Genomic DNA, 72,089 nt, shown 5'->3' with positions numbered 1-72,089 from the left:
TCCTACCGAGTGGGCCCAGAGATACCTCTCCGTCTACACGGAGTGACAAATCCCAGTCTCGATTCGTGCCAACCCAACAGACACTTTCGGAGATACCTGTAGTGTACCTTTATGGCCACCCAGTTACGTTGTGACATTTGGCACACCCAAAGCACTCCTACGGTATCCGGGAGTTGCACAATCTCATGGTCTAAGGAAATGATACTTGACATTAGAAAAGCTTTAGCATACGAACTACATGATCTTGTGCTAGGCTTAGGATTGGGTCTTTGTCCATCACATCATTCTCCTAATGATGTGATCTCGTTATCAATGACATCCAATGTCCATGGTCAGGAAACCGTAACCATCTATTGATCAACGAGCCAGTCAACTAGAGGCTTACTAGGGACATGGTGTTGTCTATGTATCCACACATGTATCTGAGTTTCCTATCAATACAATTCTAGCATGGACAATAAACGATTATCATGAACAAGGAAATATAATAATAACCAATTTATTATTGCCTCTAGGGCATATTTCCAACAGAATATATCCTTTATCCAGTAACTCCTTAATCTGCTTCTTAATCTCCACCAAATCCTTTGTGGGTATCCTATATGGTCTCTTTGATATTGGCCCTGTGCCTGGCAAAAGCTCAATCAAAAACTCAATATCTCTATCCGGTGGCATGCCTGGCAACTCTTCTGGAAATACATCAGGGAAATCCTTCACTACTGGTACTTCCTCCTGCACAACTCATGTTAGACAGTTTACTTGAGTCCTCTTCAGCACATGCCGGGATACATACTTGATCCTTCTCCCTTCTGGGGTGGTAAGCAAGATCGACTTACTGGCGCAATCGATGTTTCCTCCATACATCGACAGCCAATCCATCCCCAGAATTACATCCAATCCTTGTGATTCCAAAATGATTAAGTCCGATGGAAACACATGCCTACCTATACTCAATGGCACTTGAAAACATCCTTGGCTAGCCGTATACTCCGCTCCTGGTGAGCTTACTAACATAGGTGTTCTAAGAACTTTGGTGGGCAGATTATACTTATCCACAAATTCCCTTGATATGTATGAATGCGATGCTCCAGTATCAAAAAGAACAAGTGCAGTAAATGACTTAACCAAAAACTTACCGATTACTGCATCCGGCTGCTCTTCAACCTCCTCCATGTTAACGTGATTCACCTGTCCCCTGTTGAAAGGGTTCGGCTTCTTTCTAGAGCTTCCATTGCCATTTACATTCTGGGATTCAGGACATTCATTGGCATAATGTCCGGTCTTCTGGCACTTAAAACAAGTGACTTGGCTTAGGTCTCTCTTGGCTGGGGTCGATGGGTTGGTGCGGTTCTGGCCGTTGCTTCCTACATTCCCATTACCATTCTTGGTGCCATTGTGATTGTGCGAGCTACCTCCTCCATGGGTATGATGAAAATGTCCTCCTGGTCTAGGGGTAAAACGTGGCTTCTGCTGAGCTCCTGAATTGTACTTCCCTTGTCCATACTTCCTCTTGCGATTCTCAATCTGCTGCTGCTTCCCTTCAATCATGAGAGCATGATCTACCAACTCCTGGTAGTTGTTGAAGGTTGCTACCATCAACTGCATGCTCAACCCATCATTCAGTCCTTCCAGAAACTTCTCCTGCTTAGCTGCATCCGTAGCAACGTCATCTGGGGCATAATGTGCTAGCTTACTGAAGTCCTCCACATACTGGCCAACTGTCCGTCCTCCTTGGTGTAAGTTGCGAAACTCTCGCTTCATCATGGCCATAGCTCCTGCTGAAACATGGGCAGTACGAAAAGCTTGCTGAAACTGGTCCCACGTGACAGTGTCGACAGGGAAAGTGGCTGTGAAATTCTCCCACCATGATGTTGCGGGTCCTTCAAGCTGATGTGCGGCAAACTTCACCTTTTCTGCATCTATGCATCCTGCTGTGGTCAACTCCCTAGCTGTCTTACGGAGCCAATCATCTGCTACTATTGGCTCGGTGCTACTGGAAAACACCGGCGGATTCAGCCTAAGAAAACAGGCTAAGTGATCAACAGGTGGTGGTGGTGGTGGATTGTTGTTGTTGTTCCCCTGATTCCGATTCTGGACTAGCAACTGCATCAGTGTGTTCTGCTGCTGGATCAACTGGGTGAGCTCCGGTGGGAAAGTAAATCCGGGGTCACGTCTCGGAGGCATCTGAGGGTTTAGAAAATATGAGATTTAAGAATAGAGAGGGGTCTAGAGAGAAAACACTACCCATATGCACATGAGGCAAAAGCAAACAATTCACTTCATTCAATCAAACAAGGGCATACAATCGATCTAACTATCGCAAAAGTGCTCGGACTATTATATTTACATGGTGGACTACTACTGATGGGGTGGTCTACTAGAAATATTCTTCGGTTGCAGACTCCATGATATCTGCTCCAGCTTCATCAACATAGTCATCATCGCTATCATCTGGATCCGAGTCGGTGTCGTCGATGATGATGTAGTCTTCCGGGCGAATCTCCTTGGGTTCTTCGTCTTCTTCTACTGGTGTAGGGCCTCCCATGAATATTCCAATCTTCTTGATCAGATCGTCATTTTTCTCCACTAATACTTCGATTTCCTCTTCATAATCTTCACGTGTAGCCTTGAGTTCTTCCTCCAGTTCCTTGATTCTTGTCCTTGCCTTCTTCAGATCTATCATGTCGGCGCACATCTGGTTCTCCTAACGTCGAATGTGCTGGTTTAACTCCTGGATAAAAGTTGCAATTGATCTATCCTTCCTGGTGCTGATCATCTCCCAGTGCTCATCTCGGTGTCCACAAATTTGGTAGATAGTATCCTTGAGATCATTGCGGTAAACTTCTCCAATGCGTCCCATGGCGATGTGAGCTGCCATGCTCTTTCCTAGACTCCAGGTTGGTGCATCAAAAGAAAACTCTATGGGCTCAGTGACTGGCATGAACGTCCTTCCTAGAACGTGAACTTGAATCATCCAGCGCTCTTCTTCCGGTAAAGTGGCGTTGTAGGTCCCGGTGAAGCTTGGTACTCCTATGTTCAGGTATCTAGTGACTTCCTTCAAGTGACGTCCAAAGGGTGTATCTTCATCCAGTTGCGTGAACTTGTTCCTTGCATCCGCCATCCTAAAAGGGTAGAAAAGATGAGAAGTCAGAATGAGAAGAGAGTGAGTAGCGATCTAGGGCTTTTAGCTTAGTGGTCATGTCCTACAGTCAGCGTGTGCTCTGATACCATCTTGTAGCGACCAGACCTCAAACGACCCAATCTCTATGCTCAGGTGTCATCCCTGGATCAGTAATGCTGACACCACACAGTACTTGAAGGATTTATAACAGAGTAGCAAATCACACACTTATTACATCGAGAGTCTTAAAAGAGAACTTATTACAATAAATATGGCTTAAGGCCATCTAATAACGATAACAGCGGAAGGCTTGGAAGATAAGTGAGTCCATCAACTCCAACGGCATCACTGAGTATAGACCACGACCTAAAAGCACCTTAACCGTCGTCTGAAAAGTCTGCAACATTAACGTTGCAGCCCGAAACGGGTCGGCACATGGAATATGCTAGCAATGTAACACATAGAGGGTAATGGAATGAAAAAGGCTATTCTATATGCATATTTGGCTGGTGGAAAGCTCTATGGTTATAGTTTTGCGTAAAGCCAATTTTTCCCTACTGCAAAGGAATAAATTTTATTTATCTATCATGGTAGTTGTTAAACATTGAGAATGGTTGACAGCATTCTCAATCCCAATTAAGCATCATCATTAAACAAAACCCAACAAAATTAATTTTAGAGTAACATGATGAGATTCACATGATAATCCAAGTACTAGATACTCAAGATGTCCATAACCGGGGACACGGCTAACCATGATTAGTTTATACACTCTGCAGAGGTTTGCGCACTTTGCCCCACTAGACTCGATCACCTCCGTTTGATTTCTCGCACTACATGGTGTTTGAGAAACGGATGACCGAGACATAGTCTTTCAGAAGCGCTAGCACCTTACGATCGGGTAGACCGTTACACCTACTTTCCCCTACATCTGCTAGTCTACCACTGTAAGAGTTTGCATGACTTAATCAACTATGCTAGAGCCCATAGTAGCTTGTGGCTGCACACGGAAGTTTCTAGCATGAATAATCTCATGATCCCTTTAAGCCTGGGTGGCGGTCCATAAAAAACAGGCAATCGCTGGAATACCCAGGTGCCTCAATCCACCCAGATGTGTATTTAATTTTCCACCTTAGATAAACCATTAATTTAACAATATCACATCTGTCATGGATTTCACTCACTCAATCCACGTCTACTAGCATAGCATGGCATAATAAGCAAACGTAGAAGTAACTCCCAAAGGTTTGATAATAAACAGGTAATAGGCACTACCTCAACTACTTCCCAAACCCACAATTTAATTAGATCCTAATCATGCAATGTGCGAGGATTGATCTAATGCAATAAAACTGGGTAATTGGAAGTATGATCAAAGTGTTACTTGCCTTGTTGATGATCCGCAAAACCTAGCGATTGGAAGTAGCAAGCGGCGCACTCCGGGTACTCTATCACAAACAAACAAGCATACAATAAGTACTCAACTAATGCACAGGTAAAACTCGAATAAAATATCTAACCAGAAAGTTCAACTTAAGAACTCCGGTTGGCAAAAAGAATCAAATCGAACGAAGCAACGAAAGACAAACGGCAAAAGAAACAGGCTTCGTTTACTATTCTGGATCTAGGGCAATTTTTACAGTGGCAAAAACTTTTTTGAGTTGGTTAAACAAAAAGAGGGTTTCGAGACGAAACTCCAGGCGCTTGAATCGCCTGATTCCGATAAACGAGCGAAAAGTTGGACTAAAACGAAAATCGGATCAGGAATCGCGATCAGAAAAATTGCGGATTTAATCCGAGAAAAAGAAAAACGACGAACGTTCGTTAAAACAAACGAACGGACGAACGCTCACTAATTAAATAAACCAGAAAAGCGATCTATTTAAAAAGACCAAAACTCTAAAAGCCAAACAAAACTGACGGAAACCGATCGGTTTTCTAAAAAAACCGGCGGCGAAAAAAAACTACCTCCGGCGGCGGTGGATCCGGCGGTCCGGCGAGGCGGCGCCTCGGCGGTGGCGAACGGGGCGGCGGGCGACGCGGGCGGTGGCGCGGCAAGGCGGCGGGCGGCGGCGGCGGCGGCGACGTGGGGCAGCGGCGGTGGCGCTAGGGTTAGGGTTCGGGGGCGGCGGCGGCTTGGACTGGCTCGGGCCTCGGGCGGCTCTATTTGAAGGCCTGGCCAGGCGGAGTCCTGGCCGGTTACGGCCCAAGGTCGATTCGGACCCCTTTTTTTAAAAAACTAATTATGCTAAAAAAACAAAAGGAATACTAAACGGACTCCAAAAATCCCGAAATAAATTTTCCCCGGCTTATAAAATCAAGCCGCATAGGATGAACATTTATTTGGGGCCTAAATGCAATTTTGAAAAACACACATTTTTCCTAAATTCAAATAAAATGGCAAATAAAACCAAAATAAAATTCTATTTGATTTTTTATTAAATCCTCAATATTTCTTTATTTTGGGAAAGTCATTTTATTCCCTCTCTCATATTTTTGATAATAGAAATAATTGAAGATAAAATAAATAAAATCAAATGATCCTATTTTCAAAATTTGAGAAAACTCAAATATGAAAATAACGAAATCCCCAACCCTCTCCAAGGGTCCTTGAGTTGCGTAGAATTTTCTAGGATCAACCAAAATGCAATAAAATATGATATGCAATGATGATCTAGTGTATTTCAGTATTCCAAATTGAAAATTTGGGATGTTACAAGAGGTCTGCGGGAGGGAGGGGAATGGGAGGCGAACAGTAAGCCTACCTGTATTAAGTAGCAGCTCGGGTGCCATTAATGGAGAGGAAGGCGAGCGACCATAGAAGTTAAAGCGCTCGCTTCCCAGTGAGCCTGTGCAGCGTACAACTCACACGTTTCCCGGTGAGCCTACGCATTGGAGGACAACTTGCACGCCTCTCGGTCAGCATGCGCACCGGACTGCGCTTGCACGCCTCCCGTTCAGTCAAGCAGTTGTCCGCATGACACCTCCTATAGCCATTAAAACCAATACACGTGGCATCACGTGAATGGTTAACAGAACGCACACGGTTTGAATTATACAAACATTTGAGATATTAAAGTGACAGCTATTTTTTCAAAATGCCTTTGTTGGCTGTTATTCGAGTGCGCCTTCTCTCAAAATGGACATGAAAAATACCATAGCATGTCTGGTGCCATTCCATGATAGCATGCCAAATTTCATGAATTGCAGACGAGTTTTGGATTTACTAAAATTTAAAAAGGAAGTATCTCAACGTCTTGCCGGCAATCAATGGTGCCCTGGTGTTTGAAATTCATTCCCATTTCTTGCATGGGACCTAAGCATGCACCCAAGGACAAAGATTTGATTTTTCAACCAATTTATATGCACTGGAGCATGTGCATGTATTTCAAATTTGAATTATGCACATAAATGCATTGAAAACTCAACTAATGCAAAAAAATGGCCAAACGAACAGGGCTTCCAACAGGGCTTCGCCAAGCGCTGCGGGAGGAGGGAGAGGGAGGCGCCAGGGCTTTGGTGTTGCTGCCCTCCCTTCCCCCACTATATATAGGGCCAAGGGAGCGGGGGGGGCAGCCTTGGCCCTTCCTCCAAGGAAGGGTGCGGCCAGGGAGGAGTCCATCCTCCCCAAGGCACCTAGGAGGTGCCTTCCCCCTTTAGGACTCTTCCTTTCCCTTAACTCTTGGCGCATGGGCCTCTTGGGGCTGGTTCCCTTGGCCCATACAGGCCAAGGCGCACCCCCTACAGCCCATGTGGCCCCCCGGGGCAGGTGGCCCCACCCGGTGGACCCTCGGGACCCTTCCGGTGGTCCCGGTACAATACCGGTGACCCCGAAACTTGTCCCGATAGCCGAAATAGCACTTCCTATATATAATTCTTTACCTCCGGACCATTCCGGAACTCCTCGTGACGTCCGGGATCTCATCCGGGACTCCGAACAACTTTCGGGTTACCGCATACTAATATCTCTATAACCCTAGCGTCACCGAACCTTAAGTGTGTAGACCCTACGGGTTCGGGAGACATGCAGACATGACCGAGATGACTCTCCGGTCAATAACCAACAGCGGGATCTGGATACCCATGTTGGCTCCCACATGTTCCACGATGATCTCATCGGATGAACCACGATGTCAAGGACTTAATCAATCCCGTATACAATTCCCTTTGTCTAGCGGTACGATACTTGCCCGAGATTCGATCGTCGGTATCCCGATACCTTGTTCAATCTCGTTACCGGCAAGTCTCTTTACTCGTTTCGTAACACATCATCCCGTGATCAACTCCTTGATCACATTGTGCACATTATGATGATGTCCTACCGAGTGGGCCCAGAGATACCTCTCCGTCTACACGGAGTGACAAATCCCAGTCTCGATTCGTGCCAACCCAACAGACACTTTCGGAGATACCTGTAGTGTACCTTTATGGCCACCCAGTTACGTTGTGACATTTGGCACACCCAAAGCACTCCTACGGTATCCGGGAGTTGCACAATCTCATGGTCTAAGGAAATGATACTTGACATTAGAAAAGCTTTAGCATACGAACTACATGATCTTGTGCTAGGCTTAGGATTGGGTCTTTGTCCATCACATCATTCTCCTAATGATGTGATCTCGTTATCAATGACATCCAATGTCCATGGTCAGGAAACCGTAACCATCTATTGATCAACGAGCCAGTCAACTAGAGGCTTACTAGGGACATGGTGTTGTCTATGTATCCACACATGTATCTGAGTTTCCTATCAATACAATTCTAGCATGGACAATAAACGATTATCATGAACAAGGAAATATAATAATAACCAATTTATTATTGCCTCTAGGGCATATTTCCAACAGAATATATCCTTTATCCAGTAACTCCTTAATCTGCTTCTTAATCTCCACCAAATCCTTTGTGGGTATCCTATATGGTCTCTTTGATATTGGCCCTGTGCCTGGCAAAAGCTCAATCAAAAACTCAATATCTCTATCCGGTGGCATGCCTGGCAACTCTTCTGGAAATACATCAGGGAAATCCTTCACTACTGGTACTTCCTCCTGCACAACTCATGTTAGACAGTTTACTTGAGTCCTCTTCAGCACATGCCGGGATACATACTTGATCCTTCTCCCTTCTGGGGTGGTAAGCAAGATCGACTTACTGGCGCAATCGATGTTTCCTCCATACATCGACAGCCAATCCATCCCCAGAATTACATCCAATCCTTGTGATTCCAAAATGATTAAGTCCGATGGAAACACATGCCTACCTATACTCAATGGCACTTGAAAACATCCTTGGCTAGCCGTATACTCCGCTCCTGGTGAGCTTACTAACATAGGTGTTCTAAGAACTTTGGTGGGCAGATTATACTTATCCACAAATTCCCTTGATATGTATGAATGCGATGCTCCAGTATCAAAAAGAACAAGTGCAGTAAATGACTTAACCAAAAACTTACCGATTACTGCATCCGGCTGCTCTTCAACCTCCTCCATGTTAACGTGATTCACCTGTCCCCTGTTGAAAGGGTTCGGCTTCTTTCTAGAGCTTCCATTGCCATTTACATTCTGGGATTCAGGACATTCATTGGCATAATGTCCGGTCTTCTGGCACTTAAAACAAGTGACTTGGCTTAGGTCTCTCTTGGCTGGGGTCGATGGGTTGGTGCGGTTCTGGCCGTTGCTTCCTACATTCCCATTACCATTCTTGGTGCCATTGTGATTGTGCGAGCTACCTCCTCCATGGGTATGATGAAAATGTCCTCCTGGTCTAGGGGTAAAACGTGGCTTCTGCTGAGCTCCTGAATTGTACTTCCCTTGTCCATACTTCCTCTTGCGATTCTCAATCTGCTGCTGCTTCCCTTCAATCATGAGAGCATGATCTACCAACTCCTGGTAGTTGTTGAAGGTTGCTACCATCAACTGCATGCTCAACCCATCATTCAGTCCTTCCAGAAACTTCTCCTGCTTAGCTGCATCCGTAGCAACGTCATCTGGGGCATAATGTGCTAGCTTACTGAAGTCCTCCACATACTGGCCAACTGTCCGTCCTCCTTGGTGTAAGTTGCGAAACTCTCGCTTCATCATGGCCATAGCTCCTGCTGAAACATGGGCAGTACGAAAAGCTTGCTGAAACTGGTCCCACGTGACAGTGTCGACAGGGAAAGTGGCTGTGAAATTCTCCCACCATGATGTTGCGGGTCCTTCAAGCTGATGTGCGGCAAACTTCACCTTTTCTGCATCTATGCATCCTGCTGTGGTCAACTCCCTAGCTGTCTTACGGAGCCAATCATCTGCTACTATTGGCTCGGTGCTACTGGAAAACACCGGCGGATTCAGCCTAAGAAAACAGGCTAAGTGATCAACAGGTGGTGGTGGTGGTGGATTGTTGTTGTTGTTCCCCTGATTCCGATTCTGGACTAGCAACTGCATCAGTGTGTTCTGCTGCTGGATCAACTGGGTGAGCTCCGGTGGGAAAGTAAATCCGGGGTCACGTCTCGGAGGCATCTGAGGGTTTAGAAAATATGAGATTTAAGAATAGAGAGGGGTCTAGAGAGAAAACACTACCCATATGCACATGAGGCAAAAGCAAACAATTCACTTCATTCAATCAAACAAGGGCATACAATCGATCTAACTATCGCAAAAGTGCTCGGACTATTATATTTACATGGTGGACTACTACTGATGGGGTGGTCTACTAGAAATATTCTTCGGTTGCAGACTCCATGATATCTGCTCCAGCTTCATCAACATAGTCATCATCGCTATCATCTGGATCCGAGTCGGTGTCGTCGATGATGATGTAGTCTTCCGGGCGAATCTCCTTGGGTTCTTCGTCTTCTTCTACTGGTGTAGGGCCTCCCATGAATATTCCAATCTTCTTGATCAGATCGTCATTTTTCTCCACTAATACTTCGATTTCCTCTTCATAATCTTCACGTGTAGCCTTGAGTTCTTCCTCCAGTTCCTTGATTCTTGTCCTCGCCTTCTTCAGATCTATCATGTCGGCGCACATCTGGTTCTCCTAACGTCGAATGTGCTGGTTTAACTCCTGGATAAAAGTTGCAATTGATCTATCCTTCCTGGTGCTGATCATCTCCCAGTGCTCATCTCGGTGTCCACAAATTTGGTAGATAGTATCCTTGAGATCATTGCGGTAAACTTCTCCAATGCGTCCCATGGCGATGTGAGCTGCCATGCTCTTTCCTAGACTCCAGGTTGGTGCATCAAAAGAAAACTCTATGGGCTCAGTGACTGGCATGAACGTCCTTCCTAGAACGTGAACTTGAATCATCCAGCGCTCTTCTTCCGGTAAAGTGGCGTTGTAGGTCCCGGTGAAGCTTGGTACTCCTATGTTCAGGTATCTAGTGACTTCCTTCAAGTGACGTCCAAAGGGTGTATCTTCATCCAGTTGCGTGAACTTGTTCCTTGCATCCGCCATCCTAAAAGGGTAGAAAAGATGAGAAGTCAGAATGAGAAGAGAGTGAGTAGCGATCTAGGGCTTTTAGCTTAGTGGTCATGTCCTACAGTCAGCGTGTGCTCTGATACCATCTTGTAGCGACCAGACCTCAAACGACCCAATCTCTATGCTCAGGTGTCATCCCTGGATCAGTAATGCTGACACCACACAGTACTTGAAGGATTTATAACAGAGTAGCAAATCACACACTTATTACATCGAGAGTCTTAAAAGAGAACTTATTACAATAAATATGGCTTAAGGCCATCTAATAACGATAACAGCGGAAGGCTTGGAAGATAAGTGAGTCCATCAACTCCAACGGCATCACTGAGTATAGACCACGACCTAAAAGCACCTTAACCGTCGTCTGAAAAGTCTGCAACATTAACGTTGCAGCCCGAAACGGGTCGGCACATGGAATATGCTAGCAATGTAACACATAGAGGGTAATGGAATGAAAAAGGCTATTCTATATGCATATTTGGCTGGTGGAAAGCTCTATGGTTATAGTTTTGCGTAAAGCCAATTTTTCCCTACTGCAAAGGAATAAATTTTATTTATCTATCATGGTAGTTGTTAAACATTGAGAATGGTTGACAGCATTCTCAATCCCAATTAAGCATCATCATTAAACAAAACCCAACAAAATTAATTTTAGAGTAACATGATGAGATTCACATGATAATCCAAGTACTAGATACTCAAGATGTCCATAACCGGGGACACGGCTAACCATGATTAGTTTATACACTCTGCAGAGGTTTGCGCACTTTGCCCCACTAGACTCGATCACCTCCGTTTGATTTCTCGCACTACATGGTGTTTGAGAAACGGATGACCGAGACATAGTCTTTCAGAAGCGCTAGCACCTTACGATCGGGTAGACCGTTACACCTACTTTCCCCTACATCTGCTAGTCTACCACTGTAAGAGTTTGCATGACTTAATCAACTATGCTAGAGCCCATAGTAGCTTGTGGCTGCACACGGAAGTTTCTAGCATGAATAATCTCATGATCCCTTTAAGCCTGGGTGGCGGTCCATAAAAAACAAGCAATCGCTGGAATACCCAGGTACCTCAATCCACCCAGATGTGTATTTAATTTTCCACCTTAGATAAACCATTAATTTAACAATATCACATCTGTCATGGATTTCACTCACTCAATCCACGTCTACTAGCATAGCATGGCATAATAAGCAAACGTAGAAGTAACTCCCAAAGGTTTGATAATAAACAGGTAATAGGCACTACCTCAACTACTTCCCAAACCCACAATTTAATTAGATCCTAATCATGCAATGTGCGAGGATTGATCTAATGCAATAAAACTGGGTAATTGGAAGTATGATCAAAGTGTTACTTGCCTTGTTGATGATCCGCAAAACCTAGCGATTGGAAGTAGCAAGCGGCGCACTCCGGGTACTCTATCACAAACAAACAAGCATACAATAAGTACTCAACTAATGCACAGGTAAAACTCGAATAAAATATCTAACCAGAAAGTTCAACTTAAGAACTCCGGTTGGCAAAAAGAATCAAATCGAACGAAGCAACGAAAGACAAACGGCAAAAGAAACAGGCTTCGTTTACTATTCTGGATCTAGGGCAATTTTTACAGTGGCAAAAACTTTTTTGAGTTGGTTAAACAAAAAGAGGGTTTCGAGACGAAACTCCAGGCGCTTGAATCGCCTGATTCCGATAAACGAGCGAAAAGTTGGACTAAAACGAAAATCGGATCAGGAATCGCGATCAGAAAAATTGCGGATTTAATCCGAGAAAAAGAAAAACGACGAACGTTCGTTAAAACAAACGAACGGACGAACGCTCACTAATTAAATAAACCAGAAAAGCGATCTATTTAAAAAGACCAAAACTCTAAAAGCCAAACAAAACTGACGGAAACCGATCGGTTTTCTAAAAAAACCGGCGGCGAAAAAAAACTACCTCCGGCGGCGGTGGATCCGGCGGTCCGGCGAGGCGGCGCCTCGGCGGTGGCGAACGGGGCGGCGGGCGACGCGGGCGGTGGCGCGGCAAGGCGGCGGGCGGCGGCGGCGGCGGCGACGTGGGGCAGCGGCGGTGGCGCTAGGGTTAGGGTTCGGGGGCGGCGGCGGCTTGGACTGGCTCGGGCCTCGGGCGGCTCTATTTGAAGGCCTGGCCAGGCGGAGTCCTGGCCGGTTACGGCCCAAGGTCGATTCGGACCCCTTTTTTTAAAAAACTAATTATGCTAAAAAAACAAAAGGAATACTAAACGGACTCCAAAAATCCCGAAATAAATTTTCCCCGGCTTATAAAATCAAGCCGCATAGGATGAACATTTATTTGGGGCCTAAATGCAATTTTGAAAAACACACATTTTTCCTAAATTCAAATAAAATGGCAAATAAAACCAAAATAAAATTCTATTTGATTTTTTATTAAATCCTCAATATTTCTTTATTTTGGGAAAGTCATTTTATTCCCTCTCTCATATTTTTGATAATAGAAATAATTGAAGATAAAATAAATAAAATCAAATGATCCTATTTTCAAAATTTGAGAAAACTCAAATATGAAAATAACGAAATCCCCAACCCTCTCCAAGGGTCCTTGAGTTGCGTAGAATTTTCTAGGATCAACCAAAATGCAATAAAATATGATATGCAATGATGATCTAGTGTATTTCAGTATTCCAAATTGAAAATTTGGGATGTTACAAGAGGTCTGCGGGAGGGAGGGGAATGGGAGGCGAACAGTAAGCCTACCTGTATTAAGTAGCAGCTCGTGTGCCATTAATGGAGAGGAAGGCGAGCGACCATAGAAGTTAAAGCGCTCGCTTCCCAGTGAGCCTGTGCAGCGTACAACTCACACGTTTCCCGGTGAGCCTACGCATTGGAGGACAACTTGCACGCCTCTCGGTCAGCATGCGCACCGGACTGCGCTTGCACGCCTCCCGTTCAGTCAAGCAGTTGTTCGCATGACACCTCCTATAGCCATTAAAACCAATACACGTGGCATCACGTGAATGGTTAACAGAACGCACACGGTTTGAATTATACAAACATTTGAGATATTAAAGTGACAGCTATTTTTTCAAAATGCCTTTGTTGGCTGTTATTCGAGTGCGCCTTCTCTCAAAATGGACATGAAAAATACCATAGCATGTCTGGTGCCATTCCATGATAGCATGCCAAATTTCATGAATTGCAGACGAGTTTTGGATTTACTAAAATTTAAAAAGGAAGTATCTCAACGTCTTGCCGGCAATCAATGGTGCCCTGGTGTTTGAAATTCATTCCCATTTCTTGCATGGGACCTAAGCATGCACCCAAGGACAAATATTTGATTTTTCAACCAATTTATATGCACTGGAGCATGTGCATGTATTTCAAATTTGAATTATGCACATAAATGCATTGAAAACTCAACTAATGCATAAAAATGGCCAAACGAACCCCGAAAAATCCTAAAAATTGACACAAGACTCCTGTTGTTCTATGTTGACACGAGAAAATTTTTGAAAGTAATAAAAGGCAATGGATATCATTTCGTCCCCAAAGGTGGGACGTTCCCTACCAAAACCATCATGCTTGTTGTGAGAAGCTCTGGTTTGTGAGAAGCATATACCCAAACCTACCCCAAATGGGACAAATTTTTTACCACAGCATGTTGATGCCGCTCCATGATAGCATGTCAAGTTTCATGAAATTTCAGACAAGTTTTAGATTTACCAGAATTTAAAAACTAGGTATCTCAATGTTTGCGGCCGAGTGACGGTGGCAGGGTGTTTGACATTCATTCCCATTTCTTGCATGAGACCTAAGCATGCAACCAAGGACACATATTTGAATTTTCAACCAATTTATATGCATTAGAGCATGTGCATGTAGTTCAAATTTGAATTATGCACATGAATGCATTGAAAAACTTAGTTAATGCACAAAAATGTCCAAACGAACCCCGAAAAATACCAAAATTTGACACAACACTCATGTTGTTCTATGTTGACACGAGAAATTTTTTGAAAGTAATAAGAGGCAATGGATATCGTTTCGTCACCAAAGGTGGGACGTTCCCTACCGAAACCATCATGCTTGTTGTGAAAAGCTCTGGTTTGTGAGAAGCATATACCCAAACCTGCCCCAAATGGGACAAAAAAATTACCACGGCATGTTGATGCCGCTCCATGATAGCATGCCAAGTTTCATGAATTTCAGACGAGTTTTGGATTTACTAGAATTTAAAAACCAGGTATCTCAATGTTTGCGGCCGAGTGACAGTGGCAGGGTGTTTGACATTCATTCCCATTTCTTGCATGAGACCTAAGCATGCAACCAAGGACACATAATTGAATTTTCAACCAATTTATATGCATTAGAGCATATGCATGTAGTTCAATTTTGAATTATGCACATGAATGCATTGAAAACTCAGCTAAGGCATAAAAATGTCCAAACGAACCCTGAAAAATCCCAAAATTTGACACAACACTCCTGTTGTTCTATGTTGACACAAGAAATTTTTTGAAAGCAATAAGAGGCAATGTATATCGTTTCGTCCACAAAGGTGGGATGTTCCCATACCGAAACCATCATGCTTGTTGTGAGAAGCTCTGATTTGTGAGAAGCATGTCCCCAAACCTGCCCCAAATGGGACAAAATTTACCATGGCATGTTGATGTCGCTCCATGACAGCATGCCAAGTTTCATGAATTTCAGACGAGCTTTGGATTTACAAGAATTTAAAAACCAGGCACCTCAATATTTGTGGCAGAGTGACGGTGGCAGGGTGTTTGACATTCATTCCCATTTCTTGCATGGGACCTAAGCATGCAACCAAGGACACAAATTTGAATTTTCAACCAATTTATATGCATTAGAGCATGTGCATGTAGTTCAAATTTGAATTATGCACATGAATGCATAGAAAACTGAGTTAATGTATAAAAATGTCCAAGCGAACCTCAAAAAATCCCAAAACTTGACACAACACTCCTATTGTTATATGTTGACACAAGGAAAAAAATGAAATCGAGAAGACACAATGGATATCATTTCATCCAGAAAGGTGAAACGTTCCCTATCGAAACCATCAGGCTTGTTGTGAGAAACTCTGGTTTGTGAGAAGCATATCTCCAAACCTGCCCCAAATGGGACAAAAAATTTACCACGACATGTTGATGCCGCTCCATGACAACATGCCAAGTTTCATGAATTTCAGACAAGTTTTCGATTTACTAGAATTTAAAAACTAGGTATCTCAATGTTTGCGGCTGAGTGACGGCGGCAGGGTGTTTGACATTCATTCCCATTTCTTGCATGGGACCTAAACATGCAACCAAGGACACAGATTTGAGTTTTCAACCAATTTATATGCATTAGAGTATGTGCATGTAGTTCAAATTTTAATTATGCACATGAATACATAGAAAACTCAGTTAATGTATAAAAATGTCCAAGTGAACCCTGAAAAATCCCAAAAATTGACACAACACACTTGTTGTTATATGTTGACACTAGGAAAAAATTTGAAATTGAGAAGAGGCAACGGATATCATTTCGTCCAGAAAGGTGAAACGTTCCCTACCGAAACCATCACACTTGTTGTGAAAATCTCTGGTTTATGAGAAGCTTATACCCAAACCTGCCCCAAATGGGAAAAAAATTTACCACGGCATGTTGATGCCACTCTATGATAGCATGCCAAGTTTCATGAATTTCGAACGACTTTTGGATTTACTAGAATTACAAAAGAAAGTACGTCGACATTTGCCAGAGAGCCACGGTGCCATGGTGTTTGAAATTCATCCCCATTTCTTGCATGGAACATAAGCATAAACCCATGGGCACATATATGATTTTATAACCCATGTGAAGGAAATATGCCCTAGAGGCAATAATAAAGTTGTTATTTATATTTCCTTATATCATGATAAATGTTTATTATTCATGCTAGAATTATATTAACCGGAAACTTAGTACATGTGTGGATACATAGACAAACAGAGTGTCCCTAGTATGCCTCTACTTGACTAGCTTGTTAATCAAAGATGGTTAAGTTTCCTAGCCATAGACATGTGTTGTCATTTGATGAACGGGATCACATCATTAGAGAATGATGTGTGATGGACAAGACCCGTCCGTTAGCTTAGCATAATGATCGTTTAGTTTTTCTTCTATTCGCTTTCTTCATGACTTATACATGTTCCTCGGACTATGAGATTATGCAACTCCCGAACACGGGAGGAACACCTTGTGTGTTATCAAACGTCACAACGTAACTGGGTGATTATAAAGATGCTCTACAGGTGTCTACGATGGTGTTTGTTGGTTTAGCATAGATCAAGATTAGGATTTGTCACTCCGAGTATCGAAGAGGTATCTCTGGGCCCTCTCGGTAATGCACATCATAATAAGCCTTGCAAGCAATGTGACTAATGAGTTAGTTACGGGATGATGTATTACAGAACGAGAAAAGAGATTCGCCGGTAACGAGATTGAACTAGGTATGAAGATACCGACGATCGAATCTCGCGCAAGTAACATACCGACGACAAAGGGAATAACGTATGTTGTCATAAAGGTTCGACCGATAAAGATCTTCGTAGAATATGTAGGAGCCAATATGGGCATCCAGGTTCCGCTATTTGTTATTGACCGGAGAAGTATCTCGGCCATGTCTACATAGTCCTCGAACCCGTAGGGTCCGCACGCTTAAACGTTCGTTGACGATATAGTACTATATGAGTTATGTATGTTGGTAACCGAATGTTGTTTGGAATCCCGGATGTGATCATGGATATGACGAGGAGCTCCGGAATGGTCCGGATGTAAAGATTAATATATGGGATAATAGTGTTTGGTCTCCGGAAGGGTTCTGGAATTCAACGGAAGGGGTTCCGGATGTTTCCCAAAATGTTTGGGTATGAGAACACTTTATTTGGGCCAAAAGGGAAAGCCCACATGGTTTTTGGAAAGCGCAAAAGGAAGTTTTGCAGAGTCCAGGGGTCAGACACCAGGGTCCCTAGCGTCTGGGTCCAGACGCCAGGAACCCTGGCGTCTGGCCCTGGAGTCCGAGAAGGAGTCTTGCCTTTCGGGTGAAACCGACTTTGTGGAGGCTTTTACTCCAAGTTTCGACCCCAAGGCTCAACATATAAATAGAGGGGCAGGGCTAGGACCCAAGACACATCAAGAAACACCAAGCCGTGTGTCAGCAACCCCATCCCCTCTAGTTTATCCTCCATCATAGTTTTCATAGTGCTTAGGCGAAGCCCTGCGGAGATTGTTCTTCACCAACACCGTCACCACGCTGTCGTGCTGCCGGAACTCATATACTACTTCGCCCCTCTTGTTGGATCAAGAAGGTGAGGACTTCATCGAGCTGAACGTGTGCTGAATGCGGAGGTGTCGTATGTTTGGTACTTGATCGGGACGGATCGTGAAGGTGTACGACTAAATCAACCATGTTGATAAATGCTTCCGCTTTCGGTCTACAAGGGTACTAGACACACTGTCCCCGCTCGTTGCTATGCATCTCCTAGATAGATCTTGCGTGATCGTAGGTAAATTTTTTGAAATACTGCGTTCCTCAACACCATGTTGGTGCACCGGAGCATGTGCATGTAGTTTAATTTTGAATTGTGCACCTGAAATGGCTAGAGAACCAATTTAATGTATAAAATGTCCAAACAAATCCTGAATAATTCCAATTCTTTTACGACACACATATAGTTGCATGTTCACTGCAGATAAAAGGTCTAGCAATTCAAACACCGTCCATTGCCGTTGTGACCCCATTACGTAATTCAAATCAAGATGAAACATCAAGTAGATCCCACACAGTTTATTATCACTAACCGTGTGAGATGCAGCACAAAATATCCTGGAGCACCATCGGTGTATATTACGCCTATGGCTTACGCGAGAAGGTGCGTCGGCTACAGTCCACAACCGGCGTGTCAAGTACACTAGCTCGCTCCCCAAATATCATTTCATTGTTCAATCATCGCCGGTGAAAGATGGGGATGAGGACCCGCTCATGAGGGTAACTTCGGTAGCCCACTCTGGCGAGAGCGCGGCCACAATCTCCATGCGCGTGCTAACAAGGTGCATGAGCGCGGCCGCAATCTGCGACCGGGTGGCCAAGGCAGCCCAAACGACCACTGTTGCTTCTCAGGTGGCGGCAGCAACATCTGCCTCATGGATAGAATCTGGCGAGAGCGCCACAATAGCTGTCCGTTCCGCAACGGCGGCCTTAGCCCTGATGGAGGCCGCCCACGACCATGTCGAGGCCGCCCACGCCCATCTCGTGGCGGTCACCGCACAAATCAAACGAAGCTTCTCCAACAACGATCGGCAACCCACGACCGAAGAGTTGGCAATCGCCGAGAGCGTTCGAGCAGCCGTCCATTCCTCCGCCGCATACCCCGCGACAACGGAGCCCGTCCAAGCCCAGATCGCAGCCGCCCACGCCCAGCTCGTGGCGGCCTTTTCCAAAGAGATGGCGGACGCAGATGGCGAGATGCTTGGCAAGTATGGTGCGATGGATGCCATGGAGCCCCTTCCTCAGGAGAGCGTCGGGCGCGAGCTGGAAATGGAGGTGGCGACGGAGATCGACGAGCACCAGCCGTAGTAGTACTCTTTGTTTTGTTTAATTAAGAGTGCCGGTCTTTAATTTGTTAGAGTAATGTTTAGGTCAGCTAGCTCTGTTTAATTGTTGAACTTGATCGATTAAGAAGTGTGGGTGTGTTGTAGTCTCCTTTGTGTACCCAAATTATGCAATGGCATGGATGACCACTGTAACCAAGGAAATTCGAACCAAAATTTTTGATGTTCAAACTCATCACACACGGGTTAAGCTATCTGAATTGTTTGTGATGACACTTTGCGCTCTAGTTTTTTCGCTAAAGCGATTCCAAATTTTCGTCTTCCACGGAAATATCTACCTCCCCGCCCCCTCCCCCTTACCAAAATCCGCATTTCCCCTATTTCCGCCTTCATTTCCAAGTTGAAACCTTCACTCCTTGCTTGCAGCGCCGCCTCCTCACCGGCGACCCTCCTTCACGCTACTCGGCCTCGTCTATCCAGGAAGGTAATCCACACCCGACCCCCATCCTCCTCCTCATTCCACATCCCACATGCCCCGACCGCCGACGCGACACCTTCCACCCGAATCACCGACCCCTCCACCAAATAAGCGCCGCCCTAAGCCATGGTGCATGCAATATAGCCAGGAGCTCAAGGAGCATTTGGCAGCGGAGAAGCAAATCGCGTCCGCATGCGCGGATGATGTCGCGATGGCTGCCATTCGCGCCGACCCCCAGATCTTGGAGGAGCACCTTGCCATTTGCTAGATACACCGGTTAAGCATGCTCGGTTTACCCGTTGCGTGTGCTGCTCTTGCCTTTCCTTCACAAATTCTAGTGAATTGTGGTATCTAATTTTACCATGCAATCTGTTGCTCTAGTGTATATGTTCTATATGTCGTGCAGTGTGGTGCTCACTTATTAACTGTTTGGTTAATTAGTTCTCGTCTTCAGTTAATTGTTTAGTTCAATTCTACAAATGTGATGTTAATTCTTCAGGCTGCAATTTTGTATTGTCTTCCATGTGAGAAATAAATCGAATTTATCTTTACAAAATACGTGAGAAACGAATACAATTGCTATATTTCCAAGTTTTCAAGCATGCTTCGTTTGGTTATACATTGTGCAATGTGGTGCTCAGTTAATAGTTGGTTCATTTGTGTTGTGGTGTTTAGTTAACTGTTTGGTTCAATTCATGCGATGTTCAATAGTTGTGGGTGGATTCTGTTATTGTATACCATGTGTGGAATAAATTGAATTTGGCTGTAGTAAATACATGAGAAACAAATACAATTGCTATATTTCCAAGTTGTTAAGCATGCTTGGTTTGGTTAACTGACTGATCTTCTATTAGGAGTATGTTCTATTGTGTAATGTGGTGTTCAGTTAATGTTTGGTTCATTTGTTGTGGTGTTATTTTAACTGCTTGGTTCAATTCTGCAATGCGATGTCCAATTGTCGTGGGTAGAATTTTGTATTGTTGTGCATGTGAGGAATAAATCGAATTTGGATACACTTAATACATAAGAAACATATACAAGTGCTATATTTCCTAGTTCTTAATCATGTTTGGTTTGGATAGATGGGTTTTCCATGTGGCTTGAATTAATCTGATGAATCTGCAATGTGCTTATTTTTCATCAACATATTTTACTGATAGCATGTGAACACTTACTTAACCTGATGACTAACTACCTTATATGTGTTGCAGGGAAACAATGGGAAGCACTGAGGTTTACAATCAAGGTTAGCACGTGCATGGTCCGTTGTCTAATAGCACATTATTATGCAATTGCAGGAACCATTCTAATATTTAGGTTTTTACCAATTTGGTCTTGCATATGTAGGTCCTGCTATCAGAGGTTTTGACCCACTGTTCGACCCTTTTTGCATATGGGGAAATGAGTTGTCCATGAATATCAATCAAGTCAAGAAACTCAGAAAGATTGTTATGATAAAGAAATTAGCAACAAAAAACAACAAGATCTTTGTTTGCACAATGAAGAAGACATCAATTCACTACAAGATGATACTAACTATTATATCTTGCCTTTTTTTTATTCCTTTGCCCAATTTCCAATATAGAGAAGTATGCACATTCTTGTTTTCAGGCCTTTCCAAAGCAGTTCACTAATGATTACCTCTCAAACCACCTCTATGGTCAGGAGGCGAGGAAGGTTTTCATACAACACCCACGGTTCAATATTGAAGTGTTCCTGAAGAGGAGAAGGACAGATGGTCAATCATCCACAGGCACTGGCCTAAAGTTGCAAAGACCTTCAACATGAATGAAGGCTCAATATTCGCCTTCTGCTTCAGCAGTTTTCCAGATGAGATGCATCTGTCTATATACCGTCTATGATGCTAATTTTGAAATGTTCTACATGTTGCATGTGAAACTTGGTGCTGGTGTAGTTGTATAATGGGGTAGCTGAGTGCTGAAGCTATATCATGTTGTACTCTGATGTATTTCAATTATGAAATCCTGCTTCCTTAATATGGAAATGAAATATATTATGTGCTTAATATGAATGTCAGTTAGATTAATAAATGAATTATTAGCCTGCTAATAGGGTTCTTCTATTGCAAACGGTTGTTGAGAAAATACCATGCGCGATGACCTCAAGCAACGCGCATAGTTTCTAGGAATAAACTGTGTTGGATCAATGAACAATCACACACGCCCTTTCTCTTGAAAATTGTTTGCGTTAGGCCACCTTGCGCAAACGTTTACCACATAAAAACTATGTGTGATGGACAACCTTTGCCACACAGTTTATTCTACGCATCGTGTGTGATGCATTTAATCACACAAATGATAAAATTGTTAATATTGTGTGCAATGGCAACGTTATCACAAACAATTTAACGGGAAAAATTGTGTATGATGTACCTGTGAACGAAAACGTTTTCCTTAGAGCGACTGTGTGGGATGTACATACAAACGGAAACATTTAGCGGGGACTGACTGTGTGGGATGTACTTGTGACCAAAAACAATTTCGCCTATATAATTGTATTTTTTAGCTCTAATGTACGTATTTCCATATTTGAGCGTTCGCCGGTCGCACACGATCTCATTTTGCCGAGCGTTGTGTGCCAGGAGGCCATATCCCCGACGTTTCTGGGTCATGTGGGAAGGACCCCTCTATCACCGTCACTCACTAGACGATGGTTCCAAATGCCGTTGCGGAAAGGGGTTAAAAACCATTTGTATAGCACCTCGTTGTACCAGTGTAACCCAACAAAAGATGTGTGTAAAATAATACAACATGAGCATAATCATTGACATTGTATTTTGTAGATAACCGTGAATAAAGCTCCTTTAAACGATTCATCTGGCCTTTTGGTTGCATTTCTTGCATGAAATTGCTCTTTGTGCCAAGTGCACAATGAATGAAACATATTCCATGTGACCTGCTCCGCTTCCTTGATGCATTTGATTGTGTTATTTCCCCAAGGCAAGCAAATCCAATTCATCCAAACTAAACTAACATCATATTGTGGCCTACCATCACATAGGCAACCTTGTCCTTTCAGATAGTTCGCTAAGGGCTTCTTTCTAATTTTTTCTTAATTTTTAAGTTGTGTTCTGACGGCTCAAGAATTTGTGATGTTTGCCTAGTGATTATTGCTTGGTTTCATTAGATTTTTACTACTCTTCAGATATTTTCCTAACGCTAATCCCTCGAAAGATAAGAAAATCCATTTTCCAATGTTTGGCATGACATATCAATTATGGAAGGAAACCAAGAGGGATTGCTACAAATCAAGCCAAAAGGAGCAACTTCCGTGAAGAGACTCAAGGCATCAGGTGTAGCAGAGCAAAAGATGGTGTTCCATACGACCACAAGCGCTCGTATGGACTGCCATCAGCTCCACCACATCTATACACGCCACTTTCATGGAGGGCTTGGGAGGAGAAGAGGACCCTAGCCGCCGCCACACCATCTAGAAGAGGAGAATAGAGAATCTAAGGAACCATCGAAGATCTTAGTTTTGGTCCTTTCATCTCCATCATCATCATCATCATCATCATCACCCCCCCCCCTTCACTATTGTAATAGGAATTCCAATTTGGGAGAACAATTGTAACTCTACCCCATCTCTTCTGGAGATCAAGACAATTTGAACTATCCATTTCATCTTATTGTGGATCTTCCCAGTATTATCGATGTGGTTTTCATGGGCTTTATCTATGTTATGATTGATTCCCCTCTTATGATGTGTGAGTAATTCCCCCTAGACGTGGGAGATGTAAGTGAATGGCAAGATTCATTTGTGCCACTCACAACATGCATAGAGTTTACCACAGTATAACAAGATGCAAATACTCCTAAGCACTGCAAGACTAGAGATGAACAAAACATGCACAACAGGAAGGTAAGTCTTCAGACAAAGTTTGCGTATAGAGAAGGAGACAAAGTCTTCACAACACAAGTACGAAAAGTAAAGAGGTGGAGAAATGAAACCAATTGCTCAGAGAAGATAGAGAATTTGTTTTACCAGTTCAAGTTGATGTGACAACTTTACGTCTGGTTGGAGAGGCTAAGATTTAACTCAGAGGATCAAGTCTTCACCTTATTCTCCTTGAGATAAGGTCACTTATACCTTGCCCAATCACCCCTATCAAGTCTTCAAGGTATATGACAGTACATGAAACCAGTAGTACACTCAGTAGGGTGGCGAGCATGGCCGGAAGTGCCAAAAGGGAGTTCGCACAGGGGAGTTACCTAGGTTCGAGCCCCCATGGTGAGGTAATACCATATGTCCTGCTCTGCGTTTTGTATTAATGATGGAGCTGAAGGAAATATGCCCTGGAGGCAATAATAATGTTATTATTTTATTTCCTTATATCATGATAAATGTTTATTATTCATGCTAGAATTGTATTATCCGGAAACATAATACTTGTGTGAATACATAGACAAAATAAACGTCACTAGTATGCCTCTACTTGACTAGCTCGTTAATCAAAGATGGTTATGTTTCCTAACCATAGACATGTGTTGTCATTTGATTAATGGGATCACATTATTAGGAGAATGATGTGATTGACATGACCCATTCCATTAGCTTAGCACCTGATCGTTTAGTATGTTGCTATTGCTTTCTTCATGACTTATACATGTTCCTATGACTATGAGATTATGCAACTCCCATTTGCCGGAGGAACACTTTGTGTGCTACCAAATGTCACAACGTAACTGGGTGATTATAAAGGAGCTCTACAGGTGTCTCCAAAGGTAAATGTTGGGTTGGCGTATTTCGAGATTAGGATTTGTCACTCCGATTGTCGGAGAGGTATCTCTGGGCCCTCTCGGTAATGCACATCACATAAGCCTTGCAAGCATTGCAACTAATGAGTTAGTTGCGAGATGATGTATTAGGAAACGAGTAAAGAGACTTGCCGATAACGAGATTGAACTAGGTATTGAGATACCGACGATTGAATCTCGGGCAAGTAACATACCGATGACAAAGGGAACAACGTATGTTGTTATGCGGTCTGATCGATAAAGATCTTTGTAGAATATGTGGGAGCCAATATGAGCATCCAGGTTCCGCTATTGGTTATTGACCGGAGACGTGTCTCGGTCATGTCTACATTGTTCTGGAACCCGTAGGGTCCGCACGCTTAAGGTTTCGATGACAGTTATATTATGAGTTTATGAGTTTTGATGTACCGAAGTTAGTTTGGAGTCCCGGATGTGATCACGGACATGACGAGGAGTCTCAAAATGGTTGAGACATAAAGATTGATATATTGGAAGCCTATGTTTGGACATCGGAAGTGTTCCGGGTGAAATCGGCATTTTACCGGAGTACCGGGAGGTTACCGGAACCCCCCGGTAACCTAATGGGCCTTAATGGGCCTAGTGGAGGAAGAGGAGAGGAGGCCTAGGGGCTGCCGCACGCCCCTCCCCCCAAGTCCGAATTGGACAAGGAGGGGGGCGCCCCCCTTTCCTTTCTTCCCTCTCCTCCTTCCCCCCCAAGTCCTAATCCAACTAGGGAAAGGGAGGGGAGTCTGTAAGTGCATCTACTGCCACCCCTAGTTGGTTTTGGAGTATTGATGACAAACCTAGTTGAGGGACTAATGTGTTTGTGAGAATTGCAGGATAACACAGGTAGAAGTCCCTCATTGATTCAGTTTTCCTACCAGAGATGACCCCTAAAAATGTATGAAGACATTGAAGTCAAAGGTGGTATGTGAAGATATTGACATTGAAGACTATGACAAGAGAAGACATCGCATGAAGACTATGGAGCTCGAAGACTTAGATCTTTCGTAGTTCTTTTTCTTCTTTGTTGAGTCATAGGAACCACCGTACTATTAAGTGGGGTCCAAGAGAACCAGTCAGAATGACTGAAGTGATGCTTAACCAAAATCCTATGTCTTAGAGTGAAGACTATGAGAGCGAATCTTGTCCAGAGTTGGACAAGTCATCTTTGCTTGTAGCCCAAGTAAAGTTGTCGTGTGTGTTTAAAATCTGACCGTTGGAACACGTGTCAGTTCCTTAGTGACCCAGGGTCATTTCGGACAAATCAGGTCGGGTTGCCTAGTGGCTATAAATAGCCCACCCCCTACAACCATAAACGGTTGGCTGCTCAGAGTTAAAGTACGGTTGTTGTCGTTTGAGAGCAACCCACCTCGAAGCCTTTGAGAGAGAATTCCTTGCGAGGATAAATTCCTAACCACCCAGAGCCAAAGAGTGTTAGGCATCACTTAAGTCTTCTTGTCTGTGTGATCTGAAGACTTATTACACTTGAGGACTGTGAATCCTCCAGCCGGTTAGGCGTCGTGTTTTGAGCATCCAAGAGTCATTGTGGATCGCCGGTGAACGAAGTCTGTGAAGGTTTGGAAGTCTACCTTGAAGACTTACCAGAGTGATTGGGCGAGGTCTGCGTGACCTTAGCTCAAGGGGAATACGGTGAGGACTAAGGGTTCTGAGCTGCGTGTTCAGGACTGGGTGTCCGGGACTGGGTGTCCTCAGGTTTAAATACCTAGCCGCCCTAACCAGACGTACAATTGTCACAGCAACTGGAACTGGTCCAACAAATCATTGTCTTCAATGAGTCACTGGTTTCATCCTTCCCTTCCCTTTACTTACTGTTGGTCCTTGTGAAGTCATTGCGTGATTGCATTATCTTTTGTCTTCACTGAGTGACTGCTTGTTCTGATTGGCTTCACAATATCTTCCTACCTGATCCCTACTGCCTAGCTGCTATTAGTCATCGTGCTTTCACTTCGTTGATTACCTAACTAAGGTTTGCCTAGTGTAGTCTACCTTCCGCTGTGTGGTAATAGGTTTACTTCTATCGTTTGTCTTCAAAACTTCCTTGTTTAGAAGACTTTCATAAAAATTGCCTATTCACCCCCCCCCCTCTAGTCGATCACTAGCACTTTCAATTGGTATCAGAGCAAGGTACTTCCTTGTTCTGTGTGATTCGGTTTAACCACCTGGAGTTTTAGCTATGTCGACTGCAGGGATAATTAAAGTCTCCGCTGCGTGCCCCGTCTTCGATGGAACTGAATATCCCTACTGGAAGAATAAGATGTGCATGCATCTTGAAGCCATTGATGTCGACCTATGATATGTCGTCAAGAACGGCGTTCCCAAGGCTGGAGAAGGTGTCACTGCTGCTGATGTCAAGAAGTTCGTTCAACTGGACTCTACTGCCAAGAATATCATCTGTGGTCATCTGACCAAAGGACAGTATGGCCGTGTGAATTTGTTGGAGACTTCCAAGCTAGTCTTGTACTGGCTCTCCAAGGTCAACGAAGGCGTCTCCACCCAGAGAGATCAGAGAATCAGTGTCCTTCGCAACCTCTTCAACCGCTTCAAGAGAAATGACAATGAGAATGTCCAGCTCACGTTTGATCGACTCACTGACATCACAAATGAGCTTCAAGCCCTCGGCGCCACTGAGATCACCAAGCATGAAGTCGTCAAGACACTCCTGAGATCACTTGACGGTTTGTTTGACACCCTAGCCCTAATGATTCAAGAACGCCCCGATTTCAAGACACTCGATCTGTCTGACATACTTGAGAGGCTCAACACACACGAGTTTCAGCTTTCTGAGAAAAGAGACATCTACGGTCCCAGCTATGGGCGAACTCGTGCCTTGAAGGCAAAAGTTGTCTCCTCATCCGAAGAAGAATCTGAAAGCAGTTCTGATGATCCTGAAGACATTGGAAAGGAGCTTGCTATGCTTGTGAAGAAGTTCCAAAAATTCACCAAGAAGAAAGGGTTCAGAAAGTCTTCCGATCAAGCTCAAGGAATGATGAAGCTTCTGCTCATGACTACAAGAAGAGAACATGTCACAAGTGCAAGAAGCCTGGCCACTACATCTCTGAGTGTCCACAGTGGGACAATGAGAACAACAAGAAGAAGAAGAGCAAGGAGTATGACTCTGACGACAAGAAGAAGAAGAAATACTCAAAGTCTTCATCACACAAGAAGAGCTCATCTGGCAAGGCACGTGCGTTTGTTGGCAAGGAAATGGATTCTGAGGAGGAGTCTGCTTCTGAGGAGGCGGAGGTGGAGTCTGAGGAGGAGTCCGATTCTGGCATTGCGAGTCTGGCTACAGCATACGTTGCCAAGTCCATCTTCAACACTGAAGACAATGACTTCATCACCGACACCGATGCAAATGACAAGGACTACTCCGCTCCTTCCTACTGCTTCATGGCACGTGGTGCCAAGGTAAACACACGCACTACTCACTATCAAACATCCAGTGCCGATGAATCTGATTGTGATTCCAAACCTAGCTACAAAACACTTGCTAAAATTGCAACTGAACAACAGAAAGCTATGGAACACATTCAAAAACTGTTAGACAAAAGCGATGATCTGTTAGACGCTGAAATGACTCGATCTCAGTCCTGAATTGAAGACATAAAAAATCTTCACGTTAAGTATGAGGAACTTAAAAGTCGTCATGAAACGCTCTCAACAACTCATGAAAGGCTGTCCTACGATTATCTTCAAAGGAAGCAAGACCTTGAGAAATTGAGAGCGGCTCATGAAGATCTTCAAAAGGAAAATGAGTCACTTCGCGCCAAACAGATCAGTTCAGCTCAGGAAGGATTTGAACCACCATGTCTTAAATGCATTGAGCGTGATAATGATACTTCTGTTGCTGAATTTTCTACTGCTGCTACTGTTGCAATATCTTCACCTGTTGATGTGGTAACTAACCCCTCTGCTGAGGATACCACTACCATTGCTGATGAGAATGCTAGGTTGAAGACACTGCTTGAAACAGGGATGTACAAAAGTCTCAACGGGCATCAGACACTATGTGATGTCATCAAAAGGCAGATCCTGAACCGAAACCCTAGGAAAGAGGGTGTTGGGTTCGAAAGGAAAATGAATGCCGATGGCTCTTACTGGAAACCTGAGCAGTACCCCAAAACCACATGGGTTGCTGCAAAGGAACCTTCAGTGGATGCATCCACCCTATCTGGCTTCACTTGTGCTAATCCCATTGTTATTGATGAATCCTTTGATGGAAACTACAAACTGTTTAAGAATCAGAATGGTGAAGTGTTTGCCAGGTATATTGGTACTAACTGTAGGAATGGACCGCCTATGAAGAAGATCTGGGTGCCGAAAAGGTGTTTGGAGAATCTTCCTGTGAATGTCATCATGACACCACAAGTGAAGAAGACAAACCCCAGACCACAGGCTTCATATGGTCCAAAGGCTTCATACAGACAGAGGACTCACCGGAGCCGCACTAACGCAAATGTTTTGCAGGGAAGCCATACTTAGGCCTATGAATATGAGCGCGGTTCATCAAACCGCCATGTTCATAAGACCAAGAACTATTCTACTTATTCTTATGAGTACTATTGTCCACCTGCAAGACTTTTTACTAGGGCTCCAAAGCCAAAATTCTCAGATGCTGCACTTAGACTCATTGCTTCAAAGCCACCCTTGAAGGTGTGGGTGGCTAAGAAAGCTTAACTCTCTTTTGCAGGGAAAGGTCTCCAGCAGAAAACCAAAATCGTCTGACGCTATTGCTGGGGACCTTAAACATCTTGTAGGGTGCAAGATCAAATGCCCAAATGGTCTTATTATGTACTTTGTTCCTGAATCGCTTGCTACTCGCCCTATCAGTCCAAATCTCGATCTAAGCTTTCATAACCCACTGGTTCATCAAATGTTTTTGCTTCACAATTCTCTTCGTGAAGCCTATCCCCCTAACTGCACTGTAGGGTACGACACCAGCAGCTTCAGAATGGATTATTGATAGTGGGTGTACCAATCACATGACTGGCAAGAGAAGCCTTCTTATGGACTCAACCTTACGTCCATCCGATAAAAGTCACATCACATTTGCTGACACTGGTAAAAGTAAGGTATTGGGTCTAGGTAGAGTTGCAATCTCAAAGGATCAACACATGGATAAAGTCATGCTTGTTGAATCCCTTGGCTTCAACTTAATGTCTGTCTCAATGCTTTGCGATTTAAACATGATTGTGATGTTTGGAAAATATCGTTGCCTTGTTCTAATGGAATCTGACAAGTCTCTAGTGTTTGAAGGGTATCGGAAAGATGATTTGTACGTGGTAGATTTCTCAGTAGGACCACAACTTGCCGTATGCCTTCTAGCAAAAGCTTCAGAATGCTGGCTCTGGCATCGGAGGCTAGGGCATGCTGGCATGAGGAACCTGCACACCCTTGCAAAGAAGAAGCATGTCATAGGCATCGAGGGCGTCAAGTTCAAGAAAGATCACTTATGCGGTGCCTGTGAAGCGGGAAAGATGACGAGGGCCAAGCATCCCTCGAAGACAATCATGACAACGACTCGACCCTTCGAACTGCTCCACATGGATCTTTTCGGTCCCACTCATTACTCAACTCTTACTACTACTGCTTGTCTCTGTGGCTTTGTCATTGTTGATGATTATTCTAGATATACTTGGGTGCATATAATCCTCTACAAGACTAAAGTGCAGGATGTCTTCAGACGCTTCGCCAATCGAGCAATGAACAACTATGGCGCCAAGATAAAGCACATCAGAAGTGACAATGGCACTGAATTCAAGAACACTGGCCTTGATACATATCTTGATACTTTGGGCATCACACATGAATTCTCAACTCCGTACACGCCACAGTAGAATGGCATCGTCGAACGCAAGAATAGAACACTTATTGAGATGGCCCGAACGATGCTTGATGAATACAAGACTCCAAGAAAATTCTGGCCTGAAGCCATTGATATTGCATGCCATACAATCAACCGTGTTTATCTTCACAAGCTTCTGAACAAGACATCTTATGAGCTCCTTACTAGCAAGAAGCCAAATGTCAGTTACTTCAGAGTATTTGGCGCCAGGTGCTGGATCAAGGATCCACATCACACTTCAAAATTTGCACCAAAAGCACATGAGGGTTTTATGCTTGGATATGGAAAGGACTCGCACTCCTATAGAGTCTTCAATCTCTTTCATTATAAAGTGCTTGAAACAGTGGATGTGCGGTTCGATGAGACTAACGGCTCACAAAGAGAGCACCTGCCAAATGTGCTAGATGAAGTTCCATCCAGTGAATCAATCAAACTTATGGGAACTGGAGAAATCATACCTTCTGAAGCTCAACCTGAAGAGGAACTTATCATCTCCGCACCTGATCAACCTGAAGACAATGCTCAGCCTGAAGACAATCCCTCTAACAATGACAATGATCAGCAAGAGCAAAATCTTCGCCCTGTACATCCTCGTGTTGCCAATGAAGTGTAGATTGAGAGAATAATTGATAGCATCAATGCACCCGGTCCACTCACTCGTTCAAGGGTAACACAGCTAGCAAATTTCTGTGGGCACTTCGCATTCGTCTCAATAACAAAACCCAAGAAAGTTGAAGAAGCCTTCATGGAACCTGAATGGATTCAAGCTATGCAAGAAGAGCTTCAACAGTTTGAGCTGAATAATGTATGGGAACTGGTTAAGCGTCCTGATCCTCGGAAGCACAATATAATAGGCACCAAATGGATATATCGCAACAAGCAAGATGAGCATGGTCAAGTTGTCAGAAACAAAGCTCGTCTTGTTGCTCAAGGATATACTCAAGTTGAAGGGATTGACTTCGATGAAACATTTGCTCCTGTGGCTCGACTTGAAGCCATACGCATACTATTGGCCTATGCAAATCATCATAACATACTTCTATATCAAATGGATGTGAAGAGCACTTTTCTCAATGGCAAGATTGAAGAAGAAGTGTATGTTGCACAACCGCCTGGCTTTGAAGATCCAAAACATCCTGAAATGGTATGCAAGCTCAACAAGGCACTGTATGGCCTCAAACAAGCCCCTCGGGCTTGGTATGACACACTCAAATACTTCCTGAAGAGCAAAGGCTTCACACCTGGTTCCCTCGACCCCACTCTCTTCACGAAGACATATGATGGTGAACTGTTTGTGTGCCAAATATATGTGGATGACATTATCTTCGGCTGCACCAATCAGAAATACAGTGAAGAGTTTGGATATATGATGCAAGAGCAATATCAGATGTCCATGATGGGAGAGCTGAAGTTCTTCCTTGGTCTTCAAATACGACAGCAACGCAATGGCATCTTTATATCTCAAGAGAAGTATCTCAAAGATTGCCTGAAGAAGTTCGATATGCAAGACTGCAAAGGCTTCACGACGCCAATGCCAGCCAAACATTATCTGGGTCCCGACGACAATGGTAAAGAGTTTGATCAAAAGGTATACTGCTCCATGATTGGTTCTTTACTTTATCTATGTGCATCTAGGCCAGATATTTGGCTTACACCCCAACTCTAGGATTATGGTATCCAAAGGGCTCAGAGTTTGATCTGGTTGGATTCTCGGATGCTGATTATGCTGGTGACAAGGTGGATCGCAAGTCTACATCAGGCACATGTCAGTTTCTGGGACGATCACTTGTATGTTGGTCTTCAAAGAAGCAGAACTGTGTATCTCTCTCCACTGCTGAATCTGAATACATTGCTGCTGGATCTTGCTGCGCTCAGCTTCCGTGGATGAACCAAACACTCAAAGACTATGGCATTCATCTAAAGCAAGTACCACTCTACTGCGACAACGAAAGCACCATCAAGATTGCCAACAACCCAGTTCAGCACTCGAAGACAAAGCACATTGAGATCCGTCATCACTTTCTCAGAGATCATGTTGTGAAGGAAGATATTGATATCATACACGTCAACACTAAAGAGCAATTGGCAGATATCTTCACGAAGCCCTTGGATGATAAGAGATTTTGCAAGTTACGGTGTGAGCTAAATATCTTGGAATCCTCAAATGTCCTGTGATTAGGCACACATCCTAACACTTATGCGTATTGATGACTTAGATGTGCAACACACGAAGTAAAGTATATCTTCAATCAATGAAGACATACATTCTAAGTGTGAATACATTAATGAGGAATTTGACTTCGGAGCGCCACGATAATTATGCGTCGTGTCCGGGTCTAATACTTCCTATACGGTGGGTAACGCCACCACCAAATGTTCTGTTTGAAGTATTTCACTCATGGCGTTACATTTGCTATGTCTTCACATTTGGTTTGACTTCAATCTCAACATGTCTTCATGATTATCTTCAGTATGTTGATCATATATATATATACCAGTGTTCTGTCCTCTACAGCATTCACTTATAGCTATGTCTTCTTGTTGAATCTTTTGAACTAAGTGAATGTGATCGGACCCTAACCTCTCTATGCTTTCTATCTCAAACTCTATCTCTCCAAATCATATGCATTCTATAGAAACTGTCGAATGTCTTCTCTGCATCCTTGTCAGCGGAAGATACAGAGACAAACATTAAGTCTGTTTTCAATGCTAATTCCTTCACCTGAAACCCGGAGAAGTGGGAACGACCACCTGACAATCCAGGCATGCGTGGGAATGTGGAACAACCTCTGATATGCTGCATGATGGCCACGTGTTCCTCAGATGTGAATCGCCAGGGGCACCTGTGTAATAACACTGAGCCATCCCTGTCCCTATAAATACACGCCTCACCTCAGTCATTATCCTTTCTTCCACTCTCGCACGAACCCTAGCGCCACCGCTAGCCCTCGACGACGCCGGCGACGAAGCGCTTAGCTGCTGCAACCTCTCCGATGCTGTCTTCACGCCGACCGCGGACATCGTCTTCTCCGTCGTCGCCGTAGGTGTCCTCCGTCGCCAAGTTAGGGCACGGACGATCGAACTTCTCGGCCTCCTCTTCCACTCCGTCCAGCAGTTTCTTGTGTGGTAAATAAAACTCCCTTTTTACGGCCTCTTTGATCCTATTGATTCGTCACTTTCTAGCACAAGCAGTTTCTGTTCACACAAGTTGGATCCACTTCATACTGCATCTCATATTATGCCTAGTATGTTCACTTATGCTTCACAAAATAGTTAGATTCCTCACTTGTACTGATCTGTGGATTCGTGGATTCGTACAAATCTGGAACCAACTCCTTATCTATGAGTGAATGTCTTCGCACGATGAGGTCAATGTCTTCTAAACTAATTTATCTTCAAAATCTTCTGAGAATGCATATGACCTTTTCCCCTTCCCTCGCACCTTAATGTTGTCACAGGTACATGTCCGTGGGAGAATCCCTTGGTTCTCATAGTCTGCATTCATTTGCAGAATTCTTACAGCATCACATAAATTCTCCCGAAGCCAGTTCCTGTTTGTCCAGCAAGAGAAAGCCCTTGAAGCCTTTGAACATATTGAAGCCATTCAGTTTAAAGTTCATGGCTGCAGAGAAATCAGCAAGGAAGGGTGGCAGAAAGCGTCGAGGTGAGACATCAAGAGATCTGCCCGATGACCTCTCAGAACTGTACAAGACAGATCCAGAAGAGGATTACAATCAGCGCAAGACACGAATCCAATGGATTCGACGATATTGGGCAGAACAGTGGTTCAAGTACAGATTTGTGACAAAGGAATATGCTGAAAAGAATGCCATCAAGCGACCATGGGGAGACATCCTATACAAAAATCTTCAACCCAGGTCTAGAGATGAAGCCATTGAACAAGGCTTCTATCCCTGCATGGTCCGTGGACCACAGCCTGCGGATGCTGACCCATCGTCACTGCTATGGTGTCGTGACGACAATCTGTTCAAGCGCAACTTCCAGTTTGCCCATAATTCGGCGAAGCAGAACAAGAAGTCTTTGGGATTAGACTTCAACCCTGGTCCCTCTGCTCCCCGTGTCGATGGGACCCGCGAAGCTGAACCCAATCTTGTTGGGCCCTTCTACAACCTGGAAGGTCTCATCACTCATATCGTGGTTCAAGGGACAGCCGTGGATGAGCCTGCAGATGACGCTGAATCAGATGAAGCGCCTGCAGCACCGAAGCCAAAGAAACTGAAGCAGCCTAAAGCTTCAAAGCCTGCCTCAGCACCAAAAATCTCACGGGCGAAGCCACTGGCTACTGCACCTCCTGAAGACAGTGTGTAGTCTGAAGATCTATCACGCATCTCCAAGCCCCAGAAAGTCAAGATGCCTCTACCACACACTAGCCAAGAACTGACTGCTGCTACTATTCTGCGCAACGATGCCATTGATCTGTCCAGTGATGAAGATCTTGCAGATGACGCTCTTGAGCAACTGATCAAGAGCAAAGAAGAAGCAGAAATCTTCAACAATTTGCCTCTCTTTGACGTGGCAATCATCCACGACTTCATCGATGAGTGGTTTGACACGCCCAACCTCAGCTTTGAAGATCTGCAACTTCCCATTGGCCTCAGTGTTGCCTTCCATGGCGCCATTGCTTCAGAGTTAGCTATAGCCCAGCGCATCGTTGAACTGAAGCAGAAGATTGACTTTAAGAAAGCTCAGTTCAAGAAGCATATGGCCAAGCTCAGCGTGCAAGAGGTCAAGAACTTAAAGATCATGCTGCACGAGCTCAAAGAAGCCTTTCTCAAGAAGTGTGAAGAAGCTCAAGATTCTCGTGAGCGCATGAAGAGCCTGGCTGACAAGTGTGTGCAAGCCTACAATGAGGCTGAGAAGCGCAAGGCCCTTGGGCGTCCTGGCATCGACCCAGGATGGCTGCAAAGCAGAAGAAGAAGAAGCCCGCTATGGTCGAACCCGACGCACCAAGGCAGGAAGCACATCCCATTGTCTTCCCAACCAGCATGACTGGCTCGAAGCCAAAATCCAGGTCTACCGCTTCAGAACTGAAGAAGACGAGGACTGCTGAGGCTGAAGCCAGAAAGAGGAAACATCCTGAAGCCTCTGCTGCTGCTCCCTCCAAGAAGAAGCAGAAGACCAAGAAGGAACGGGCTGCTCCCACAGAGCCCTTAATTGTTGAACCTATCTCCATGGTTCGCCCTGCCGCTGAACATCAAGAGCGCCAACTGACTGTCCATGAGCCTGCTTTCACAGAGGCTCATGAAGCTGAAGACATTCCAGCAGCTGATCCCACCGTGCTGAAGACATTGGTCACCATGACCATGTTGAAGATGATGCAGTTCTTCCTCAGATCGAGCACCAACAGGTATCATCGCCTGTGCTTACGCACAGCGAACTCATCAGCATTGGTCGTCCTCTGACGCCAATTGCTCAGGATGCATCATGGGCTGATCACCCACAACAACAAGTCACACCACCCCGGCAAGAAGAAGAAGATGACTTTGAGGCCCAGCCAACTCCATCTCCAAAGGCGTCGCCAGTGTTACGCAGGCTTCGCAAAGGACCAAGGCCTCCAGTCTCCGCATCTGAAGCTAAAGCTACTGAAGACATTCCGGCTGCATCAGCCGATGACACCCAAGAAGAAGAACGTGTCCCCACTCTCCCAACTACTGACGAAGCTGTTCTCGAGGAGAACGTGTCTGTGCCCGACCCTCCAGCTCATCAAGTGGAGGTAGAAAATCTTGAGGCTGCCACCACCAACACTGGTGAAGCCACTGACGCTGTCATGGCTGAAGCAAATGTGGAGCCTACACCAACCCAAGAACCAGAAGTCAGCGAAGCCAATGATGCTACTGCTTCTGTTCCTGCGCCTGCTGCTGGTCCTCAGTTTGACTATCACATTGAGCATAGGCCTCAGGTACAGAAGCCAATGCCAAGGTTGCCCGGGTTTCCAGGTCCTGCATCAGCACCTGGATCCTTCAATGTCAACAGCTTCAAAGGAGGCAACACCTTCTTTAATAGCTCCAAGAACCCCTACTCAAGGGAACGAATATCTTCTGATCGGTTCTGGAGCTATACGCAGCGAAGCTATTACTCCTGCATTCTGTACAATCAAGGTCATATCTTCCCACATATGCGTCTTGACACCGAAGCAATAGCTGGTCTGCCCTGCTTGGAAGAAGCTCTGGACTGCTTCAAAGAGGTTGGATTGTTGCCTTTCGTCACCAACCAAGAGCACTGGAACGAAGAGGAGCTGCTCCAATTTTATGCGACACTTCACATACGTGGTTACAACAGAGATCCGAAGACTTGGGTCCTTGAGTGGATGACAGGAAATGTTCATCATGAAGCCAAAGCCTTTGATATCATTGAGCTCACTGGTCTGCCCACTCTTGGAGATCTCTATGAACCTGGATGTCAACTTCACAGTGAAGCTATGGAGAGCATCTTTCAGAAGCCTGAACCAAACATGAGTCAGATGCTCAGTATGATGAAGCCTTTGCCACAAGACGCTGCATATCCTAAGGAGTTCCTTGTTGAAGACCTAGAGTATCTGCCAAGGACCATCTATCACATTTTAAGGCGAACTCTCTCGCCCATCAAAGGACATTCCCCATATGCAAAGCTATAAGGTGCAATGAAGACTTTGGTCTTCTATATTCTTCACGGCAAATGCTTCAATGCACAAGACTTCTTCATCCGCCAACTTGCTGCTTCAGGATCTGATCTCTTTGGCTTGAAGTTCTACGCTCCATGGATAATGAGGCTGATCAAACTCCACTCAGCTATCTCATATCAGCCCTCTGCTCGCAATCATCGGATCTTTATGCCTGACGTGGATATGTCCGTTGAAGCCCTCTATCCAGAGCCTGCCAAGGAGCCTCTTAGTCTTTAGAATGCGGAGCATCAAAGTTTCTCTCGGAACATTGAAGGAGTTGAAGCAGTCACTCGTGTTTATCCTCTGGCTGGCACTACACGCGCACCTCATCGTGCCCTCACTGAAGCCACTGAAAGCACTATTGCCCAACGGCCCAAGAAGCGATCTCGTGTTCTCAATGACCGAGAGCTTCTGGTTGCTCTTCATCAGAAACAGGATAGGCATCATGACTGGCTGAAGCGCCAAATGCACAGCCTCTTGGTGGATGTCAACCGCATTCGCAACCTTGCCACCAAGAATGCCTTTGTTGCCCATGAAACTTGTCGGCGTACATGGAAAGGGCTGACGCTTATCTGCTCTGAGGATGATCTTCAAGAGGATGGCTTCTATGAACATTTCAAGTTTGACTCCACACCTCCCCGAAGGGCTGTGCTGCGACGAACTCCCTCACTTGAAGACTTTGAGTTCTCTTCCTCTGCGGCAACTGTGAATGCCAGAGTGATCGAGGACGAAGACGATGCTACTTCACCACCCCCTCCTTCAGCATGCGTCGACACTGCCCCGAGCTCGTCTGCACCGCCTAACAACACCGACGACCTTGCTACTTCACCTACTCCTCATGGGAACGAGTAGATGCTCTATGTCTTCAAACCTTTTTGGTCCTTACTGACAAAAGGGGGAGAAGCATATGAGTGTGATAGTCTTCAAGCGGGTCCATATGGGCGGTTACTTTATGTTTTGCCTAGTGTTTACAACTCTCGTTTTGATACATTTGGTTCTTTGAGTTGTAACACTTAAACTTGATGGTCGTCTGCTACTCATTTGCTACTTTGTGATGCGATGATAAATTCCGCATGTGCGACGATAAATTCCACACTTAGATCATTTTGCAGACGTCCATTTTCCATTATGCATGTCATTATCTTCACATACTTTTCATGCATGATGAATTGTCATCATAAGTTGAAGAGGATCTCCACAAGTACAACCTGCCATGTGCATTTGCATTCCAAAAGCAAATTACTTATATGCACATCTTCAGGGGGAGCCCTTACAACTTATGAAGACAATTCCTTATCCTTTACAATTTCACATATTATATTCCCTGTTGAAAACTTCAACCAGTTTGTCATCAATCACCAAAAAGGGGGAGATTGTAAGTGCATCTAGTGCCACCCCTGGTTGGTTTTGGAGTATTGACGACAAACCTAGTTGAGGGACTAATGAGTTTGTGAGAATTGCAGGATAACACAGGTAGAAGTCCCTCATTGATTCGGTTTTCCTACCAGAGATGACCCCTAAAAATGTATGAAGACATTGAAGTCAAAGGTGGTATGTGAATATATTCACATTGAAGACGATGACAAGAGAAGACATCGCATGAAGACTATGGAGCTCGAAGACTTAGATCTTTCGTAGTTCTTTTTCTTCTTTGTTGAGTCATAGGAACCACCGTACTGTTAAGTGGGGTCCAAGAGAACCAGTCAGAATGACTGAAGTGATGCTTAACCAAAATCCTATGTCTTCGAGTGAAGACTATGAGAGTGAATCTTGTCCAGAGTTGGACAAGTCAGCTTTGCTTGTAGCCCAAGTAAAGTTGCCGTGTGTGTTTGAAATCTGACCGTTGGAACACGTGTCAGTTCCTTAGTGACCCAGGGTCATTTCGGACAAATCAGGTCGGGTTGCCTAGTGGCTATAAATAGCCCACCCCCTACAACCATAAACGGTTGGCTGCTCAGAGTTAAAGTACGGCTGTTGTCGTTTGAGAGCAACCCACCTCGAAGCCTTTGAGAGAGAATTCCTTGCGAGGATAAAGTCCTAACCACCCAGAGCCAAAGAGTGTTAGGCATCACTTAAGTCTTCTTGTCTGTGTGGTCTGAAGACTTATTACACTTGAGGACTGTGAATCCTCCAGCCGGTTAGGCGTCGCGTTCTGAGCATCCAAGAGTCATTGTGGATCGCCGGTGAACGAAGTCTGTGAAGGTTTGGGAGTCTACCTTGAAGACTTACCAGAGTGATTGGGCGAGGTCTGCGTGACCTTAGCTCAAGGGGAATACGGTGAGGACTAAGGGTTCTGAGCTGCGTGTCCGGGACTGTGTGTCCTCAGGTTTAAATACCTAGCCGCCCTAACCAGACATACAGTTGTCACAGCAACTGGAACTGGTCCAACAAATCATTATCTTCAACGAGTCACTGGTTTCATCCTTCCCTTCCCTTTACTTATTGTTGGTCCTTGTGAAGTCATTGCGTGATTGCATTATCTTTTGTCTTCACTGAGTGACTGCTTGTTCTGATTGGCTTCACAATATCTTCCTACCTGATCCCTACTGCCTAGCTGCTATTAGTCATCGTGCTTTCACTTCGTTGATTACCTGACTAAGGTTTGCCTAGTGTAGTCTACCTTCCGCTGCGTGGTAATAGGTTTACTTCTATCGTTTGTCTTCAAAACTTCCCTGTTTAGAAGACTTTCATAAAAATCGCCTATTCACCCCCCCCTCTAGTCGATCACTAGCACTTTCAGAGTCCTACTCCCGGTAGGAGTAGGACTCCTCCTGCGTGCCTCCTCCTAGGGCCGGCCGCACCCCCCTTGGCTCCTTTATATACGGGGGCAGGGGGCACCCCTAGACACACAAGTTGATCTCTAAGATCATTCTCTTAACCATGTGCGGTGCCCCCTTCCACCATAGTCCTCGATAATATTGTATTGGTGCTTAGGCGAAGCCCTACGACAGTTGAACATCAAGATCGTCACCACGCCGTCGTGCTGACGGAACTCTTCCCCAACACTTTGCTGGATCGGAGTCCGGGGATCGTCATTGAGATGAATGTGTGCTAGAACTCGGAGGTGCCATAGTTTCGGTGCTTGATCGGTCGGGCCGTGAAGACGTACGACTACATCAACCGCGTTGTCATAACGCTTCCGCAGTCGGTCTATGAGGGTACGTAGATTACACTCTCCCCTCTCGTTGCTATGCATCACCATGATCTTGCGTGTGCGTAGGAAAATTTTGAAATTACTACGTTCCCCAACAGTGGCATCCGAGCCTAGGTTTTATGCGTTGATGTTATATGCACGAGTAGAACACAAGTGAGTTGTGGGCGATATAAGTCATACTGCTTACCAGCATGTCATACTTTGGTTCGGCGGTATTGTTGGACGAAGCGGCCCGGACCGACATTACGCGTACGCTTACGCGAGACCGGTTCTCCCAACGTGCTTTGCACAAAGGTGGCTAGCGGGTGTCAGTTTCTCCAACTTTAGTTGAACCAAGTGTGGCTACGCCCGGTCCTTGCGAAGGTTAAAATAGCACCAACTTGACAAACTATCGTTGTGGTTTTGATGCGTAGGTAAGAACGGTTCTTGCTAAGCCCGTAGCAGCCACGTAAAACTTGCAACAAAAAAGTAGAGGACGTCTAACTTGTTTTTGTAGGGCATGTTGTGATGTGATATGGTCAAGACATGATGCTAAATTTTATTGTATGAGATGATCATGTTTTGTAACTAAGTTGTCGGCAACTGGGAGGAGCCATATGGTTGTCGCTTTATTGTATGCAATGCAATTGTGCTGTAATGCTTTACTTTATCACTAAGCGGTAGCGATAGTCGTGGAAGCATAAGATTGGCGAGATGACAACGATGCTACGATGATTATCAAGGTGTCGCGCCGGTGATGATGGTGATCATGACGGTGCTTCGAAGATGGAGATCACAAGCACAAGATGATGATGGCCATATCATATCACTTATATTGATTGCATGTGATGTTTATCTTTTATACATCTTATCTTGCTTTGGTTGACGGTAGCATTTTAAGATGATCTCTCACTAATTATCAAGAAGTGTTCTCCCTGAGTATGCACCGTTGCGAAAGTTCTTCCTGCTGAGACACCACGTGATGATCGGGTGTGATAGGCTCTACGGTCAAATACAACGGGTGCAAAACAGTTGCACACGCGGAATACTCAAGTTATACTTGACGAGCCAAGCATATGCAGATATGGCCTCGGAACACGGAGACCGAAAGGTCGAGCGTGAATCATATAGTAGATATGATCAACATAGTGATGTTCACCAATGAAACTACTCCATCTCACGCGATGATCGGACATGGTTTAGTTGATTTGGATCACGTGATCACTTAGAGGATTAGAGGGATGTCTATCTAAGTGGGAGTTCTTTAGTAATATGATTAATTGAACTTAAATTTATCATGAACTTAGTACCTGATAGTATCTTGCTTGTTTATGTTTGATTGTAGATAGATGGCCCGTGCTATTGTTCCGTTGAATTTTAATGCGTTCCTTGAGAAAGCAAAGTTGAAAGATGATGGTAGCAATTACATGGACTGGGTCCGTAACTTGAGGATTATCCTCATTGCTGCATAGAAGAATTACGTCCTGGAAGCACCGCTGGGTGCCAGGCCTGCTGCTGGAGCAACACCAGATGTTATGAACGTCTGGCAGAGCAAAGCTGATGACTACTCGATAGTTCAGTGTGCCATGCTTTACGGCTTAGAATCGGGACTTCAACGACGTTTTGAATGTCATGGAGCATATGAGATGTTCCAGGAGTTGAAGTTAATATTTCAAGCAAATGCCCGGATTGAGAGATATGAAGTCTCCAATAAATTCTATAGCTGCAAAATGAAGGAGAACAGTTCTGTCAGTGAGCATATACTCAAAATGTCTGGGTATAATAATCACTTGATTCAATTGGGAGTTAATCTTCCAGATGATTGCGTCATTGACAGAATTCTCCAATCACAGCCTCCTAGCTACAAGAGCTTCGTGATGAACTATAATATGCAAGGGATGAATAAGACTATTCTCGAGCTCTTCGCAATGCTGAAAGCTGCGGAGGTAGAAATCAAGAAGGAGCATCAAGTGTTGATGGTCAACAAGACCACTAGTTTCAAGAAAAAGGGCAAAGGGAAGAAGAAGGGGAACTTCAAAAAGAACAGTAAGCAAGTTGCTGCTCAAGATAAGAAACCCAAATCTGGACCTAAGCCTGAAACTGAGTGCTTCTACTGCAAGCAGACTGGTCACTGGAAGCGAAACTGCCCCAAGTATTTGGCAGATAAGAAGGATGGCAAGGTGAACAAAGGTATATACGATATACATGTTATTGATGTGTACCTTATTAATGCTCGCAGTAGCACCTGGGTATTTGATACTGGTTCTGTTGCTAACATTTGCAACTCAAAACATGGACTACGAATTAAGCGAAGATTGGCTAAGGACGAGGTGACAATGCGCGTGGGAAATGGTTCCAAAGTCGATGTGACCGCGGTCGGCATGCTACCTCTACATCTACCTTCGGGATTAGTATTAGACCTAAATAATTATTATTTGGTGCCAGCGTTGAGCATGAACATTATATCTGGATCATGTTTGATGCGAGACGGTTATTCATTTAAATCAGAGAATAATGGTTGTTCTATTTATATGAGTAAAATCTTTTATGGTCATGCACCCATGAAGAATGGTCTATTCTTATTAAATCTCGATAGTAGTGACACACATATTCATAATGTTGAAGCCAAAAGATGCAGAGTTGATAATGATAGTGCAACTTATTTGTGGCACTGCCGTTTAGGTCATATCGGTATAAAGCGCATGAAGAAACTCCATACTGATGGACTTTTGGAACCACTTGATTATGAATCACTTGGTACTTGCGAACCGTGCCTTATGGGTAAGATGACAAAAACACCGTTCTCCGGTACTATGGAGAGAGCAACAGATTTATTGGAAATCATACATACAGATGTATGTGGTCCGATGAATGTTGAGGCTCGTGGCGGATATCGTTATTTTCTCACCTTCACAGATGATTTAAGCAGATATGGGTATATCTACTTAATGAAACATAAGTCTGAAACATTTGAAAAGTTCAAAGAATTTTAGAGTGAAGTTGAAAATCATCGTAACAAGAAAATAAAATTCCTACGATCTGATCGTGGAGGAGAATATTTGAGTTACGAGTTTGGTGTACATTTGAAACATGCGGAATAGTTTCGCAACTCACGCCATCCGGAACACCACAGCGTAATGGTGTGTCCGAACGTCGTAATCGTACTTTACTAGATATGGTGCGATCTATGATGTCTCTTACTGATTTACCGCTATCGTTTTGGGGTTATGCTTTAGAGACGGCCGCATTCACGTTAAATAGGGCACCATCAAAATCCGTTGAGACGACACCTTATGAACTGTGGTTTGGCAAGAAACCAAAGTTGTCGTTTCTGAAAGTTTGGGGCTGCGATGCTTATGTGAAAAAGCTTCAACCTGATAAGCTCGAACCCAAATCGGAGAAATGTGTCTTCATAGGATATCCAAAGGAAACTATTGGATACACCTTCTATCATAGATCCGAAGGCAAGACTTTTGTTGCTAAATTCGGAAACTTTCTAGAGAAGGAGTTTCTCTCGAAAGAAATGAGTGGGAGGAAAGTAGAACTTGATGAGGTAACTGTACCTGCTCCCTTATTGGAAAGTAGTACATCACAAAAACCAGTTTCTGTGACACCTACACCAATTGGTGAGGAAGCTAATGATGATGATCATGAAACTTCAGAACAAGATACTACTGAACCTCGTAGATCAAACAGAGTAAGATCCGCACCAGAGTGGTACGGTAATCCTGTTCTGGAAGTCATGCTACTAGATCATGATGAACCTACGAACTATGAAGAAGCGATGGTGAGCCCAAATTCCGCAAAATGGCTTGAAGCCATGAAATCTGAGATGGGATCCATGTATGAGAACAAAGTGTGGACTTTGGTTGTTGCCCAATGATTGGCAAGCAATAGAAAATAAATGGATCTTCAAGAAGAAGAAGACTGACGCTGACGGTAATGTTACTGTCTACAAAGCTTGACTTGTCGCAAAAGGTTTTCGACAAGTTCAAGGGATTGACTACGATGAGACCTTCTCACCCGTAGCGATGCTTAAGTCTGTCCGAATCATGTTAGCAATTGCCGCATTTTATAATTATGAAATTTGGCAGATGGATGTAAAAACTACATTCCTGAATGGATTTCTGGAAGAAGAGTTGTATATGATGCAGCCGGAAGGTTTTGTCGATCCAAAGGGAGCTAACAAAGTGTGCAAGCTCCAGCGATCCATTTATGGACTGGTGCAAGCCTCTCGGAGTTGGAATAAATGCTTTGATAGTGTGATCAAAGCATTTGGTTTTGTACAGACTTTTGGAGAAGCCTGTATTTACAAAAAGGTGAGTGGGAGCTTTGTAGCATTTCTGATATTATATGTAGATGGCATATTACTAATCGGATATGATATAGAATTTCTGGATAGCATAAAGGGATACTTGAATAAAAGTTTTTCAATGAAAGACCTCGGTGAAGCTGCTTACATATTGGGCATTAAGATCTATAGAGATAGATCAAGACTTAATTGGACTTTCACAAAGCACATACCTTGACAAAGTTTTGAAGAAGTTCAAAATGGATCAAGCAAAGAAAGGATTCTTGCCTATGTTACAAGGTGTGAAATTGAGTAAGACTCAATGCCCGACCACTGCAGAAGATAGAGAGAAAATGAAAGATGTTCCCTATGCTTCAGCCATAGGCTCTATCATGTATGCAATGCTGTGTACTAGACCTGATGTGTGTCTTTCTATAAGTCTAGCAGGGAGGTACCAAAGTAATCCAGGAGTGGATCACTGGACAGCGGTCAAGAACATCCTGAAATACCTGAAAAGGACTAAGGATATGTTTCTCATATATGGAGGTGACAAAAAGCTCATCGTAAATGGTTACGTTGATGCAAGATTTGACACTGATCCGGATGATTCTAAATCGCAAACTGGATACGTGTTTACATTAAACGGTGGAGCTGTCAGTTGGTGCAGTTCTAAACAAAGCGTTGTGGCGGGATCTACATGTGAAGCAGAGTACATAGCTGCTTCGGAAGCAGCAAACGAAGGAGTCTGGATGAAGGAGTTCATATCCGATCTAGGTGTCATACCTAGTGCATCGGGTCCAATGAAAATCTTTTGTGACAATACTGGTGCAATTGCCTTGGCAAAGGAATCCAGATTTCACAAGAGAACCAAGCACATCAAGAGACGCTTCAATTCCATCCGGGATCTAGTCCAGGTGGGAGACATAGAGATTTGCAAGATACATACGGATCTGAATGTTGCAGACCCATTGACTAAGCCTCTTCCACGAGCAAAACATGATCAACACCAAACCTCCATGGGTGTTAGAATCATTACAGCGTAATCTACATTATTGACTCTAGTGCAAGTGGGAGACTGAAGGAAATATGCCCTAGAGGCAATAATAATGTTATTATTTTATTTCCTTATATCATGATAAATGTTTATTATTCATGCTAGAATTGTATTATCCGGAAACATAATACTTGTGTGAATACATAGACAAACTAAACATCACTAGTATGCCTCTACTTGACTAGCTCGTTAATCAAAGATGGTTATGTTTCCTAACCATAGACATGTGTTGTCATTTGATTAACGGGATCACATTATTAGGAGAATGATGTGATTGACATGACCCATTCCATTAGCTTAGCACCCGATCGTTTAGTATGTTGCTATTGCTTTCTTCATGACTTATACATGTTCCTATGACTATGAGATTATGCAACTCCCGTTTGCCGGAGGAACACTTTGTGTGCTACCAAACGTCATAACGTAACTGGGTGATTATAAAGGAGCTCTACAGGTGTCTCCAAAGGTAAATGTTGGGTTGGCGTATTTCGAGATTAGGATTTGTCACTCCGATTGTCGGAGAGGTATCTCTAGGCCCTCTCGGTAATGCACATCACATAAGCCTTGCAAGCATTGCAACTAATGAGTTAGTTGTGAGATGATGTATTATGAAACGAGTAAAGAGACTTGCCGATAACGAGATTGAACTAGGTATTGAGATACCGACGATCGAATCTCGGGCAAGTAACATACCGATGACAAAGGGAACAACGTATGTTGTTATGCGGTCTGACCGATAAAGATCTTCGTAGAATATGTGGGAGCCAATATGAGCATCCAGGTTCCGCTATTGGTTATTGACCGGAGACGTGTCTCGGTCATGTCTACATTGTTCTTGAACCCGTAGGGTCCGCACGCTTAAGGTTTCGATGACAGTTATATTATGAGTTTATGAGTTTTGATGTACCGAAGTTAGTTCGGAGTCCCGGATGTGATCACGGACATGACGAGGAGTCTCAAAATGGTCGAGACATAAAGATTGATATATTGGAAGCCTATGTTTGGACATCGGAAGTGTTCCGGGTGAAATCGGCATTTTACCGGAGTACCGGGAGGTTACCGGAACCCCCCGGTAACCTAATGGGCCTTAATGGGCCTAGTGGAGGAAGAGGAGAGGAGGCCTAGGGGCTGCCGCGCGCCCCTCCCCCCCAAGTCCGAATTGGACAAGGAGGGGGGGCGCCCCCCCCCTTTCCTTTCTTCCCTCTCCTCCTTCCCCCCAAGTCCTAATCCAACTAGGGAAAGGGAGGGGAGTCCTACTCCCGGTAGGAGTAGGACTCCTCCTGCGCGCCTCCTCCTAGGGCCGACCGCACCCCCCCTTGGCTCCTTTATATACGGGGGCAGGGGGCACCCCTAGACACACAAGTTGATCTCTAAGATCGTTCTCTTAACCGTGTGCGGTGCCCCCTTCCACCATAGTCCTCGATAATATTGTATTGGTGCTTAGGCGAAGCCCTGCGACAGTTGAACATCAAGATCGTCACCACGCCGTCGTGCTGACGGAACTCTTCCCCAACACTTTGCTGGATCGGAGTCCGGGGATCGTCATCGAGCTGAACGTGTGCTAGAACTCGGAGGTGCCGTAGTTTCGGTGCTTGATCGGTCGGGCCGTGAAGACGTACAACTACATCAACCGCGTTGTCATAACGCTTCCGTTGTCGGTCTACAAGGGTACATAGATTACACTCTCCCCTCTCGTTGCTATGCATCACCATGATCTTGCGTGTGCGTAGGAAAATTTTGAAATTACTACGTTCCCCAACAGGAGCACCTCATGCGAGGGGTTTATAGGGTTGATGAATATGGCTACCGAGAGTCTAGTCTACGAGAGTAGATGAGAATGGCTACCCCTAGCCTCGCCTCATATAAATGACGAGGGCTAGGGTCTACATGGAGTCTATCCAATCTTATAGCGCTGCCATCTTGGCTTGCATGCCGAGATGGTCTTCTGGCCTCCAATTGGGCCTTGGGCCGCCTCTTGGTGTTGGACCTTCTTCAGGCCTCCTGGGCCCTGGCCGGACCTCTGCCAGACTTCTGAGTCAATGGTTCACCACTGTGGGCGCCACTATGACTGAAGAACAAGGGAGCACATGTGGGATCTACAACTACGCACGACGGAGCACGAGACCCACGTTTTCGATGGTAGGGCGGACTGCACGGATCTAGAAATGATCGAATACAAGCGACATCATGTGGTCATCGATGTCACACATGGCAAGAGAGCGCCGCTTGGGAAGGCATGGGAGAGGCCATGTCGGGTGGCCACAGGAGCGTCAAAGAGGTAACCGTTTATAGATCAACAATAGGAGGGAGGGAAGCGTTTGAAGGAGGCTCGGGGATAGGAGTGGCATCGCGAGACCGAACACAATTAAAACTAACCAGAAAGGGGCTCAATGGAGGTTGTGAGACTTTGGAATGGGGAGGCAATGACATGGCTTATAATTGGTCGCGTAAACAACAATAGTGTTAAATTTTAAAAGAATAAAACAAACATGTCAAGTTAAGCGGTCGGTTAGTGATGACAAGACACCGATTTTGGCCATAGGAAAACACGATCACTGACCGGTCATTTTTAAACCCGTCCGTGATATACATCCAGCCGAGTCCAAAATACCATATTCCCAACGCCTCGACTAGGCGGTCAGTGTCGTCTGGCCAGGCACTAGCTAGTGACGAGGGTTCATCTCTATTATGATCTATAGTAGTGATTCACACAAAGTCTTGATTGGAACAAAATTCTCAACCATTGAAAGGGCCTTACCAAATTCCCATGGTCCATTTTCAAGAGCTTTCCTCTTCCCTTTTGGATGGGGGAACATGAACATGAAAACATTTTCTCACATATCCTTACAATCCAGGCCCTTCAGTGGACACCAAACCCTGGCTAGGGCATTTCCCAGTGCCTCTACATGCGCCGACTTGTCCGAGATGAGTTTTGCTATGACTTGTGGCTCAGCACCCCTCCCCCCACCTTTCCTCCGCCTCTCGAGACGACCGCCCTCCCCTCCATCTAACAACTTCAACTCTTTGTCAATCCTTCCACCTGATCCATGATCCTCTCTGGCCTTTGTTAGCAAACAGACAACCGAAGCTAGGGTTGAAAGCAGTGGTGCACAATCATATGCCCTAGCACACACCAAATGTCTATCGTGAAAGCACGATATGGACGAGTGGAACTAGACTGTAGACTTGGCATGATTTGATCTCTCCGGCGAAGCAACACCAGAACCCTAGGGAGGACGACCCGCCACGAAATCGCCTACCTTAACAGAGAGAACCAACCGCCACACGGCCCACACGAGGGACCGACCTTGATACGATCGTATGAGTTGATTTTTTTTCAAGGCAAAGTTGAATAATTATATTGTTTGACACAATTTGCTCTAAAAGAAACCAGGCTTCTTTTTTGCTCTAAAAGACACCAGAATTTTTTTAGGGGTACCAGATTTTATTAGAAAACTGAAAAATGGCACAAAAGCTTTATTTATGATCACCGCAGCCCAGCCCGAGCAAGAAGAGTTGGGCTTTTGAGGGTCCAACCCAACAAGAAACGTGCAAGAGGATCCGGTCCGGAAAGGACACAGTGCTCTGTTCCTGCACGGGACAGCGCGGTCGCCGCCAGCGTCGCCTTCTCTTCTCTGCGGCACTGTCCGCCGCGGACCCTCGTCCTCCAGAATTCCCCGGGGTAGCAAGGAGAGGGCCAGAGGCGGAGCAGCCGCAGCGGCCAGCGGCGGAGACGCGGCGACGCGAGGCAAGAAGAGATGGAGTACTGCAACAAGATGGTGCTCGCGCCCATGGTCCGCGCGGTAACTACTCCAAACCCTCCCGCCCCGATTCGCAGCAGCGCCCGCTTGAGTTGGGACCGTAGGAACCGAGTTTTAGCCCCCGGAGCACGGGGGTCCTAGATTCAAGTCTCCCTGAATCTAGAGCAGGAAGCTTTAGTGCGCACGGGGTCATCGAGTAGCTCGGCTTCTCGGCGCGTTGCTCGATGGACGATTGCCCCGTTGCTAGCCGTGTTAGTCAAAGCGAAGCCCGAGAGATCTCTTGTAGTCGGAAATCAGGGTTTTTTTATGCTCTAGGACTGGAATAAATAGCACGATATCTCTATCGATGAACTGATTTAGCTCTTTGTATGGTTCTTAGTTGCCCGATGCTGGATTCCTGAATAAATGCTGGTTATCCTCCACAAATCACAGTTATTTCTAGACAATATCCTCCTTGCCACATATTTCTTCAACATAAATACTAGTCATATGTGGAACTATCCTTATTCTGTCAGTGATTTTTGCAGGGTACTCTGCCGTTTAGGCTATTGGCTGCTGAATATGGCGCGGATATTACGTACGGAGAAGAAATAATAGATCATAAGTTTGTGAACTGTCAACGCGTTATAAATGGTATTGTAGTCCAATTGATGTTTCACAGTTCATTTTGATTTCACAACTGTGACTGCCATATCTCATAGTATTGTAGATAGCTTTACTCCAATAATGTTGCATTTTAAGTTAGTGACTGAAAGCATTTATCTGAGATGATTCTTGGATGTGATTTTTTTTTTGTTTGGAGACAGGGAACAAATTTAAGGACTGCTTAGTGTACAAGTGTATAATTTAAGGACAACTTAACACCACTGGATTTTTTTTGTTTGTTCCCCATGTTCTCCAGATTTGTGTTTTTTGGTTCCACTCATTCTAATTTATGGTGTTCATCATTGGTCAGAATCTCTTGGGACAACTGATTTTGTGGAGAGAGGGACTGATAGTGTTGTTTTCCGAACATGCCCGCAAGAAAAGGACAAGGTTGTCTTTCAAATCGGCACGTCAGATGCTGTGAGAGCACTTAAAGCTGCTGAGATTGTGTAAGCCTTACTTCTGAGTTTGTTCTCAACAGCGAATAACTTAAAGTGCACTGTGTTATGGGGAAAGGGTGCTAACTAAATTGTTTGATCTGATGATTTGATCAAAGCTTTGAATTGGTCTTTTAAACATAGCATCTTCTCTTTAATCGTAATTTTTCATCCTCATCAGGTGTAATGATGTCGCTGCTATAGATATCAACATGGGTTGTCCAAAGGCTTTTTCTGTCAGTGGAGGAATGGGTTCTGCATTACTCTCCAAACCTGAGCTTATACATGATGTACATGCCTATATGGTCTTATTTGTTCTCTTACTTTCATGCCTTGTACTTTACTAGGCTTATTCAGGCTATGCAAATTATTCCATGTAGATTTTGACCACATTGCGGAGGAACTTGAACACACCAGTGACATGTAAAATCCGTCTACTGAACACAAGTCAGGACACTGTGGAGTTGGCACGCCGGATTGAGAAATGTGGTGTTCCAGCTCTGGCTGTCCATGGAAGGTAAGCACAGATGCAATTGTATTTCTGAGTCTTATCTTGCTTGAAAGCGCACAATTTGCCATTCGTGTTTTTAAAGGGTATCAACCAAATTTAACACCCAAGATTGCAAATCGTGGTGAAAATTATATTCATATGCATGGCCATTCGGTTTATTAGAATTTTGTAGTACCCAAATTGATACGACTTAAATCCATGGAAAGTTCAGGGACTGACTAGCATTTTTGCCCACTATCCATACATTAACTAACTTGTAGATTTACTTTGTAATCCATTGGGTTTTGTTTCACAGTAATCAAAATGAAATATGACGTGGTGCATATATCATCTTCCATTTTTCATGGACCCTAGGATCATTTTCGAGTAGTTGTTTTCCTTATGTCAGCCTTCTGTAAAACTGCAGAAAGGTCAAAGACAGGCCAAGGGATCCGGCTAAGTGGGATGAGATTGCTGATGTTGTATCCGCACTGTCAATTCCAGTTATAGCTAATGGGAATGTATTTGAGTACGAAGATTTTAAGAGAATCAAAGATGCTACAGGTTTGTATGTTCCATTCATATGCTCTTTTATTTATAATAGTAATTTTTATAGTATAGTACATTAAAGAGAAATTGAGAAATGCATAAATAGATCTCAGCTTAAATCTCGCTACTTCGGGTTTCTTTGCTTGCTAGTTATCAGTATTGTGCTTACTTTACACCTAGCCAAAAGAAAAATCTCCATGTACTTTGATTGTGATAGTAGTACTATATCATTTCCTCAGCGCCAAATGGCAATAAACATCTGAGTTAACTGGAAAAATGAAAATATTCATTCGCAAACAAGCATGCATAATCTGAGTTTCTTGAAAACCCATAAAGGTATTCTAAAAAAAACTGCACAAATGTGAGGGATTAACACCTTGCTTCCAGTTCTTGGTGAGTCAGAGTGCACCGGCATATTATTGTTTATTCTCTTTCATGTTGTTTTAAACAATGGGTTTGTGTCTTGATTACTTTGACTTCTAGGTGCCACATCTGTAATGGCTGCTAGAGGTGCCTTGTGGAATGCCTCCATTTTCTCTGCTAAAGGCAAAGTACCTTGGGAGGATTTCAAAAGAGAGTATGTGAGAAAGGTATTTAAAAATGTTGCTCTTGCATTTGTTCTGTTCAAACATCAAAGTTACTGTCTTGTTTTACTTATTGGATCTATATGTCTTCACATTTTATTTCTTTGGGGCAGACTATTTTGTGGGACAACGATATTAAGAGCACAAAGACAACGCTAAGAGAAATCATAATGCACTACATTTGCCTTGAAGGGACTGAAGGGAAAGGTGTGATAAAGTGTGGTTCGTCAGCAGATGTAGCGTAAGTGAAGTCAAGTTCCTATCTGTTTTCTTTTGCATATCATGAGCTCATGTAGCACTATATTTGGAGATGCATTGCCCTTCTATGGTACCCATGGATAATACTGCCCAAATTTATGGTCTTGGTCTTACTGGAACGGGCCCATTCACATGTGGCACATGCAAGATGCCATTTTTCATAGGGTTTGTGTGTGCCGCTGGATCGTTGTGTGGTATTTTGGCAGCTATTCGTGTCATTTTGATGATTACATAAAAATAGTAGTGTTAGATTTTTATTTAGAAGTACTTTCACGTCATTATTAGTTTTACTGTATATTAGAAGACTTCTTGAAGGAACCTAGTACATTAGCATGCTGGAATATTTGGCTTAAGAGGCATAATAGTATTTTTCAGAAATATTCCACCTATCTAGTACAGAGAGAAAAGCTTCTTTCTGTTGATAATATTGCCTGTTGAGAGCTCATCTGACATGGCTTTGCCCAGCTGGAGATAGATTAGTTGGTTTTATGTCACCATGATATATTTACAACAGGATCCTCCCTTACTGTCTCCTTGAAAGAAAACTAAGGATCAAACTGCAGAATAACACTGTTTAGGAAGGAGTCAATAGGAGATTGGTAGCCTTGAAATTGCCTTTCAAAATTTACAACTGAAGGAGTAGGTAATGAGTTTGGCCAAATGAATGCAAAACCTACCAGATTTTGCAATGCTGTGGTTCTTGCAATCTTCCTCATTTGACTTTTGTATATTCCTTAACTGGCAGCTATCTTGATGCTTATTCTTCTCATGTTTTCAGGAGACTTTACGGGGAAGAGGATTACTATAATTTTGTTGTTTCAAATAGGAAATGAAAAAAACAGGATTTTGCTAACCTCTATGTGACCCAGGTATCTATTTCATATAATTTCGTGTTGATGAAGTTTGCAACTCGTGATAACGAGTGAAACGAGTTTTTTGGTAGAGCTGATGCAATCATATAATTTTGCGTTGTTGAAGTTCTCTGCTGCAAATTTAATAATGTGCTCAAGAAATTCATGTTTAGTAACCAGGATTGCAAAAGACTTTCCAAATTTTAATTGTACGGTTCCCTTTGACATTGTAACTGGTATGTGCCAGTCTGTATGGGTTATGCATTGGACTGAAGTGGGACCAAGTACATGATTGTAAGTTACAATTTGCTAATTGTACGAGTGTGTCGGTGTGCGTGCTGTGGTTTGCTGAACCATGCAAAAAAAGGACAATTCTTTCTAGAGTATGAAGGTGTTGTTAGCTAACACCATTTGGAACAAATACATCAAATCTTGGATCTGAATGTCCAAGTTGCAACTTCGTAAAAATTGCTTTGGAAAAGACAGCAAGGCTTACCAATGGTTTGGTAAGTATTGGTTTTCATGACTGTGGACTGTGACCCCTGTCGTGAAGGGCAACTCTTATCCCAAAAGATGGACTAGAAGTTTGGTGTTTTAGCTCCAGATTTGATCAGTGTACCTTCCACTTTATTTGGCGTGCTGTGTTTCTGAAGTCCTGTTGGCTCCTTGTTAACCTTTTTTTACTTAACTCTTCTTTGTCTAATTTCATGTTTTCTGACAGCTTCTGCTTGGATCCCTCGGTTGGTTTTATGAATGTTTTCTCCGGAGATCTTTGGATGAGTTTTGGAGAAATTCACATATCACCAAAGAAGAGTGCAGTTTTGGCTTTTGCACTGTGCCATCATGGTATCTGATCAAGATCAACTGAGGATTCATGGATTCCTTATTTCGTGGGGTACAGTTTTGCGCCGTGTTCTTATAGGATTTTTTTTGACAAAAAAGGCCGTTGATTTAGACTGACAAGAATCTAGAAGCATTTTGAGATACTGTATTCTTTCCATTACTGACAAAATATATAATCCATGACTTGCTGATAGACACCATTTCTGTAAGCTTACATATATTTTAGTTATTCTGCCAATCTGGATCGCTGAAAGGCTGTGTCATGTATTATTGATGGAAATCATGTTATTTGGCAAGTTCAAGGCCTTATTGTGTTACCTGACACTTGGGTTAGATCCAATTGTCTATCAGGGTCCAAATGCTTTGGAGTTGTTTGATAAAAGAAAAAAACAGGATTTTGTGAGAATTGTATTCCTTAGAAACGATCGTTGTGTGGGTTTGTACTTTGTACATTTTGTAGGATTTGTTATTGCGTAGAATTTACAGCATTTGGCTACGGCCTTGGTTTTGTTCTTTGGCTTCATCCCATGCATATGATGCCTTCCAATCTGGTTGCTCTGACAGGCATGAAACTGCCTCTGTATATGGATTCTGGAAGCACAAAGTCTGCATCACCCGTGACATCATAGACCATATGAGGTCACATGCTATTTCTTCTGGAAGGACTTATTGATACATATGCTACTGTATCATAATATCTCACTCAGATAATTTGTTGCAGCGGACCAATTATTTTCCTTGGTTGCCGTCTTCTAGATGCCCAGAGCAATGCTTTCTTCTTTGGGGTAAATCAAACCAATTTTACTGAGCAGTATGTTTTTCATCAAAAGATATAACTTTCTGTGTCAAGAAAGAGAGTAAACCATATTTACGTCAGAAAGATGTTCAATGTATCTGTAAAAATATGTTCAACACGCTTGGAACTTGTGTCAGGTTCTGGATCTTGTGGCATGGGTAATTCGGAACGTCAGCCGTCAGGATCTCTACTACTCCTAGCATAAACGAAATATTCAGATTTGGAGGGGATCAGCATCATGGTTTACATTCAGAAACTCCTAGCACTACATTAGTTTACAAAGCTGGGGTGGGAGATCAAACACCCAAATCTCCCTTTTTTGGTCGGTAATATCTCATCTGAACATCAAACCATGCTGAGCATGATCGCACAACACTTTACATTCAGGTTATCGATCCATGTACTACCACACAAAGAAACTCACCCGGTTCTGAACACAAACGAAATCTGAAGATGCTAGCAGACAGCAGTTCTAGTTACGCGCCGACGACCGCGGCTCATCTCCCTCCGGAGAGGTCGGACATCTGGGACATGGTGCCGGCGGTGATGGAGGTCATCGGGTAGGACATGACGTAGGGGTCGAAGCCCTGGTCCTGCATGAGCGCCAGCATGTTGAAGCTCTGGTACGTGGGCGACAGCTCCGGCAGCTTGAGGTCGCCGTCCAGGTACTGCGCCACCTGCCGCGTGGTCGGCCGCGCGCCGGGCAGCGGGTGCGAGCACAGCAGGCCCAGCCGCAGCACCAGGCTGGCCTCCTCCTCCACGACGTCGCCGCCCAGGCGCGGGTCGACGGCGCCGGTGACCGCCCCGGCGCGCCACTGGTCGAGCACCCAGTCCACCAGCACCAGGTGGTTGTCGCGCGCGTCCTGCACCACCGGCTTCCGCCCGCACGCCACCTCCAGCATGAAGGCCCCGAGTGCGAACACGTCGGACGCCTTGGAGGCCCTCCCCGTGTGCCCCAGCTCCGGCGCCAGGTACCCCATGGTGCCCACCACGTGCGTCGTGTGCGGGTCCGTGCCGTGGTCGTACAGCCGCGCCAGCCCGAAGTCGCCCAGCCGGCCGTTCATGTCGGCGTCCAGCAGCACGTTGCTGGCCTTGATGTCCCGGTGCACCACCACCTGCTCCCAGTCCTCGTGGAGGTACAGCAGCCCGGACGCGACGCCCTTGATGATCCGGAACCTCTGCCCCCAGCCCAGGCCCGCCGCCGCCGCCGTCTTCTTCTCGCCGTCGTCGTACAGGTGCTTGTCCAGGCTGCCGTTGGGCATGTAGTCGTACACCAGCAGCAGCTCGCCCTTGCGCCGGCAGTAGCCCAGCAGCTGCACCAGGTTGCGGTGCCGGAGCCGGCCGATGGTCACCACCTCCGCCACGAACTCCCGCATCCCCTGCCTCGACCCGTGCGACACCTTCTTCACGGCGATCTCCGCCGACTTGGACTTGGGGAGCGTGCCGCGGTACACCCGACCGAACCCGCCGATGCCCAGCAGCCGCTCGTCGCTGAACCCGTCGGTGGCGTGGTAGAGGTCCTTGTACGAGAACCTGTGCGGCCCGAAGGTGGCCTCCCAGTCCTCCTTGAGCTCCCCGAACATGCGCCGCCGCCGCATGCACACGAAGACGGCGGCGGCCACCGCGAAGACGAGCAGCGCGGACGCGATCGGGAGCACGATCTCCAGAACCTTGGACCGCGGCTTGGGGAAGGTGACCGGCATCGACGGCAGCGACGAGATGTTGAGCGCCGGGGCGGCGCCGTTCATCTTGAAGCTCCAGCCGAGCACGTAGTGGCGGCAGAAGAGGATGCCGCTGGACGAGGAGAACCCGACGTACGCGGTGCCGTCGATGACGGAGGAGAGGTTGACGACGGCGGAGAGCAGGGGCCGCTTGGGCCGGGCCACCTGCAGGGGCGCCATGGTGACGTTGACCTGCATGGTCCGGCCGTCGAAGTCCACCCACACCTGCATGGGCTTGCGGTCCACCAGGCTGATGTTCCTGAAGGCGCCGGTGCCGTCGTCGTCGTAGTATCCCGCGTTGTCGGCGTCGACGGAGTTGAGCCCGTTGACGTCGACGCCGACGTGGTTGCCGCTCATGTCGTTGAACTCGGAGTTGAGGATGGTGTCGAACTCGACGGCGAAGAGGTGGTTGGTGGCGTTGCCGTTGTTGGCGGAGCCGACGAGGCCGAGGAACTGGCCCGGCAGCGCGGAGGAGAAGTTGGCGCTCTTGGCGACGACGAAGGCCATGCCGTGGCTGCTGAGCGTGTCGTAGGCGCCGATGATGCCGATGACGAAGGCCGTGGAGAAGGACCGCATGGCCGTGCTGTTGGGCGCCCGGTGGAACTGCAGCGGCGTCGGGAAGAAGGCGTGGCCCTTGAGCTGGCTGGTGGCGTTGCTCAGCTGGAGCAGCCCGTTGGGGGTCACCGTGGCCATGCCGTCCATGGTGAGGTTCGCGCCCGTGAAGCCGTCGAAGACGAACTGCTCGTCCGCCGCCGCCGCCCGGCGGGGGCCGGCGAGGCCGAGCAGGAGGAGCAGGAGAAGGAGCGGCATGGTCTCTCTGGATCTCTGCAGTCTGCGAGTGCCGTGGCTGGCCTCTCTATAGCCCCACTGATACTACTCCCGGTGTGTAGTAATTAACATACCATATCCTTTTCTTTTGTGTGGGTGGCTTAACCTTAAAAGCAGTGTGAAGTTGACCGAGATGTAAACGTGGAGATTAGCACAGATCCTGGTGAGGCTGTGAGAGTGAGAGGAGCGAGGCAAAATCTAATGTTTGGTCGCGCCCACCTAATTGTGGGCGATGGCACAGCGACTGCACATGTGTAGACGCGTCTGCCCGGAGTCTTGGCTTTGTCACTGTCCGCTGCCCGTTCGTCCTGATGGGTCAACGATTCCGGCGCGGTTTTCCGAATGGACGCGACCGGTGGGACGCGGCGCGAGCACGCAAGTCGCGCAGCAATTACTACTAGAGGCTGCATGCAGGTGCAGCCCACTCACGCCGTGCCCGCGCCGCCCCGGCGCCCACAGGGCACAGTCCGTGAGTAGGAACCTTCCTTGGCTCGTCTCGTGTGCTCCGCTGTGCGCTGTGGGGGCTTGCCACTCACTCACTCCATTGACCGATCCACTCACCTCATTTTCCCCGGTGGTTGAGGATTTGGATCCATCTGCTTCGAGGTTTTAATACGACGCCGGTTCTTTTGAGACTGGCGATTTCCGGGTCCAATTCTCTGTAACCTTAGATGATCCTGACACGAGTAGTAAGAAATGTGATGCGCCGAGGAGAAGTCAAAGATGGGCGCGCGCCAACTCAATTTCGTCGCAGTTAGCAGCTGCCTAATGCCTACTCGTATCGTATCTATCAGGCTAGGATACAGCGTTGCGGTATGACGCTCAACCACTCACTCCTGTCATAATGTCATTGCCCACCTAACCTAATAAGATATGTAATTTTGTATAAACTTCTTTTTGACTTTGACTCCCGGAGTCGTCGAAGTACAATGCACGCGTACGCTGGGCAGGGCAAGGTCCCCACTGGAGCACTGGCATAGTTTGTCTATGTAGTGTGATCTTGCTCTGAAATCCTCCTATGATTGTACTCTCCATCAGGATGATGGTAATGAAAGTATCATGCATGTTAATAGTATGCAATTTACATGAGGTGACATAGAATTAAATTTAAAAAAAGATTAAGTGTAGTAGTATTATGATACCGGATTATAATAAATTGTATATTACTATGTGTCATGCATGACAATAAATAAAGTCATTCGTAATACTATTATATGATACTTTGCATTAAGGAAATAATATCATACGCTAGTATCATATATTATATGATACTAATTTATGATACTATTCATTACAAGCAGCTTTATCGGCACTGTTGATTAGCATTAGCACCCCCTCCCCACCCAGGCACCCACGTTAGCAACACAATCTTGATTACTACTACTGGCACCCAAAGCAGCAGATTTTGAACGAAGACTCGCCGCTCGGGTCAATGCGTCCCACGATCAGCAAATTCCGGATCGCATCGTTCACACGCGGCAGTCCACCATCACACTCTACACTACAAACCCCCAGGCCTGCGCTGCTCGCACAAGAGACGAGGCGCAGCGGACGCCGCAAGCAACGCACGGCGGACACTCGCCATGGCTCCTCGCCGCTTTCTCCTCCTCCTCCCAGTCCTCCTCGTCCTCCTCGGCGCCGATGGCTTCGGCCGTGGCGCCGCGCAGAACACCGACCAGTTCGCCTACAACGGCTTCGCGAGCGCCAACCTCACGCTCGACGGCCTGGCCGCCGTGGCGCCCAACGGCCTGCTGGCGCTCAGCAACGGCACCAGCCAGGCGGCCGGCCACGCGTTCCACCCGACGCCGCTCCGCATGCGCAACGGCGCCGTGCAGTCCTTCTCCGTCGCCTTCGTCTTCGCCATCGTCTCCAACTTCACCGTGCTCAGCGACAACGGCATGGCGTTCGTGGTGGCGCCCAGCACCAGGCTCTCCACCTTCAACGCCGGCCAGTACCTCGGCATCCTCAACGTCACCGACAACGGCAAGCCCGACAACGGCGTCTTCGCCGTCGAGCTCGACACCATGCTCAACCCGGAGTTCCAGGACATGAACAGCAACCACGTCGGCGTCGACCTCAACAGCCTGCGCTCCGTGCAGAACCACTCCGCCGGGTGGTACGACGACGCCACGGGCGTGTTCAACAACCTCAGCCTCATCAGCCGCCGGCCCATGCAGGTCTGGGTGGACTACGACGGCGCCACCACCCGGCTCGACGTCGCCATGGCGCCCCTCGACGTGCCCAGGCCGAGGAAGCCCCTCATCTCCGCGCCCGTCAACCTCTCGGCGGTCGTCACCGACACGGCGTACGTTGGGTTCTCGGCGGCCACGGGCGTCATCTTCACGCGCCACTACGTTCTCGGCTGGAGCTTCGCGCTCAACGGACCCGCGCCGCCGCTCGACACCTCGAAGCTCCCCTCGCTGCCGCGGTTCGGCCCCAAGCCGCGGTCCAAGGTGCTGGAGATCGTGCTCCCGATCGCCACCGCGGCCTTCGTCCTCGCGCTGGCCATCGCCTTCTTCATGTTCGTGCGCACGCGCATCCGGTACGCGGAGGTGCGCGAGGACTGGGAGGTGGAGTTCGGGCCGCACCGGTTCGCGTACAAGGAGCTGTACAAGGCCACCAAGGGGTTCAAGAACCGGCGGCTGCTGGGCACCGGCGGCTTCGGCAGGGTGTACAAGGGCGTGCTCCCGAGGTCCAACCTGGAGATCGCGGTGAAGCGGGTGTCGCACGACTCCAAGCAGGGGATGAAGGAGTTCATCGCGGAGGTGGTCAGCCTCGGCCACCTCCGGCACCGGAACCTGGTGCAGCTGCTCGGCTACTGCCGCCGGCAGGGGGAGCTCCTGCTGGTGTACGACTGCATGCCCAACGGCAGCCTCGACAAGTACCTGCACGACAAGACCAGGCCCGTCCTGGACTGGAGCCAGAGGTTCCAGATCATCCGGGGCGTCGCGTCGGGGCTGCTGTACCTCCACGAGGACTGGGACAAGATCGTGATCCACCGCGACATCAAGGCCAGCAACGTGCTCCTGGACGCCGACATGAACGGCCGGCTGGGGGACTTCGGGCTGGCGCGGCTGTACGACCACGGCGTGGACCCGCAGACGACGCACGTGGTGGGCACCATGGGGTACCTGGCGCCGGAGCTGGTGCGCACGGGCAAGGCGACGCCGGTGACGGACGTGTTCGCGTTCGGCGTGTTCGTGCTGGAGGTGACCTGCGGGCGGCGCCCGCTGGGGTGCATCGCGCCCGACGACCAGAACGTGCTGCTGGACTGGGTGCAGGAGCACGAGCGGCGGCGCGCCGGGCTGGACACCGTGGACCCGCGGCTGTGCGGCAAGTACGACGCCGACGAGGCGCGGCTGGCGATCAAGCTGGGGCTGATGTGCGCGCACCCGCTGCCGGACGCGCGGCCCGGGATGCGGCAGGTGACGCAGTACCTGGAGGGGGAGGTGGCCATGCCGGAGGCGGTGCCGACGTTCCTCAGCTACACCACGCTGGCGCTGATGCAGAACGACGGGTTCGACTCCTTCGCCATGTCCTTCCCGTCCACGGTCACCACGGACGCCAGCCCCACCTCCGGCGACGTCTCGGCCGTCTCCGGCCTCTCGGGCGGACGGTGAATGAATAAACAAGGACAAGAAGTCGTCGTAGTAGTCGCTGCGTGAGTCGTTGGTTTGATTTCTCATCTATCGTGACGTACGTACGTCATCTGCTGTAACATGAGCAGTGGCACTTTTCCTAGTAGTGGATAATTAACTGTGAGCAGTAATACGGTGATGTTTTTCTAGTCTGCACTCAAACATCGGTGCCATGCCTGGGTGTCAACACTGGTTGAAAACGGAAAACTAATCTTGAGCCGCCCACGTGGTGGTGGATGTTATCTTCGGGCTACCGCCGCGTGCTGGCACGGTGCCTCGTCGTCACGGATGGCGTCTCGGCTTGGATTCGGCGTGCGCGACAGGACGAAAGCGTGGGTCATGCACGGCCGCAGGATGACCGTGACGGCTCTCGTTTTGCGGTGGCGCACGCACGGGCACGGCTCACTGGATTTCTGCGCCGCCTGTTGTTTTCCTGTATAAAAGCATCTCCAACAGGCGCGGCGCGCGCAAAAAACAGCTTTAGCGCGTGCCCATCGCCTGGTTTGACGCGACGCGCAACATCCGCTCCAGCAGCCGCGCTAAAATGCAGCGCGCGCACGCCGCTTCAGCAGCGAGCAAAAATGCAGCGCACGACTCGCACAAACAACATATGCATTCAAAAACAGAAGTAAAAAGATCAAAACAAACAAAAATAAATAGTTCAATTTCGTTTATTACAACTCAAAAAACAGTTTATCGTTCAGTACAACAAATAGTGCAATGAACACAACAAATAGTTCAACAATACAATAACGAACGCACAAATCATAATGCTCTTTGTCGTCCATTCCATGCCCATCACTGCTCAATGAGACCCTTCTGAAGATCATTATGCGCTGCGGGACGTCGAATGGCATGATAGGAGACAACAAAACGGGCCGGAGAAAGTGCGCGCGGGACGGGGATAGGCTGGGAAAGCGCCGGAACGGTCGCCGGGTGGCGCGGTCGGCGGCGGCGGCGCGGCTGGATGGAGGTGGAAGGTGCGAGTGAGCGCGTGAGAGTCCAACGTGCGGGAACGGGCGCAGCAAATAAGCGGCGCGCGATTGCGTTTCGGCCTGCGCGCTGGACTACGTATGCCGCGCGTGCTGTTTTCGCGCGTCCGCTGGAGCAACTATTCCGGTTGCGCGCGCGTTAAAACGAAGGATTTTGCGACACGGCGCTAGTTTGGCGCGCCTGTTGAAGATGCTCTAAAAGTCCGTTGCGCATGCGCCCGTGGCGTGGTTTCGGTTTGGCTCCTTTGCCGGTTCTGTTCATGTTCTTTTCACAATGGACATGAGAGAGCCATGCTGCCGACGCACATCGCAGAGGTGTAACGTGTTGATCCGGCTTCAGAAAGATTTGTGACGTGCTGGATTTGAAGATCTCATTCTATGGGGTGATGCGAATTCTCAGTCTCGGCTGTTTCAGTCAGCACCAGTGGCGTCTTTTCTTAAGCTCCACTCTATCTACTGTTCAGTCGTCATGCACGCTGCCTGCTGTTTGCCATACAACCATCTCGTACATGATATGCACAGCCAAAATATATATTGTGACCACTGACCAGTGAGTAGCTGTTAGGTACAAGACCCTGAATGCAGTGCCGAAATTCAGCGGGCAAGGGTAACGTGGTCGGGCTGGTGTTCATACTACCATATCTATATGCATGCACAGTCACTCCCTATAACTAGCACAAGCAAGTGAGTCGATTGGTACGCACGGTCCAGCGCGCTGCAACTTGCAATATCTCCGAGATAATCGATATGCACAGACAGAGCCGGTTAACCGGAATACAATATCAACTTGCAATATGCACAGACAGAGCACGGGCCAGTTAACCGATCCTGCCTCGAGCATGTGGTGGGTGGCCGCGTTAAACAACCCTGTCTCGCATAAAAGAGGAATGTTAAGCGGTCAGTCCCGCTGCAACTGAGCCGAGCACATGGAAGACGATTGTACTCGTATTAAACAAGGACACAACAAGATAGACAGGCCACTGTCTCCATCTCTACTACGTACAGTGTACCATTTTTGAATAAGGAAACTTTCATTGGGCCGCTGGTGGTAGTTATCCTTCAGTGGACCAAGATTTTCTTAATCTCATCCCACTTAGCCACTGAGGATTGCCTTTTTCTTTTGTAAGAAACTCCACTTTTTTTAGGGCTGCTTTTTAAGAAACTCTACTGTGGATTGCCTAATCGAACCAGCCGTCGCTGGAGTAGACGCCATCACACTACCTTTTGTTCTAACAGGGAGGCAAGGTAACACGCTTCTAGGATTTCATAAAATATTTTGGATTTCAGTAAATTTCATGAACTTGATAATTTTAAATAATATTCAGGGATTTACGAATGTTTTAATTTTTTAGAAATGTTCCAAATTTTGAAAAAAATGTCTGCGCATTAATAAATATTCATGAATTTTTTGTTTGAATTTCAAAAAATATTCACCAATTGAAAAACGAACTTGGATTTCAGAATAATGTTCTGAATGTGAAAATGGTTTGGATTTAGAGAATTTTCATGATTTTTAAAAACGTTCTTGGATTTGAAAAATATACATTAATTTGAAAATGTTCCCAAAAGTAAAAAATGTTTATGAATTTTAAAAATTGATAAAAAAATTATTATTATTTAGAAATTTGAAAAATGTTCTCACATTACAAAAAAGTTTGGAATTTTAAAAAATATTCAAGAAATTTTGAAATAAAACAACTAAAAATAAAAAGGAAAGAATTAGAAGAACAAGTAGAAAAAACCAAAAGAAAAAATAGAACCTTCCCACAAATAGAGGGGAGGAAAACGAGAATGGGTCGGCCCATATCACTAATTTTAGGAAACCGGAATATCCTCTTTTACCGATTTGCTCGATCTGAACTTGCTCTGCTTAGGCCTGCCAGAGAGTCTCCGAATCTCTATCATCTTCGACACCTCAGCCTCAAGACAACTTGCTCTGCTTAGGCCTGCCAGAGAGTCTCTGAATCTCTATCATCTTCGACAGCTTAGCCTCAAGACACGCTGACCGCCAACCTACAACAACTTCTTCTGGTGGGCATCACGCAGGCCAATAAGAGATTTGGTGGTAACAAGGGAAACCGAGGCGGCGAGAAAATCAGGAGCGCTGACTCGGACTCAATCGCCAAAGACAAGGAGTCTGGCTGAAATTTCATGGAGTTCCCCATGTGTGGTTTTGGTAATTAGTTATAATCCACATGGACTAATGTTTTCCATTGAGATGTATTTGAAGAAAAGTTTGATAGGCAATGCATGAAGAAATTGGATGGATTTGGAATGAATTCCATCAACATAAAGATATGCATCAAAATCATTGAGCTCTAGTGATGAATATATTATGACCAATAAGAAGCAAAAGAATGGACTTTAGGACCTCAAGATTAAGTTCTATGATTGAATCAAGTATAATCAATATGAAGTCTATGTGATGTCTAAGGTGTGATCAAGTTGAAGTTCATTGAATGAACTCAAAGTTTGTCATGCTTGGACTTATGAGTTGATCCGCTATGGATCAAGATCTTGAGAGAATGATTAAAGGGAAGAATTCTAGATAAGGCTTGAATATGAGATTATGATGAGCTCATAAGTTGAGTTGATCTAATAATGAAGCAAGTAAGTCAAGTGAAGAATTCATTGTGCTTCTAAAGAGATCATAATGGATCATCTAGAAGAGCAAGTGATCAAAATTTGATTACTAAATGGATTAAAAATAATTGTACAATTAGCGTGCTAATTGGGGTTTTCTATTAGAAACGGTTATTGAGACAACACCGCAGGCGATGACTTCAGACAACCCACACAATTTCTAGGAAGTAAACATGTTGGATCAATGAACAATCACACACGACTTTGTCTAGACAACTATTTGCGTTAGGCCACCTTGCACAAACGTTTTCCATATAAAAAGTGTGTGTGATTGACAACTTATGCCACACAGTTTGTTCTAGGGACCGTGCGTGATGCATTTAATAACACAAACGATAAAATTATTAATATGGTCTGCAATGTCAATGCTATCACAGATGATGTAATGGAGGAAATCGTGTGTGATGTATGTACAAACGAAAACGCTTGTCTAAGATTCACTATGTGCGATGTACATATGAACGGAAATGTTTGTATGGGATTCAGTGTGTGGGATGTACATACAAATGGAAATGATTGGGCATGTATAATTGTATGCGATGGCTCGCCCGATCGCACATGAGCTCTTTTTGCCCCGCGTGTGTGACCGGAGGACCTATCGCCGATGGTTTCTGGGTCATGTGGGAAGGACCCCCCTATCGCACACACAAGCAAGGCGACGGTTTAAAATGCCGTCGCGGAAAGGGATTAAAAACTGTTTGTATAGCAGGTCACTGCACTAGTGAAGACGGGAAGGACTCCTCCTCCCCCACCACAATTCTGTCTCCCAGAGGGGGAAAGTGAAGGAAATATGCCCTAGAGGCAATAATAAAGTTATTATTTATTTCCTTATGTCGGTGGAAACGACACCTATGGGGTCACTGGGATCCCTTTTACGGTTGGCGAGCGCGAGGTTGTGCAAAGAGCGGGTCTGACAGAAAGCACACGGATCGTTTACCCAGCTTTGGGCCGCGAAGATGCGTAATACCCTAGTCCTGCTTTGGTGGATGTATTTGAGTGTTCTTGTGTTCTTGAGCTAGCTACGGGGTGCAACTTTCCCAAAAGAGCCAAATCCCTCTCCTGGACGCCTCGGGCCTCCTTTTATAGGCGAAAAGGGATTGCCACAGTGGCACACAGAAGGTGGAAAGGTCTATAGTGGATGAGTCTATCCTCTGGCCCCGTCGGACAAACGCATTTAATGCGTTGCCGACGTGCCCCTCTCACTTTATCGGGGGTGGTAAGGAAGCACGTCCCACCTATCGCCGCCACGCCTGGCTTCGACACGCGTCCGACCTGACGAGGCGTCGTAGCGCCACGTTGGCTGGCTGCTGGGCTGGCACGATGGTGGAGCCTTCATGAAGGGTCGCATGCCGCCACGCAGGTGCTTGCTGAGTCGGTGTAGAGGCCGCCCGTCGCCACGCAGGTGCCTGCCCAGCTGGTTGAGCTAGCAGCTGCTTGGGGACGGTGGTGGAGTCTTGGCTGGCGCAGGCCTGGCAGTGGCCCTGCCGATGCCCTCGGCAAGGGTCTTGCCGTGGCGTTGCAGTCGTCCCTGGCAAGGGTCTTGCCGGGGGTCTTGTGGATTTCCTCGGCTAGGACCCCGCCGAGGGTCGCCGGCCTCTGGTCATCATCTGATCTCACATGTTTATGATATTGACAAAGATTTGCATGCCACCACAGAGGCGCCTCCCGAGCCTTGGTTCCAATGTAATTGGTTGGGTTGGAGCCTGTGGGCTCAAGGGTGGCTCACTCCGCCGGCATCGGGCAAGTTGCCCCGGCAAAGCTCTTGCTGGGGTTGCGGAGGCTGCCTCGGCAAGGATCTTGCCGAGGGAGTCCACCTCGCCCTCTTGCTCTCCTGCGCTTCTGGTCTTGGCTTTGCCTTGGTTGCCTCGTGTTTCGGCTTCTCTCCGACTTCCCTCCTCTGCCCTACTAAGTGTGGCCGTGGCGCGCGGTTCTGACTGCCCGTGCACAAGTAAAGGGGTCAAAAGAAGAGCCCCTACTTTTGTACACCGACAGGGGCCCCCGGGCCTGGGCCACACATAAGCGAGCCGCGTTGTTGGGCTAGGCCCAGAATAGTGCGCGGGCAGGTGGGGCGGATTTTACCGCAGTACCTTCTCGTCCGCTATGCTTCCCCACGACCTGCGTTGAACACACGACGTGGAGGGTCGTGCGTAACGTGGGGGTCATGCGTGGGGCGGTTTCCGCACGCATGCGTCACATCGTGGTAAAGAGGCGGCCCGCGCCTTCCCCGTAAAAAGGAACGACCGCGGGCGCGCTGCTCATTTACCCCTGTGTCTTCTCCAATCTAGGGACCACTGTCCCTTCCTTCTTCCTCCTCAAGCCCCTGCTCTCGCTCGCCGTCGCCGCGTTTTCGCTACCCTTTCCCTTCCACCTTTCGCAGCCGCCATGGCACCCAAGACTACCAAGGGCAAGGGAGCGACCAAGGACGCCGGAGGGGCGGAGCCGCCGGAGAATGAGTTGGCGGCGCGGCGGATGCAGCTCGCCTACTTCCCCTCGACGGTCGACACGGCCCACCTCCGGGACAACTTCAGACCGCTGTGGGGGGTCAAGACGGGGGAGAAACGACGGGGCATCCTGCCACATGTGTCATCCCCGCCAACTGCGGCAAAGCCGCCCCGAATCGGTATCCGTTCTTCGTCGATTACTTTCTCTGCGGCCTCTGCCCCCTTCTCCGATTTCTTCAATGACATCATGCATACCTTCGGCTTCCACCTCCTAGATTTCACCCCAAATGCCATGGCGTGCATGGCTCTTTTCGCCCATCTCTGTGAGGGCTTCGCTGGAGTGCATCCCAACACGGCGCTCTTCCGCCACTACTTCTTCCCTCGGATCCAGAAGGGAGGCGCCATCCCCGGTTGTGTCGCCTGGATCCTGAGGTCCAAGGGTACATACCCGGAGGGCGCTCAGAAGGAGAGGTGGGAGGAGTGGCGGGGCCGGTGGTGCTAGATTGAAGAGGAGGATCCACAAGAATTCTGCCGGCTTCGCCAAGCGCCGCCGGTTCACAGAAACGACTGGAGCAATGTCGATGCCAACGACGCGAAGCTCACGGTCGCCACCACCAGGATTCTTCGCCTTACCGAGGCCGGGCTCACCCTTGAGATGATCGGGGCGGATTTCATCCGCCGCCGAATCACTCCGCTGCATAACAAGGGGAGGCTGGCCTGGCTTTTCACGAATGCGGCCGATATCATGAGGCTTCGCCCCGGCCTCGACCACAACCTCACGGTGATGGGGTGAAAGTGCAACTATCCCTAGGTGGTTTTGGTAATTCATAACAACATATAGCTCATTGAGCTAATGCTATTCCAAGATGATTATTTCAGGAAAGCTCAATGATTGGCATGGCATGGATGTGAAAGTGGAACCCTCAAAATGCTAAGGACAAAGGATTGGCTCAAGCTCAAAAGCTCAAGACTCTTCATTTTATATTTTAGTGATCCAAGATCACATCGAGTCTTTAGGAAAAGCCAATACTATCAAGGAGGGATGAGGTGTTGCTTAATGAGCCTCTTGCTTCATGTGCTTAGTGATATGCTCCAAAACCCTCAACTACTTTCCCATATCCACATATGACCTAAACCCTAAGCCAAACTCGGTCCTAACGATTCTTCCTATCCGGCGCCACCGAGTTTCACTTGTCATAAGCCACTGCCAAACCCTAGCAATTCGGTTCTACCGATAGGGATCTCGGTCTCACCGAGATGGGATTGCAAACTCTCTGTTTCCCTTTCGTAACTTTTCGGTCTCACCGAAAGAGCGAATCGGTCCCACCGAGATTGCAATGTAAATTCAGTGTTTCCCCTTTGTAACTTTTCGGTCTCACCGAAAGAGCAAATCGGTCCCACCGAGTTTGCCTGACCAACTCTCTGGTTAGCTAATTACCAAATTCGGTCTCACCGAGTTTGTGTAATCGGTCTCACCGAGATTACGTTATGCCCAAACCCTAACCATATCGGTCCTACCGAGTTGCATGTCAGTCCCACCGAAAATCTCTAACGGTCACTAGGTTTACATTTTCGGTCCGACCGAGTTTGTTGATTCGGTCCCACCGAGATTGGAAAACTGTGTGTAACGGTTGGATTTTGTGTGGAGGCTATATATACCCCTCCACCTCCTCTTCATTTGAAGAGAGAGCCATCAGAACACATACACCATTCCAACTCATATGTTCTGAGAGAGAACCACCTACTCATGTGTTGAGACCAAGATATTCCATTCCTACCATATGAATCTTGATCTCTAGCCTCTCCAAGTTGCTTTCCACTCAAATCTTCTTTCCACAAAATCCAAATCCTATGAGAGAGAGTTGAGTGTTGGGGAGACTATCATTTGAAGCACAAGAGCAAGGAGTTCATTACCTACACACCATTTGTTACTTCTTGGAGAGTGGTGTCTCCTAGATTGGCTAGGTGTCACTTGGGAGCCTCCGACAAGATTGTGGAGTTGAACCAAGGAGTTTGTAAGGGCAAGGAGATCGCCTACTTCGTGAAGATCTACCGCTAGTGAGGCAAGTCCTGTGTGGGCGATGGCCATGGTGGGATAGACAAGGTTGCTTCTTTGTGGACCCTTTGTGGGTGGTTGCTTCTTCGTGGACCCTTCGTGGGTGGAGCCCTGTGTGGACTCGCGCAACCGTTACCCTTTGCGGGTGGTTGCTTCTTCGTGGACCCTTCGTGGGTGGAGCCCTATGTGGACTCGCGCAACCGTTACCCTTTGTGGGTGGAGCCCTGTGTGGACTCTGGCAACCGTTACCCTTTGTGGGTTGAAGTCTCCATCAACGTGGATGTAGGATAGCACCACCTATCCGAACCACGGGAAAAACATCCGTGTCTCCAATTGCGTTTGAATTCTCCAAACCCTTCCCTTTACATTCTTGCAAGTTGCATGCTTTACTTTCCGCTGCCAATATACTCTTTGCATGCTTGCTTGAATTGTGTGATGATTGCTTGACTTGTCCTAAAATAGCTAAAATCTGCCAAGAACTAAAATTGGGAAAAGGTTAAGTTTTTATTTGGTCAAGTAGTCTAATCACCCCCCTCTAGACATACTTTCGATCCTACAAGTGGTATCAGAGCTTTGGTCTCCATTTGCTTTGATCTCCATAGCTTTTGGTGGTCATAGCCTTGGTTTCACAACCTAGGAGAGTATGGCGTCTAGCGAGGGAAATTATCACCGTAGAGGTCCCTACTTTGATGGTACTAATTTTGCTAGTTGGAAGCATAAAATGAAAATGCATATTCTTGGACATAACCCCGCCGTTTGGGCTGTTGTGTGTGTTGGTTTGCAAGGTGACTTATTTGATGGGAGAGAACCAAACTGTGAAGCTACCGCAGATGAGTTGAAGATGTTGCAATACAATGCTCAAGCTTGTGATATTCTCTTCAACGGATTGTGCCCCGAAGAATTCAACAAAATCAGCCGTCTTGAGAATGCGAAGGAAATTTGGGACACTTTGATTGATATGCACGAAGGTACCGACTCCGTCAAGGAATCCAAGTTGGATGTGCTTCAAAGCCAACTTGACAAGTTCAAGATGAAGGATGGTGAAGGTGTCGCTGAAATGTACTCTAGGCTTGCTCTCATCACAAATGAGATTGCCGGCTTAGGAAGTGAAGAGATGACCGATAGATTCATCATCAAGAAGATTCTAAGAGCCTTGGATGGAAAATATGATACCGCGTGCACATTGATCCAAATGATGCCCAATTACAAAGATCTCAAGCCAACGGAGGTGATTGGAAGAATTGTTGCTCATGAGATGTCACTTAAGGATAAAGAGGAACTTCACAACAAATCAAGTGGTGCCTATAAAGCCTCTTTTGAAGCCCCTACATCATCAAGTGAGAAACAAGACTTCAATGAAGAATTGAGCTTAATGGTGAAGAACTTCAGCAAGTTCTACAAGAGTAGAAGCAAAGATAGAAGCTTCAAGTCAAGGTCCTACAATGACAAAAGATCTTCTAGTCGAGAGCGAAACTGCTACAGTTGTGGAAGACCCGGACACTATTCCAATGAGTGTACGGCTCCCTACAAGAGAAGAGAAGATTCTCCAAAAAGAAGAAGCAAAGAATCACCACCAAGAGAGAGAAGGAGTAGAGATGATCGTTATGAACGAAGATACTCACGGAGAAGCAAGGATTCGGAAAGAAAGGAAAAATCATCAAGGAGCTAGACAAGACGAAGACATCAAGCTCATGTTGGTGAATGGGTATCCGGCTCCGACTCCGACAGCCACTCCGAGAGAAGTTACCACTCCGACTCCGAAGATACTCAAGATGAAGGTGTTGCCGGTCTAGCACTTGTGTCAACCAACTCCTACGACATATTTGACTCACCAAATGAAGGAATTGGAAGATGCTTCATGGCCAAAGGTCCTAAGGTAACACACCCCGAGTATGTTGATTTCAATAGTGATGAAGATGACTTGTTAGGTGATGATTTGCTTGTTGACAACTGTAGTGATGAATACTATGATGAAACGTCAATTAAACATGCTAATCAAGATAAAACGAATGACAATGATAAGGAGAAGGTTGAGGCCCTAACTAAAGAACTAAACACTCTTAAGTTAGCCCATGAAACTATCTTCGAAGATCATCGAGAACTTTTAAGAGCTCATGAGAAATTACGCTTTGAAAAGCTCAATCTTGAGCAAGAGCATGAGTTCTTAAAAGCAATCAATGATGATCTCCGCAAGAAAAGTTCTTCTCACATTGCCAAGCGTTTACTCTTATCCACTTACATGCCTCAAGTCAAGTCTAGTAACAAGAACAAGAAAGATTCTTCCCCTAGTAGTAACGACGATCATGCTAAATCCAATATTGTTGCTTCTAGTAGTTCTCTTGATCCCACTAATGATTCTCTTAGCCAAGTTACACTTGAGCAAGAAAATAGCTTACTGAAGGGAATTATAGAGAAAGGAGTGTACAAAAGCCTTGCCGGGAGTAAGCAATTCGAGGAAATTGTGCGCAAGCAAGGAATGCACCGGAAGAATCAAGGTGTTGGTTTTGAACGAAAGTTCAATGCCAATGGAGTTGAGTGGGAAGAAGATCAATACCCCAAGACAAAGTTTGTTCCTCAACAAGAGAAGTATGATACTTCTTTCAAGGGGACACAAGCTCAAGATGATCTTCCACCACAAGACTACAAGCAAAAAGGCAAGGGCAAGCTTCAAGAGGAAATTGACGCATTTGAAGAAGCTCCTAAGACCTTAGTCAAGTGGATTCCCAAGACTACTTCAAGTTCCACTCCATCAAGTACGACTACAACTTCAAGGATTCCCATCAAGATGGTGTGGATCCAAAATAAGAAGAACTAGAGAGTTCTTGAGGGTGACTCCGCCAACATACTTCACTCTTATCATTTTGGCAAGAACAAGTGCAATCAACTTCCACATCTTGCACTAGTTCAAGGAGTCACAAACCCTCTTGTTGGTAAGACAAGGGACAAGGTAACCTAAAAGTTTTCATGGACATCATCTTGTGTGTGCATCACTCTATGTCTATGGATATCCTTGTTTGTTCCTTGTGGGACTAACCCATGTAGGTATTGAAAGTGCAATTCACTCAAATGGATAGCTCCAAGTGATCTACATCAACATTGAGCATCCACATCTTCAACATCTACATGAA

General features: G+C 46.1%; 2 protein-coding genes and 1 pseudogene across 2 annotated transcripts; 2 read left to right on the top strand and 1 right to left on the bottom strand.

Moving 5' to 3' along the window:
• The first annotated feature begins 48,985 nt into the window (after positions 1-48,985).
• On the top strand, positions 48,986-54,168 carry LOC125539045 (Aldolase-type TIM barrel family protein). Its single transcript, XM_048702407.2, has 10 exons — positions 48,986-49,231; positions 49,717-49,822; positions 50,145-50,283; positions 50,453-50,561; positions 50,652-50,788; positions 51,189-51,325; positions 51,794-51,900; positions 52,008-52,135; positions 52,931-53,021; positions 53,725-54,168. The coding sequence occupies exons 1-9, from the start codon at positions 49,187-49,189 to the stop codon at positions 52,983-52,985; spliced, it is 963 nt and encodes a 320-aa protein (XP_048558364.1). The 5' UTR covers positions 48,986-49,186; the 3' UTR covers positions 52,986-53,021; positions 53,725-54,168.
• Positions 54,169-54,861: 693 nt separating this feature from the next.
• Positions 54,862-57,349, bottom strand: LOC125539044 (L-type lectin-domain containing receptor kinase SIT2). Its single transcript, XM_048702406.2, has one exon. The coding sequence runs from the start codon at positions 57,171-57,173 to the stop codon at positions 55,140-55,142; it is 2,034 nt and encodes a 677-aa protein (XP_048558363.1). The 5' UTR covers positions 57,174-57,349; the 3' UTR covers positions 54,862-55,139.
• A 1,283-nt stretch (positions 57,350-58,632) lies between these two features.
• Positions 58,633-60,978, top strand: LOC125539043 (L-type lectin-domain containing receptor kinase SIT2 pseudogene; annotated as a pseudogene).
• The last annotated feature ends 11,111 nt before the right edge of the window (positions 60,979-72,089 follow it).

Source organism: Triticum urartu, chromosome 2A (assembly GCF_056163025.1).
Source record: "Triticum urartu cultivar PI428250 chromosome 2A, HENAU_Tu73, whole genome shotgun sequence".
In the NCBI taxonomy this organism is placed as follows: domain Eukaryota; kingdom Viridiplantae; phylum Streptophyta; class Magnoliopsida; order Poales; family Poaceae; genus Triticum; species Triticum urartu.
Note: the sequence above shows the minus strand (reverse complement) of the source record. Positions and strands in the feature narration are given on the sequence as shown.

What these genes read in the sequence shown, in the direction of transcription:
- LOC125539045 (XM_048702407.2), top strand. Translation starts at nt 49,187, where the DNA reads ATGGAGTACTGCAACAAGATGGTGCTCGCGCCCATGGTCCGCGCG. An exon ending in AACCTGAGCTTATACATGAT is followed by an intron (nt 50,562 to 50,651) that starts GTACATGCCTAT and finishes TATTCCATGTAG; the next exon opens with ATTTTGACCACATTGCGGAG. An exon ending in GCTCTGGCTGTCCATGGAAG is followed by an intron (nt 50,789 to 51,188) that starts GTAAGCACAGAT and finishes GTAAAACTGCAG; the next exon opens with AAAGGTCAAAGACAGGCCAA.
- LOC125539044 (XM_048702406.2), bottom strand. Translation starts at nt 57,173, where the DNA reads ATGCCGCTCCTTCTCCTGCTCCTCCTGCTCGGCCTCGCCGGCCCCCGC.